Raw genomic sequence first — 60,948 nt, 5'->3', positions numbered from 1 at the left:
CACTGGATGTTTTTAGCTCCCTTGTCGAAGATCAAGTGACCATAGGTGTGTGGGTTCATTTCTGGGTCTTCAATTCTATTCCATTGGTCTATTTGTCTGTCACTATACCAGTACCATGCAGTTTTTATCACAATTGCTCTGTAGTAGAGCTTTAGGTCCGGCATGGTGATTCCACCAGAGGTTCTTTTATCCTTGAGAAGAGTTTTTGCTATCCTAGGTTTTTTGTTATTCCAGATGAATTTGCTGATTGCTCTTTCTAATTCGTTGAAGAATTGATTTGGAATTTTGATGGGGATTGCATTGAATCTGTAGATTGCTTTTGGCAAGATAGCCATTTTTACAATGTTGATCCTGCCAATCCATGAGCATGGGAGATCTTTCCATCTTCTGAGATCTTCTATAATTTCTTTCTTCAGAGACTTGAAGTTTTTATTATACAGATCTTTCACTTCCTTAGTTAGAGTCACGCCAAGATATTTTATATTATTTGTGACTATTGAGAAGGGTGTTGTTTCCCTAATTTCTTTCTCAGCCTGTTTATTCTTTGTGTAGAGAAAGGCCATTGATTTGTTTGAGTTAATTTTATATCCAGCTACTTCACCGAAGCTGTTTATCAGGCTTAGGAGTTCTCTGGTGGAATTTTTAGGGTCACTTATATATACTATCATATCATCTGCAAAAAGTGATATTTTGACTTCCTCTTTTCCAATTTGTATCCCTTTGATCTCCTTTTGTTGTCGAATTGCTCTGGCTAGGACTTCAAGTACAATGTTGAATAGGTATGGAGAAAGTGGACAGCCTTGTCTAGTCCCTGATTTTAGAGGGATTGCTTCAAGCTTCTCACCATTTACTTTGATGTTGGCTACTGGTTTGCTGTAGATTGCTTTTATCATGTTTAGGTATGGGCCTTGAATTCCTGATCTTTCCAAGACTTTTATCATGAATGGGTGTTGGATCTTGTCAAATGCTTTTTCCGCATCTAAGGAGATGACCATGTGGTTTTTATCTTTGAGTTTGTTTATATACTGGATTACGTTGATGGATTTCCGTATATTGAACCATCCCTGCATCCCTGGGATGAAACCTACTTGGTCAGGATGGATGATTGTTTTGATGTGTTCTTGGATTCGGTTAGCAAGAACTTTATTGAGGATTTTTGCATCAATATTCATAAGGGATATTGGTCTGAAGTTTTCTATCTTTGTTGGGTCTTTTTGTGGTTTAGGTATCAGAGTAATTGTGGCTTCATAGAATGAGTTGGGTAGAGTACCTTCTGTTTCTATTTTGTGGAATAGTTTGTGAAGAACTGGGATTAGATCTTCTTTGAAGGTCTGATAGAACTCTGCACTAAACCCATCTGGTCCTGGGCTTTTTTTAGTTGGGAGACTATTAATGACTGCTTCTATTTCTTTGGGGGATATGGGGCTGTTTAGATCATTAACCTGATCTTGATTCAACTTTGGTACCTGATATCTGTCTAGGAACTTGTCCATTTCATCCAGGTTCTCCAGTTTTGTTGAGTATAGCCTTTGGTAGAAGGATCTGATGGTGTTTTGGATGTCTTCAGGATCTGTTGTTATGTCTCCTTTTTCATTTCTGATTTTGTTAATTAGGATGCTTTCCCTGCGCCCTCTAGTGAGTCTGGCTAAGGGTTTATCTATCTTGTTGATTTTCTCAAAGAACCAGCTCCTTGATTGGTTGATTCTTTGAATAGTTTTTCTTGTTTCCACTTGGTTGATTTCACCCCTGAGTTTGATTATTTCCTGCCGTCTACTCCTCTTGGGTGAATTTGCTTCCTTTTGTTCTAGTGCTTTTAGGTGTGTTGTCAAGCTGCTAATGTGTGCTCTCTCTAGTTTCCTTTTGGAGGCACTCAGAGCTATGAGTTTTCCTCTTAAAAATGCTTTCATTGCGTCCCATAAGTTTGGGTATGTTGTGGCTTCATTTTCATTGAACTCTAAAAAGTCCTTAATTTCTTTCTTTATTCCTTCCTTGACCAAGGTATCATTGAGAAGAGTGTTGTTCAGTTTCCACGTGAAGGTTGGCTTTCTATTATTTATTTTGTTATTGAAGATCAGCCTTAGTCCATGGTGATCTGATAGGATGCATGGGACAATTTCAATATTTTTATATCTGTTGAGGCCTGTTTTGTGACCAATTATGTGGTCAATTTTGGAGAAGGTACCATGAGGTGCTGAGAAGAAGGTATATCCTTTTGTTTTAGGATAGAATGTTCTGTAGATATCTGCCAGATCCATTTGATTCATAATTTCTCTTAGTTTCACTGTGTCCCTGTTTAGTTTCTGTTTCCATGATCTGTCCATTGGTGAGAGTGGTGTGTTGAAGTCTCCCACTATTATTGTATGAGGTGCAATGTGTGCTTTGAGATTTACTAAAGTTTCTTTAATGAATGTGGCTGCCTTTGTATTTGGAGCATAGATATTCAGGATTGATAGTTCCTCTTGGAGGATTTTACCTTTGATGAGTATGAAGTGTCCCTCCCTGTCTTTTTTAATGACTTTGGGTTGGAAGTCAATCTTATCAGATATTAGAATGGCTACTCCAGCTTGTTTCTTCATGCCATTTGCTTGGAGAATTGTTTTCCAGCCTTTCATTCTGAGGTAGTGTCTATCCTTTTCTCTGAGATGAGTTTCCTGTAAGCAGCAAAATGTTGGGTCTTGTTTGTGTAGCCAGTTTGTTAGTCTATGTCTTTTTATCGGGGAGTTGAGTCCATTGATATTAAGAGATATTAAGGAAAAGAAATTGGTGTTTCCTGTTATTTTTGATGTTAAAGTTGGCATTTTGTTCTTGTGGCTGTCTTCTTTTAGGTTTGTTGAGGGATTACCTTCTTGTTGATTCTAGGGCGTGGTTCCTGTCCTTGTATTGGTTTTTTTCTGTTATTATCCTTTGAAGGGCTGGATTCGTGGAGAGATAATGTGTGAATTTGGTTTTGTCGTGGAATACTTTGGTTTCTCCATCTATGTTAATTGAGAGTTTGGCTGGGTATAGTAGCCTGGGCTGGAATTTGTGTTCTTTTAGTGTCTGTATAACATCTGTCCAGGATCTTCTGGCTTTCATAGTCTCTGGTGAAAAATCTGGTGTAATTCTGATAGGCTTGCCTTTATATGTTACTTGGCCTTTTTCTCTTACTGCTTTTAGTATTCTATCTTTATTTAGAGCATTTGTTGCTCTGATTATTATGTGTCGGGAGGTATTTCTTTTCTGATCCAGTCTATTTGGAGTTCTGTAGGCTTCTTGTATGTTCATGGGCATCTCTTTCTTTAGATTTGGGAAGTTTTCTTCTATAATTTTGTTGAAGATGTTTGCTGGTCCTTTGAGTTGAAAATCTTCATTCTCATCCACTCCTATTATCCGTAGGTTTGGTCTTCTCATTATGTCCTGTATTTCTTGGATGTTTTGAGTTAGGATCTTTTTGCATTTTCCATTTTCCTTGATTGTTGTGCCGATGTTCTCTATGGAATCTTCTGCACCTGAGATTCTCTCTTCCATCTCTTGTATTCTGTTGCTGATGCTTGCATCTATGGTTCCAGATTTCTTTCCTAGGGTTTCTATCTCCAGTGTTGCCTCATTTTGGGTTTTCTTTATTGTGTCTACTTCCCTTTTTAGGTCTAGTATGGTTTTGTTCATTTCCATCATCTGTTTGGATGTGTTTTCCTGTTTTTCTGTAAGGACTTCTACCTGTTTGATTATGTTATCATGTTTTTCTTTAAGGATTTGTAACTCTTTAGCAGTGTTCTCCTGCAATTCTTTAAGGGATTTTTGTGCTTTCTCTTTATTGTCTTCTTCCTTTTTAGCAGTGTTCTCCTGCATTTCTTTAAGTGTGTTATTAACGTCCTTCTTGAAGTCCTCTATCATCATCAGGAGATATGCTTTTAAATCCGTGTCTAGCTTTTCCGGTGTGTTGGGGTGCCCTGGACTGGGTGAAGTGGGGGTGCTGGGTTCTGATGATGGTGACTGGTCTTGGTTTCTGTTAGTAAGATTATTACGTTTACCTTTCGCCATCTGGTAATCTCTGGGGTTAGTTGTTATCGTTGTCACTATTTAAAGATTGGAGCAGAAGCTGTGTTCCACTCACCAGCAGTCCCAAAATCCTGCGGCGGGGGTCGTGGGTAGCTGGCGGGTGTCAGGCAACCCTGCGCTCCCGCTACCCTGGCGCTGATCCGGCCGGGTGAGGCCTGTGGCCCTACTCAGGCTGGTTTCTGCTTCCCTAACTAATGCAGTCTCAGGTCCCGCGCAATTGGATTGGAGCAGAAGCTGTGCTCCCCTCACCAGAAGTCTTAAGATCCTGTGGCGGGTGTTGTGGGCAGTTGGCGAGTGTCAGCAGACCCTGCGCCCCAGCTGCTCAGGTGCTTTTCTGACCGGAAGAGGCTTGTGGCCCTGTGTGGGCCGGATTTCTCTCTCCCCAACCAGAGCAGTCTCAGGTCCCGCGTGATTGGACTGGAGCAGAAGCTGTGTTCCACTCACCAGCAGTCCCAAAATCCTGCGGCGGGGGTCGTGGGTAGCTGGCGGGTGTCAGGCAACCCTGCGCTCCCGCTACCCTGGCGCTGATCCTGCCGGGTGAGGCCTGTGGCCCTACTCAGGCCGGTTTCTGCTTCCCTAACTAATGCAGTCTCAGGTCCCGCGCAATTGGATTGGAGCAGAAGCTGTGTTCCACTCACCAGCAGTCCCAAAATCCTGCGGCGGGGGTCGTGGGTAGCTGGCGGGTGTCAGGCAACCCTGCGCTCCCGCTACCCCGGCGCTGATCCAGCCGGATGAGGCCTGTGGTCCTACTCAGGCCAGTTTCTGCTTCCCTAACTAATGCAGTCTCAGGTCCCGCGCAATTGGATTGGAGCAGAAGCTGTGCTCCCCTCACCAGAAGTCTTAAGATCCTGTGGCGGGTGTTGTGGGCAGTTGGCGAGTGTCAGCAGACCCTGCGCCCCAGCTGCTCAGGTGCTTTTCTGACCGGAAGAGGCTTGTGGCCCTGTGTGGGCCGGATTTCTCTCTCCCCAACCAGAGCAGTCTCAAGTCCCGCGTGATTGGACTGGAGCAGAAGCTGTGTTCCACTCACCAGCAGTCCCAAAATCCTGCGGCGGGGGTCGTGGGTAGCTGGCGGGTGTCAGGCAACCCTGCGCTCCCGCTACCCTGGCGGTGATCCGGCCGGGTGAGGCCTGTGGCCCTACTCAGGCTGGTTTCTGCTTCCCTAACTAATGCAGTCTCAGGTCCCGCGCAATTGGATTGGAGCAGAAGCTGTGCTCCCCTCACCAGAAGTCTTAAGATCCTGTGGCGGGTGTTGTGGGCAGTTGGCGAGTGTCAGCAGACCCTGCGCCCCAGCTGCTCAGGTGCTTTTCTGACCGGAAGAGGCTTGTAGCATAATGTCTTTGAGATGTGTCTTTTCACTTGTACATTGCTTGCTCCTTCTTACTGCCAGTTTCTATTGTGCTTTATAATGCAACAATGTATCCATTTTCCCACAGATAAACAGTTTTTGAGTACTTTGAATAGAGCAGCTGTGAATATTCGTACACAAGTTACTTTATGAGCATAAAGCTTATTTCTTTCAGATAATGCCTTTAGCCCAAAAGTCCTAGATCTAAGGTAGGTGGTTTTTAAGAAGCAGTCAGGCTTCATTCAAACTGGCTCTGCCACTTCATATTTACAATATCTATGAGTGGAAGTTCCAGTCGTTGTGCATCAAGACATCTCATGATTATTTCTTCCATTGTTTCAATATTTGAATATTTTAAAATTGTTTTTTACTGGTTCTAAGATCAGTAAGATACTCTTTGATCTTCTTAGAGATTTTTGGCTCAACACATTTTCATGACTGCATCACAAAATATTCAAAAACATTTTGCCTCCATTATTTCTGTCACAATTCACTTTATGAGTCATCTCATAATCAATGATGTTGATTGATCAGAATCTTCTGGAATAAAGCCCATTACTTGAATATGACTGGATAAGAATTTATCCTAAGATGTGGCAAGTGAGAAGAACAAATAACAAACACATTAGCTCCTTTCCTGAGGAGAGACTGACTGAGTGGTGTGAATTCAGGCTTCCCTCAAGGTTGTAACAAAGAGGTCACCTTGTGCTGTAGGCATCTGAGGCTTGAGTGGCCTCAGGCTTAAGTGTGTTTCCCAGAATCAGCAGCCATATATTGAACACCATCCCAAATGGTCAGTGGTGTTAAATACTTAGACATTTGCAGGCCCTTATCCTTAATAAAAAACATTTCTATGCAATTTGTCATGGCTTATCTTAAAAGGGATAGTTTGTATCATATAAAGTATTTGATTTCCAGGTTCCCAGTTATTTCCATTTCTGGAAGATTAGATAATTTTGTCTCACTCTTTTGACAGGACCCTATTTTACTTCACCAGCCTGCTCATGTGGTAAACAACATCTATCTATTTTCAAATGTTAGGCCATTTTTATACTTTCAAAGTATGGCATACCTAATTAAATGTTTTTTTTTTTTGTTTTTGTTTTTGTTTTTAGCTTGGAAACTATTTCAACGTATTTTATTCTATTGATATTTTCTTTGTTTAGGAGATATCTCTGCTGTATGACTTCATGTCAACTTAACATAAGCTAGAGTTATCCAAAAGGAGGGAATCTCAGTTGAGAAAATGCATCCATAAGTCTGGTTGTAGGGTATTTTCTTGATTAGTGACTGATTACAGAGGGTCCAATCCGTTTTATTGGTGCCATTACTTTGCTGGTGGTCCTGGGTTATATAAGAAAGTAGACTGAGCAAGCTATGAAAGCCAAACCAGTAAGCAGCACTCCCACATAGCCTCTAAGTCAGCTCCTGCCTTCAGGTTCTCCTGACTTCTTTCATCGATGGAACATGATGTAGACATAGAAGCCAAACAAACCCTTTTCTCTCTAACTTCCTTTTCGTCATAATTTTTCATCACAACAATAGAAACCTTAAAACAATACCTGATCACAGATTTTAGGCAGAACTGTGGAAGCTGCCATATTTGTTTTTCATATATCCTCAGTGTTCCTCATAACGCTGACTCCTTATTGCTTTCTTTTTTTAATTAGGTATTTATTTCATTTACATTTCCAATGCTACCCCAAAAGCCCCCCATACCCTCCCCCCAACTCCCCTCCCCCTCACTCCCACTTCTTGGCCCTGGCGTTCCCCTATACTGAGGCATATAAAGTTTGCACGACCAATGGGCCTCTCTTCCCAGTGATGGCCGACTAGGCCATCTTCTGATTCATATGCAGCTAGAGACACGAGCTCTGGGGGGTACTGGTTAGTTCATATTGTTGTTCTACCTATAGGGTTGCAGATACCCCCAGCTCCTTGGATACTTTCTCTAGCTCCTCCATTGGGAGCCCTGTGATCCAAATAGACTACTGACTTATTTTATAAGTATATTGTATATTGTAGTCTAAAACTTTGTTCAGTATTTTTATGTCACATATTTTTGTCTTTTAAACCAAATATAATTAAAACTTGATACTGGACCCAAAATATAATGCAAAAACTTTGTGTTGTTTTTGGCTTTAGACCCAGAATTATGTTAAGCTTATTTTTCCAAAAGTGTTTTACATATCTTATTTATTTCAGGCGTTACATTTCCATTGGTCACTTAGACTTGATTCTGTTTAAATGATCCAAATGTGTTTTCTAATGCCATGGTGTCTATTTCTGGTTCATGTTTTGTTAGTTAGAGCATACCCTCGAGTCAGCTTTCCAGAATGGATGGTATCTGTTCGGGTAGTATCAATCAGCAGTGTAGAAAGTGGTCTCAGGATCCAAGAGCCTCCTCACAGGACTTTTATAGCTTGGGATCTTACATCTGGAGAGATGGGTCAGAGTTTAAGAGCACTGGCTGCTCTTGCAGTTGACAAGGGTTCAATCCCCAGTACTCACGGAGAGTTCCATAACCACCATTCCATAACCATCTGCCACTGTAGTTCCAGAGACTCTGAAGCCCTGCCCTCCCTAAGCACTAGGCACACACAGGGCTCTCTCTTATCAATGAATAAGGACCAGTAGGTGAGGTTTGGCAAAATATGATTTGGACTAAATTCTAAATGAGTAGAAACTTGCCCAAAGGCAAGTGCTTAAAAAAATAATTGGATATGTGAAAATATGAGTGAACTTTTGTACTAAGGGGACTCAAAACTACAGTGAAGACACAAGCAACCTGGGGCCAAACTACAGAGGGCATTTTGGTCTCATTTATATCACTACTATTTAGTGAATTTCCTGAAACAATGCTGTAAAGCCTATATTTATCATCTATGGCCACTAAAATAAATTGTTAGTGTATAAATTCTTCAGAATTAGGCAGTATGGCAGCCTTTGTATGCATCGGCATGTGTGTGCATGCATTCATGAGTGTATGAGTGTGTGTGTGTGTGTGTGTGTGTGTGTGTGTGTGTGTGTGTGTGTGTGTGTGAAGGAATGCCTTCAGTAATCAATCTCACCATTCTGCCTTAGTCTCCACTACCTGCTCGAGCAGAACTTCACTGCCTGCCAGATATGAGACTTTAAAGCTTTTTCCCCCCAGTCATTGCTGGTTATATGCACAGCCCTGAACATGTGGATACACTTCTAGATTCTAGGGACTATGTTAGAGGTCTTCAAATCCCCCTCCTAGTTTTAGTCAGCTTCATATTTGCTCTATAATTGCCATCCAAGCCACTACAGTGTTGAGCAATGGTCAGTACTTATTTCCAGAAATGCTCCTTGAGGATGACAGCACTCAATGAGATTTGAGTCAACTCAAAGTGTGGATTTTTACGGACTGCCAGTCAGGTCAAGCAAGGGCAGTTCCCTCGTCTCTGAGAAGGAAGCCCTACACCCTGTTCTCTTTCCAGCAGTGGCTTCTGGGCAGCTATCTCCTGATGCTCAATGCTACTATTGAATCAGTGAGGGAACAGGAAGCTCATAGGCTCCGTCATTTTTCTTAAATAGAGACTCCTAAGACAACTGTAAATCTTTTGGTTAATTTCCAGACCTCTGGAAGAGTTGGTTCTTGACAACGTTTGGCCAGTTTTCTAATTGCTCCTGTAAAGGAGGATCAGTCTTCCAAAGTCCTCACCATTTCTGACCCATCCAGTTGGGCTTTTGTGCCCTGTTCCACCAAAACTACAGTTGTCAAGATCGCAGATGCCTTCTGGTGAAAGAGACGTGTCATTTCACATGGTTCCTTCTGCCGACTCTTTATTCTTGTTATGGGGCATCTCGCTCATTGCTATCTGTCCTCTGTTTTCTCTGCTCTCTGCCATCCAGGACCTTACACATGCTAAGCTTGTGCTTTCACACTGGAAGACTGCCCTAGACCCCTTTGTCTCTTTTGGCGATTACTCTCAACATTCAAATATTGTATCTTTCCTCTTTTTCCCCCTTGAGGGCAATATTATTAGTGTTTAAAGGGAAAACTCCCAGGACAGGTGAGCATCAACTTTTGGCAGCTGCACAGAGGAAAATGGAGAAGAAGGAAAGGAAGCCATGCAATTTGAGGCACCAGTGTGCAGCGCCACCACATATCAGCAGGTAGGAGAACAGAGCTTTAGGAAGGAAATGGGAAGCCAAGAGGATTAGAAAAAGCATACTTTGGCTTTGGCCATTATCTAAAGGAAAAAAATCAAAAGAAGGAAGACAGAAAAGTTGCATTTTTGCCATGGAGGTAGCAAGCTTAACATGTTCCTGACATGTTGAAGGGACACTAGTCCACTAGAGCATGTGGCACTGGCAGGCCTTGCCCTTCTCCCAAATTCCCTCTAACTTGCTAAAAATCAATAGATTACAGATTACGTTCCTAAAGCTAGCTGCCAAGGTCTATTCCCATTATCCCTCCCCCCTGCTCCTCTTTCCTCTTCCTTCTCCATCCTCCCTCAGTCCTCTATCTCCTGTCTTTGTCTCTGCCCTCTGTTCCTCTGGGGCTAATAAATCTCTTTTATGCTAAAAACTTGGTCTTAGGGTGTCTTGAGCCGACACTGAGGTTTTCTGCAATGGTGGCTTGTGGGTAGTGAGACGGTGGAGTAGAAATTCTGAGAAGGAAAATAACAGTATCTTATTTAAGGAATAATTATTTCTCTGACTTCTTTGGCATGAGTGTAAGATGAGCCCTCCTTCGAAGGGGTGGTACATCCTTCTTGAGGGGTCACCTCCCCTGACTCGGGGTGATTGACCTGCCCACCAATGTTAGGCCTCCACTCAAGCCAGAGCTCTATTGTTCTGACCAGAAGGAGTTTTCCCTTAATGGCCTTTACTGAAACTCTTAACATTACTCCCCTCAAAGGTAACCCTAAAATCATTTAGGGAACAGATGATCGACCAGAGCCCCCAGATCCTTTGATCATCTCTGGCTTCTGGCAAGGATGAGGCTACCAAGGGATCCAAGGACATTTATGGCATTCAGTAAGCAAAGAAGCTAATTACTTTCCTTTTCTCCTGTTCTCCACCCAAACTGCCTGACCAGTTCCTACCTCCTGCTCTTGTCGTTTCCCCCTGTGAAGAGACCCTCAGAGACATGGAATTAGGGTGATGGCTGATCTGACTTCCTCCAGCCAAATGGGGATGCTCACTGTGGCAGTTGGAACACCTTCCCATGGGCTTACCTAAAAGACCCCATCAGTGATATTTGTTATACATGTATACCTGTCTAATGTGGGTGGAAAGGAAGTCCTTGATCTATGCTGAAAAGACACACAAGGGATCCGTGAAGGGAGAGTTGTTGGCATTACATAGTCCTAAGCAGGGAACCAGGAGAAGCCAAAACAGACAACATTTATTAATTATCAAAGTCAAAGTCCATTAGCATCTACTTTGCCCACCTTTTAAACTAACCATCATTGCTGCCAAGCAATGGTGGCATACTGCTGAGTCTGGCATGGCCTTGGTGGGGATAGAATGACATAATTCCTGCCCCAGGACAGGGCCAATGGATGTGGGCCTCCATGAGTGTTAATGACTGCCATGAACATAAGACTTGCTTGTATAATAATGTACATATGTTCATGTCCTTCTGAGGAACGTCCTCCCGGTTAACAGTAATGACTCCATGAGAATCAGTCAGCATGAGTCCAGGAGGCAAAGGTGTGGCTAATGTCTTAGCAAAATGGTGAACATTGGAACCTTCAGTAAAGCCCTTGAGGCCATGGAGAAGAACTCTAAAAACATGAGTTTGATATATAATTTCTCACCTATGCAAAAATAAGGATGCAATATGAATGATGAATATTCATGAATCTAAAGGAGCAAAGGCAACTGCACTAAGAGCCAGCTTGTCAGAAAGATACAAAGGCAGGCAGATTCCTGAGTTCAAGGTCAACCTGGGACACAGCAAGTTAGGCCCAGGTGTGGTAGAAATGGTAACTTCAGGACAGGGGTCCCATCCAGCTAGTTTACCGTCTGCGCTTAATAGAGGCAGACAGATCCCTGAATTCTTTCGCAACGTTAAAAGAAAATGTGTGCTTGCTATTTCCTAAGAATTAAGGGGCTGCAGTTACCGGATGCTGACTCATAGGATAATCAGGAAACCTGCAGTAAATGACTGAATTGCTATATAAAATAAAAGACTGGCCTTATGATCTGAAGGAGATGAGCTATCCATAAAAAGGCTTTAGAACAGCAAGCAAGAATTGCTTGGAGACCTGTCTCAAGCAGAACACAGAGCTACCTAGAGATCTCCAAAGAAAGCAAAACAGAGAGAAAGCAGGCTGGAAAGCTGTGTCCAGCAGAGCCTAGGACGCCAGCTTGGACCCACAATTTGACTTCAAGTAGTGTGTTTTGGCTCTCACAGACACCCCTTCCTTAGAACCCATTTGAAGCCAAGGCTGGTCTTTGACAGAACACACCTTTAATGTCTTTAATCCCAGCACTAGGGAGGCAGAGGCCCAAAGAGATGTACAAGAAAGGGAAGCCATCTAACCTCCTCTAACTTGTGCTGGCTAGTTAATCAAACAATATAAACGTATCATTGTGTACAGATTAGCTCTTGATTTCAGCTAAGAATGGGTGCTTAGTCTTATATATCAGTATCTGGGATCTATCTATCTATCTATCTATCTATCTATCTATCATCTATCTATCTATCTATCTATCTATCTATCTATCTATCTATCTATCATCTATCTATCATCTATCTATCTATCTATCTATCTATCTATCTATCTATCTATCTATCTATCATCTATCTATCTATCTATCATCTATCTATCTATCTATCTATCTATCTATCTATCTATCTATCTATATGCGCACACACACACATTGTTGATCAGTATCTGGATAAGGATGTGTGTAGACAGCTTTAAGACAGTACTATATAACACAGAGAGTAAAAGAGGCTCTAGAGCCACAGCCTGGGTTGGCTAAACACATTTGGTATAATTCATAAAAATATAAATTCATATAAAAGCAGTGCTGAAATCCTTATGGCTCAGATTATGTTTGTGTGCATTTTAAGTTCATTGGCATTAATTTCCACTGTTCTGAATAATGTGTTAAGTGTGGATTTGTGTGTTTCTATATGTGTTTTAAGTGTTAGGAATTAAGTTTACAGTCTCACACATGCTACACACATGCAAGCCCTAATCTACATCCTTAACAAGATTTTTCTAATAGCAAACACTTAAAAAATGAAGTTTTATTTTTTTAAGAAAATAAAGAAAAACTATTAAAAAAAAGAAAGTGCTGCCATTTTGTAATACTTGATCATCTTTCACCTATCTGTGGCAATAATAAGGCTTGCAGTGGACAAGAAAGGGAACATTTTAATATAATCATAACTGTGCTGATTTCTACACTTTACATTTAAAATATCATAGATGAAAGTTATGCTTTCTCATTACATAGAAGTAGCCACAATGATTCGGTGGGAGAGATTTAAAGACGTTAATACACACTAAGTCAACCATGCTTTCTGTGGAAATCTGAGGTGAGCAAATTGGTTTTTTCCAAATGCTGTCTCTCTAGGTCAGCTGCTTAAGTCAAAGACACTAGTAATTACATCCACACGTGTACTGTGAGTCCTTACAAAGTACTACAGCCACTGAACATTATAATTGCGTAAGTGGCACACAGCCAGGACTTAGAGCCCTAGGGATCTCTTACTTCTCCTCTCTTACTAATACCCACCAAGGTGTGGCTCTGTCCGGATGGGGCCTGCATCTTTGAGGGGTGCTAAGAAGGGACTCCCCTACAAGTGGAATTACTTTCATCACAATGAGCTGGGTGACAGTGTGATTCAGTTGGTGTCATTTTTGCTAAGTTTGTTATCAGCTTGGTTGTTCCTTAGGACACCAAATCTCTTCCTACGTCCTAACTATATTGCTAGTACCTGCACAGATGCAGATAGCCATCGAGAGCTATGGCATTGTGCTTGCTCCACCAACTGGTCAGCTATAATATTTTATTAGAGAAACAGAAAGAAAACAATACCTACCTAGGGGAGAAGTGAACAGCAATTACAAATAAAAATAGAAGTGAGGTTACAAAAAAATAAGTTTCAAGATCTTTTTGAAAGCCCATAATTGTGAAATCAACTATTATTTCTGTGTTTTTTTTTAAAGCATGTTTTCTTTCCAAGTTATTTCTGAAATCTCCTGTACGTATGGAGCTTTATGCTCTTGTTCCTTGTGTGAGCCAATATCTGAGATGGATTTATATGAAGGCCTTTTCTAGAGGTGTGAAATATTAAAAGGGAACTCTTAATTAACCCCAACACATACCAAATAGATTAACTCTATCATAAAACACCCTCAAACTCCATTAATATGTGTACAGTCTCCATATATCTGTATACTGCTCCTGACTGACGTCTTTAGCTGTTTCTTTGAGATTTCTCAAGGTCAGTCCCTTGAAAATACTAGGCAAGTCTTATGCTCCAAGCTGCATTCCCAGATCTCAGGGGACTCCAGGCAGTCACCCGTCTCCATGCTTGTTAGAAAGTGTGGAGGAATCAAGCCATCTCAGAAAGCGTCATGTTATCAAGGAGCAATGTTCATATTTGCTCATTTATGGCATATCCTGAGCACTTACTGAATTCCAGTCTCCAAGCAAGCAAGGAACATTTGCATCCGAGAAAGAAGGAACAATCCAGGAAGAGAAGACTTTAGCACAGGATAGCCAGTCTGGGACAATTTATTTTGGAATGTCATCCACTAAAATGCTGGGTTGTGTGATTGTTTTAAGTACTGACCCTGTAAACAAACCAATTCGAGCCTTTCACAGACTTTAAAATAAGAACGTGGTGGAGAACAAAGCGTGGGGGTGGTTATTTCAGAACACCTAGTCTGCCCTGACCTTTGTCTGGAAAACAGTATAGAGTATGACAATATGTCACTTAAGTGAAAGGCGCCAAATAATCGCTGTGTCTGAAGAGTCACTAAGGCAGGAAGGTAAACCTGAATGAACCTGAAATCAGAATAAATACAAATACCCAAAATCAAAACAATTAGGCTCCAAATCATAATGTTTCATTACAATGGGAGTCTTAGACAGCACAAGAGGATTCCGAAGCTCCGAGTTCCTCCTACTCTTTTGTTACCCCATTTATCACCCAGGGAACGGATTCTGCTCACTCCCACACACTGTCTCACCCTCTTGTATTGGAAGGTGCTGACCGTGACTCAGCCTGCACCTCGTCTTGCTTTCAAGCCTCCCTACACAATGCGCTCTTGCCAGCACTTCAGGATTCAGCTTAGCAGCGTGATTCAGGCTGTTTCCATTTTCCGAATCATCTTTCCCCACCCGAGGACCATCGTCTGCCCTCACTTTGGCGGCAGCTGGATCTGGGTGAGCACGAGGGCCACTGAGTGAATGATTGCTCTCTCTTTCTTGCTCGATTCTGGGGCCTTTCTAGCATTCCCACAGGGCATGGCTCACCTGCCCTCGTTGCTTTTGCACAAGGTCAAATGTGAAATAGCCACATTTCAGGAACTGCTTTTGTAGAAACAGAACATGCTTGGAAACCATAGGAAATGCCTCAGAAGCCCGCACTTTGCAGAAGGTAAAGGGCTAGTATATGTAGATCCTACGGCTCCTCTTGATCCCTTCTCGGTTACTAGGGGCTCTGTCTATTCTCCTAGAGGTGATTGTCACATACACTCCTCTCTCTCTCTCTCTCTCTCTCTCTCTCTCTCTCTCTCTGTATTAAAACAAAAGTGAAATCTCTTTAAAACTTTTTATTAGTATTATTTGTGTCATTGTGTGCACATATAGTATATATGTATATGCACGTTTATGAGCCTGTGTGCACATATGTGAATATGTGTGTATAGGCCTGACCACCGCATCATATGACTTCTTTTTATCACCTTTCATTGTTTTTTTAGAGATAAAGTCTCTCTGAACCTGGTGCTTACCTGTTGGCTAGACTGGCTGGTCGATGCGCCTGAGGGACCTGCCTGTCTCTGACCAAATCCTATGTATCCACACTTGGCTTTTTATGCTGCTGCTGGAGAGCCAAACTCAGGTCCCCATGATTGTGCAGCAGCCATTTCACTGGCCAAGCCAGCTCCCCAGGCCCCGACTTTCAGAATAGAAGGTAGTTTTATTGCATCTGCTTACCATCATCCACATTTTCTCACTTTCTCTGCGCCCCCACATGCCCTCTTCCCACTCCCTCAACATACACTCTACCAAATGATGTTCTTTCCTAAGGTCCCACATATGAAAGAAAACCCACGGAATCTATCTTTATGAATTTGGTTTATTATGCTTAACATGATCATCTCCATTCCATCCATTTTCTTGCATTTTACTTTTTTCATTATTATTATATGAACATAACACCATTGTGTGTATACATACCACAATGTCCTTCATCCATCCACCCACTAGTGGGCGCCAAGGCTAATCCCAGGACTTGGCTATTGTGAGCAGGACAGCAACAAACAAGGGTTCAGGAATGCCTCCCTATCCTTTGGCTCTTATAGTCTTTCCACCTCCTCTTCTGGGATCGTCCATGAACCTTGGTGTGATGTGGGATGGATAGAGCTGTCTCATTTAAGGCCGAGGACTCAATAGACACTTGTTAATACTGTGAGCCTCTCCACAGTCAGAAGAAGCACCTCTAAGGTTGAGAGCAGCACTAATCCAGGAGTGTAAACATAATATTTAAGAGGTGGTTTGGCTGAACTGGAGAGATAGCTCAGAGGTTAAGAGCTCAGAGGTTAAGAGCACTGCTCTTCCAGTGGTCCTGAGTTCAATTCCTAGCAATCACATGGTGACTCATAACCATCTGTAATGGGATCCAAGGACCTCTTTTGGTTTGCAGGCAGAAGTGCAGGCAGAACACTGTATACACAATAAATAAATAAATATTTTTTTTAAAAAGGCATTTAGCAAAACAACAGTGTACACCCCTCTCCTCCCCTTCCCGGGGCCTGCAGCCTTCTCAGCCAAGGGCCTCTGACCAGATTTATGGTACTAAACATTGATTCCCTTTCACACAGTAGGCCTCAGATCCAACCAGAAAGCAGTTCTTTAACCCCACAATAGTCAGACCATACAACACGAGTCGGTACGGTAAGTCTTTCCTGACAGGCTGGCATTGCAGTATTCAGGGCCCACCTCTGGGCGAATCCACTGGTGACCTTTCTTCCCACTGTAAACAAATAATAGAGCCAGCTGGGAGATGCTTTAGCAGGTAGAGGCACTCTGGAGATCAGCTGCACATAGTGGTGTGTATCTAGAATCCCAGGACTCCTTGTGATATTGCAGAAGCTCTCAGGCCCACTAGCCTGAAGTGCGCAGAACAGCAGCAGAGAACAAGAGTGATCCTATTTCAACAAGGGGGAAAGTGAAAACGGGTTGCCAAAGGTCCTCTGATTTCCACATGTAACGTCCTCCTGCTAAATAACTATTTCAAAAGAAATCAAATCGGTCTTCCCCAAAGATAGTAAAAAAAAACGTATGCTTGGAATCTCATTCCATACCTGTACCACACACACACACACACACACACACACACACACACACACACACACACACAAAGAAAAGAAAGGAAGGAATAAAGGAAGAAAGGAAGAAAGACAGAAAGGAAGGAAGGGAGGGAGGAAGGAAGGAAGGAAGGAAGGAAGAAGACAGACAAACAGACAGAAAAAAAGACAGAAAGAAAAACAGACAGAAAGAAAGACAGAAAGAAAGAAAGAAAGAAAGAAAGAAAGAAAGAAAGAAAGAAAGAAAGAAAGAAAGAAAGAAAGAAAGAAGGAAAGAAAAAAAAGAAAGCTTTTTTAAAAAGCAAAAAAGCAAACAGTCCACCTGAGTGTCACTATACCGGCCCTCCCCCTTCTCCAGTGTGACAAATGCGGGTGAACATTCAAGTTTCCTCATTGTCCCCAAATTTCTTACACTGAAATGTTATCACCAAGTAAAATAAGAGTTTACTTCTAATCAAGTCGATACATTTCCACCACATCCTGGAACCTAACCTTTGAGCTGATGCAACTTGATTGAATCTAGGATTCTCTTTGCTAGGTCCATAGCCTTGGAGCTACATAGACAAAACTGTGGGTACTGTTGCCTGTATGCTCTGTGCAGGAGTGAAGATGAGCAAGAGGGAAAGGAAGGGGGAAAGGCTGGCTTCTCAGTACTGAGACCAAAAGGAGCGCACTGCAGTTACACACTTTTGGGATGCAGTCTAAGGATATCCTGGGTTTATCCCGGCCAAGGCCAAGGGGTCTGTGATGTTTCAGCCAGTGTCTCTAACCAGCACTCTCTGAGGGCTGTTCCTCGGTCTAAATCAAAGTCAACTCCTTGACTCTTGTCTTACCATACACATGCACCCAGAACATTGGTCAACAAAGAAAGCTGTCAGCAGAGAGTTCCAGATATTTGCCACCGGAAGTCATCTGCACAGCAAAAATGAGTGCCAAGGGGATGAAGATGGAGTAGTCGCTGTTTCTGCTATTAGCAATGATGATGGCGATGATGATGATGACGATGACAACGACGATGATGGTACAAATAGAACTGCCCTCTAGTCTAAAAAATAGAAGCTAAGTATTATACCAAGTACCTTGCATGGAACATATATCATTTAATTCTTATTTAGAGATCACTCCTTTTGTGTCCAGGCCAAGTTCCCGAATCAGGTCTTTATGAGGTCTGTATATAATTAGGGGAGTGGTTTTATCATGAGCGTTGTCCATTGTAGTACGTGTGTGAAATAGAACATGGCATTTCTTGTGTTTCTTCACTCTGATGTTGAATTGTATGAATTAAATAGCACCCCTGAAAATTAAAACAGCCAAGAGATGCTGTGGATTTGACTTAACGCTTGTATTAATTGGTTCCCCCCAAATTAAACGAGAATCCCCTATGTAAGTATGCCTCCAATTGGTTCTAATTGGTAAATACAATTGCTAGCAGCCAATGACTGGGCAGGTAGACAGAGGCGGGACTTCCTTGGGCAAGGGAACTGAGGAAGCAAAAAGGATTTAGAATCGCCATACCACGAAAGGAGTAAGATCTAGGCTTGAGAGCAGCAGGAAGAGAGACATACCAACAATGTAAGAGTCGGGGAAGAGCAGCCCCAGTGGGCCCCTACTGAGTCTAGGGTAGCAAAGATGGAATATAGATTTTAGTAAGTAATAGCTCAGGAGTGTCGGAGGTGAGGCATTAGCATCGTGGAAGTTTGGGAGTGGCCCAGCCATTGAGCTGATTAAAGCATATTAAATAGAAGGCTTCATGTGTGTGTGTGTCTTTCAAAAATCTAGATCGTTGAGACAGGTTTCGAGGAATTTGCGCAGCTGTCACTGCTGCTGCCGCCGGCAATTAGAGCACATTGACCAACTACAGCTTCAAGTTACAAGAAGAAATTGGAATTCTCTTCCACTTTTATTTTGTGTTTATTTTTTTGGAGACCACAGATTGGCCTCAAAAATCACTATTTTCTTGCCTCAGTTTCCACAAGTGCTGGCATCATGAGATTCAACCACTGCACTTGACTCTTTCCTTCTGACTTGGTGAATTCTTACTCGTCCTTTAACATTCAGTTCAAATTTCACCACAAAAAGTCACAGGACTCACTGAATCATATAAAATTAGGATATGATTAATGTAGCAGCAAAGGCAGACAATCGTGTGCCAGTACTCTGAGGGCATTCACAGCTCTTTCCTTCATCTCAAACCCAGCATCTTCTGTCTGTGGAAGACAGGCACCATTTCCATAAAGAATTGCTTTATACATGGAATATGCAAAGCCAGGTGATGTTTCTTAAACACAATATTAAAAGCTATCATGCGATTTATTAAAGCATCAGTTTTGTTCAGTCACCAGAATAATTAGGATACTCCAAAATCATAGTAATTAGCTGATGAATGATGCTAAATATCTCAACAATGATCTTATTTCATTATGAAAAAGTTCAACTACAAAGCTTAAAGGATTTTACAATGGACATCCATTTACCCACCCACATCTAGGTTTTACTCTCATATAATTGCTATACTTTTTCTTACAATACACAAATTTATTACCTACCTCTCCCCATTTTGTCTTTTGAAGCATTTCAGAGAGTTAACTATAGCTATTAGTAGAATAAGAACATCATTAATTGTAGTTCAAGCTTTAAATGTTCTGTTTTTAAAGTAGCGTTTGCCCACAACAGATGCACAGGCAAGTGCACTGTGCTTGACAAATGTACACACTTGCATGGCTCAAGGACTAGGATACGGAGCATTAGCCAGCAGGATCCAGCATCACTGTCAGTCTGTTCACCTGGACCCATCCCCTACCAATTCCTCTTACTAAGGATGTGTCCAGAGTCTTTTGGTGCATAAATTTGCTCAATTAGATTGTTTTGCTTTACACTTGTCACTGATGTCTTCTAAGGAAGAATATGGCTAGCTGTAGGCTTTATCATTAACAGCATCCTCTCTCTGTTTTTTTGATTGTCTGCTTGTTTGGGTTTTGTTGTTGTTTTGTTTTATGTGTTTTTTTTTTTGTTTTTTTTTTTCTGAGATGGGTGTTTCTCAGTGTAGCCCTGGCTGTCCTGGAACTTGCTCTGTAGACCAGATCAATCTTGAACTCAGAGATCCATCTGCCTCTACCTCTCAAGTGCTGAAATTAAAAGCATACACCACTACGGGGTTTCACATTTTAGCCCCTAAACTGGTCTAGAACTCATCACAATCCTCTTGTCTTAGCCTGAATTCTGGAATTACGTGCTTGGATGTTAATGGCATAATCTTTGCAAATCTGAATATCATTCTTTGCCTATAGATTTGTCTGTAAAACTAAATCACAAGGAGTCTAAAAAAATAAATCTCATTGTCTGTGTCATTTAGCACACATTATTCAAGGTTGCTTAATACATAAAGATAATAAATTGATTGCTATAGTGAAGTGCGCAAACATAGTCATCGCCTTCCAACTTGTATCATGTATGTGTCATGTATGTGCGCACGTGTGTGTGCATGTTTGTGTGTATACCTTAAAAAATCTTTGCTACAATACACTACCATTTGTTACTACTATTGTATATTAGATCTCTAGATGTGTTCATCTATACATCTGCTACTTTGTTTCCTTGGACACACATTTCTCCATTTCTTCTCCTCTCTTTACCTCAAAAAGTTAGTTTTATTCTCTGTCTCTATATATTTACATTTATACAAATAATATAAGTCAAAGTCCATTGGGAAACCTTATTCAGTCTCATTTGCCATAATTTGAGGGCAATGATGAGAAACGGGAGCTGTCCATCCTCCTCACCCAGTTTCTCTCTAGGGCAGTCCTCCCACCTCTTTCACCACTAAGTTTTTTGCCATCTTACTTCAGGGTTGGAAAGGGAGGATAATAACCCAAAGAGCTGCCTTTCAGTTGGGTGGTAGGGTGGGTTCTAGAAAAGGATGTGTTAATGACAAGAAATGTCCTGCAGCTGAAATAGAGTGAGGAAGGAAGAGTGTGTGTCTCCACTTGGGTTTGGACTAGAAAAACACTCATGGAGAGAAAGGAGCAGAAAGACAACAGGGAAGATGGAAAAAAGTATTTCAAGGGATTGTCTTCAGTGCCTTATACACTTATCTTCCAGTAGCTTATTTTCAGTCCCTGTGTGCTGAGAACTGCTTGGACATCCCACAGTGACCTTTCTGGTTATTCTCTGTTGGCAGTACACTCACTAAGACCCAGAAATTTTGACTTTTCCCCACTACCATTGGGGTACGAGAGAGTTGTCTCACGGTTCCAGTCAGAGAGCAGGACAGGTAAACAATGGAGCTGAAACACACAGCACGGTGATTCTGGATGGCATGTATCCCTCTGTGGTTGGTGGAATCGTCGCTTAAGGGTAGAAAACTATACTCTTCCATTGCACATCCATTTTCAGCATCCTAGCTTAACATCCATACCAGTTCTAATTGAGCTGTGAATTGTCTGCCTTTGTAACCACTTTGAATAGACACTATAATATACATTAGGAATGTCTGTATATACAATGATATAATTGTTCAAGGAACTTACTTTCAACATTTGAATTGGTTAACAGGTTAATTAATGTGCAAATTGGGAACAATGGTACCACTCAAAGTCATCAAACGCCCAAGTTGGATAACTTCAGAAAGGTGCTCTCTGTGATCTCAGCCTTTGCCTTTAGAAAGTACAATGGCATTTCTTTTATTTCAGGCAAAACTATTGGAAATGAACTCTTTTCTTTCATTAATATTTTCAAAGAGAAGCTGGGCAGTGAAGGTGCATGCCTTTAATCCCAGCACTCTGAGGCAGAGGCAGGTGGATTTTTGTGAGTTTGAGGCCAATCTGATCCACAGCACAAGTCCCAGGACAGCCAGGGCTACACTCGGAAATTCCATTTCAAAAGAAAAAAAAATTTTCAAAGAGATACAACCACAGAGTCAATTTTACTTCAGTACCCTTAGCTAGCCTCTCTTAACCCCACCAGCCTGCTCCCTCCAACACAGAACACCTCGACTTCTTGCATTTCGAATTTTCCCAACAAGTGAATGAAATTACCCTGTCCCAGGTCAATCTCAGAATTAGTAGGTTCTATGCAATGCAGGGTTGATGAAAGTTACCAGACCCCTTGTTGATGGCAATAGGGTGAGCTCACTGCGTAGCTCATAGGAAACAATTGATGAGCCACAAGTTGATGGGAGAAATGAGGGCCAGTGGGAACTTCACGACAACAATCTCTGTCTCAAAGGACTTCTGGTCTATTTGGATAGTCAGAAAGCACTTACCAACACCAAGAAAACTCTGAGAACAACTTTTCAAGACATGCTGGCCCATTTAGTACCAGCTTAGAGAGGCCAATGAGCAACTCTAGAACTATAGGAAGTCAACTTTTTAAAAATTGCCCAGAGAGGAGGAGTTTTGAACAGAGTTTAACAATAGAAAATGGCGAAAGCTGAACAAAAGGAGAGGTGAAAGAATGGTGGCAAGACAGCTAAGTGGATGAAGCAAAATATCCACTCATGAACAGTGAGAATGGAGGGTGGAGAGGTGTGATAAGGGCTGTGGGGAAATCCTGAACACAGTCCTGGTTATGAAGAATCACGTGAAAACTGTGCTTCTTTTTGATTGGCTTTGGATCAGCCGACTTGGACTTAACCTTGGCTTCTCAATGGCCATGTGACCTTACTTATCCCTAACTCTCACTTCTGCATCTTTGAGATAGGAAGAAGACAAGTGCTAACTTAGCTGTCCCTAGCTCAGTCACACGGCTCCTAGGATCTCTAGCTCCATACCAGACAGACTGAAGCAAACACTCAGAGTGAGGTGGGGACCAATACTCTGATTTAACACTCCTGAGGTGATTCTAATGTCTGCTAAGATTTAAAAACCACTGTTATAGGGCAAGCATTAGGTAATTATAAGTCAAGGCAGTATCATCCATATACCAGTGAAGGCCTAGAACAAATTAAGTGGACAGGAATTTGGTAATAGAGGTGGTAGTGTAGTCACCTTGACTATGCAGATTAGGGATGTCAATTAGGCAATCTGGTATGATATATGCCACTCCACCATCACCAACATTAAGTGAGTTGGCCTGACTGTCCAGGTAGCTGCCTCTTTTCTCCTTAGCACTCATTATGTGCCCTTCCCAGAAATAGTCTCTTGGTGGAAGAGTTTGGCCTTCTCTGTGGAGTAGGAGTGATCTTTGGTCAAGGATGCATGAGTAACTGTGCTCCTCTGCCAGAAACTCCAAAACAAACCCCTCAAAGTGGATGGGGAAGGTTCCATCCCACAGGCTACCCAATGGAACGGCCTATTTTCAAAAACAGTGACAACTCATGGAGTCGCTTCACAAGGAAGAAAAGCAACGCTTCTTTCCTGAAGTTGCTGAAATACAACTTCAGATTGTATATACTCATTATACCAAGTATCTGGCATAGTGATGGGGAAAAACAAAGTCTGCACAGAACTCCCACATGAGATGCAGTCAAATCAATTGACTTCTGTTGGTGACTTAGCAGAGATTTGCAGAATGCAAATAGATATGCAGAAAACAAGCTGAAAAGCAACAAGGTTCTTGACTTTTCACTGGTGGTTCAGGTTACCAGTCTAGCTCTGATATCCCCTAGTGTCTGTGGTCAACTTGGAATGCAATTTTCATTAGGACTTTGGAAATCATGATTTCCCTGTTTCTATGATGGGAGATAAAAGCTTAGGTCCCCTGCCTCACCAGTTCCTTTGGGCAGTATTCCTTCAGTATAAGTGAATAAATAAATACCTTAAAGTGGGATTTTACTCTGATTTGTGGATAAGGGATCAAGACAATAAAATGTAGACCAATACTATATCATTTTATGGTATTTCTATCAGTTTATTTAAAAAAATAGTTTCAAACTACTGCAATATCCCAGACCTAATGCTACAGGCAAAGACCCTTTAAGGTATATTAATAAGATTGTCATATAACTATTTAAAAACATAATAAATGATGGCAAGAAGCATTGTGTGGACCTGTATAATAGAATTAGAACCAATTCTTAAGTTTGGGAAATGCTTCTCTGTGTAAGTAAGCTGGATTTGAGGTCTATGGTAGGATGAATTCTACAATGGACTCCTGAGTTTGACCCTTGGGCTTTGTGCTTGTGCAATCTGTCCCTTGGGTAGAGTAAGGCTCATGACTTGTTTCTCATTAACAGAACATACAATGGTGAGCTGAACTCTTAACTGTAACCAGACTGCATATACTCATTAGACCAAGTCACTGGCAATAGTGATGGAGAAAAACAGATTGGGAGAGATAAAGTAACATTGACACAGCTTTGTGATTGTGTAAAGCTAATGGTGTGTGTGTGTGTGGGGGGATAGTAACTCCTCCATTTCCATCTTTGCTGTTTTTTGGAAAGAGAACACTAAAAGATGGCCAGATATCAGGCAAGAAGCAAAGAGCTCTGTTTATGATTGTTGTCTGAGGTCTCTACAGGATGTCCAAAAGATGCCAAGAACTTCAGTGTAGTCCAGGGTTCAGAGAACTGCTCAGGCAGAGGACAATTATTTGAGGTATTTTGTAAGGGATATAAACTCTCTTTTTCCCCTTAGGGAGAGAAGTAAAGGAAGAGAACAAATACTATCTGAATTTGGGGAATCAGCTACAAAGAGGTGTATCTTGAGTGGCACAGCTCGCTTCATCAGCAACATTATTTGGCCTGCTTGATCGGCTGGAGGCAGCTGGACTCTCTCCTCACACTTTCCTCATGGATCTCAGTGCTCAGAGAGCATAGTAGGCACTGGCCAAACAGCTCCTAGGGAAAAAAATGGAGTGAATAAATGTGGAGACTTATCCTTCAAGCACATAAATAAATAAGCCGAGTGCAGGATACCATCTCTTTAGGTAGAAGGCAAATACACAGCTACGTGACTAAAATAGTTCAAACGCCATTTCAGCAGTTTCTGCTGTAGAAATATGCTTGATCAAATGTTTAATCTCTCAGAGATTTGGAGCACTGATAACAAAGTGAGTCACTGGGGCCCCCCATTACAATCAGAAGTTAATTATTGCTCATACCTTTGGTGTTCCTCGTCGTTTCAGGCCCTTCAAGAAGGTGAACTCCCAGAGAAAAAGGGTCTCGGTGAAGACTGTTGACATCTCCAAAACCTGCATAATGAGCTCAGTGCATTTGTTACTGGACACTGACCCAAACTCATCAGCTGTTAGAGACTCTGGGTCTTTTAGGACTGACTCTTAAAATCCCTTGATGCCTCATTGGGTTTGAGAAGATAATAAATATAACCAAGCTAACTGAACTCAGACCTCATAGAAAACAAGTGTATGAAAACCCACCCAGAACCTGAAAACAAACAAACAAACAAACAAACAAACAAACAAACAAACCACTTTGCCATTATGAATCACAATCCCCAAAGGACATGTTTGTATTGATTTTCTAGATGCTGTGATAAGGCACCACAAACCACACAGGTTAAATCACTAGATGTGTGCTCCCTCAGTTTCGGAGGCTGACAGTCCAACATAAGGTGTGAACAGCACTCTCACTTTAAAGTTAGAGATACCTGTTCTTTGTCTAGATACTAGGAGCTCTAGATAGTCCTCAACTCATGATTTACAGTATTCTCCTATACCCATAGCCTGCCTCTCTCTCTCTCTCTCTCTCTCTCTCTCTCTCTCTCTCTCTCTCTCTCTCTCTCACACACACACACACACACACACACCTATGTCTTCTTGTCTATCTCTCACAAAGGCACCTGTCACCGGGTGCATGTCCTACCTGGGAAATCCAGGTTGAGCTCTTCTGGACATAATTAAATCTACAAAATCTATATTCAAAATTACATGGCATTCTGAGGTTCTAGATGGATATAGCTCCCTGCCAGCATTCAGCCATTCAAATCCTCATACTAGCCCATAAGGCAAGTAAGCCCAAATATATTTATATAAAAGATGGAGGGGGGAGAAGCTTGGACTTTTCAGAATGTACTAAGTAGTTGTCAAAAATAATGAAGACCTTGACTCTAAACTTATGTCTCCAAATAACCTAATCGGCTACTAAATAATAACCCACATGTTTGGAGGGACTCTAGTCCATGTTGTCATTAATGTTTAAAATAAGATAGAAGGTATGGTTGAGACTAACTCAGTTTGTAAATTCACCAGGTTGTAGGACCCAGTCTGCCCAGTGGTCTGGAATGCCATATTGGGAGAATTATGTATGGCCAGAGAAAAGGCTTCTGGTGGCCCAGAGGAGGATACGATTCCTATGATACCAAAGAAACCAAGTGGCAACCTGCCTGCTCTTAACCTGCCTGCTCTTCCACTACCAGGAGGCAATGCTCTTCTTTCTCTGTGAGGCCAAAAGATAATATCATGATGTATCATGCTTTTTCTTATTTTTCAAAATAAGCTGTGGTGTCTCAAAGGGAACTGTTGAGGTTTTGTCTTTTACTGACTATCGTAATGCTAAGTAAGGCCCCCCCAAGACCTGGAGTCTGCACATAGCCCCTGGGATCCTGTTCCTCAGTTAATTCTGATTGGTAAATAAAGATGCCAATAGCTGGGAAGAAGAAAGATAGGTAGGGTTGAGTCTTCACAGGCATGGAAGAGGAGGAAGAGGAGGAGGAGGAGAAGGAAGAGAAGGAAGAGGAGGAGGAAGAGGAGGAGGAGGAGAAGGAAGAGGAGGAGGAAGAGGAGGAGGGGAGGAGAGGAAGAGGAGGAGGAAGGGAGAAGAGGAAGAGGAAGAAGAGGAAGAAGAAGAAGAAGACGAAGAAGAAGAAGAAGAAGACGAAGAAGACGAAGACGAAGAAGAAGAAGAAGAAGAAGAAGAAGAAGAAGAAGAAGAAGAAGAAGAAGAAGAAGAAGAAGAAGAAGAAGAAGAAGAAGAAGAAGAAGAAGAAGAAGAAGAAGAAGAAAGAAGAGAAGCCACTATGGAAGAATGGGCAGGAGGGAGAAGGAGAGCCACCATGGTCTAGGGGCCAAGAGATTGTGGTTCAGACGGCTGCCTGGTTGGAGTTGAGAGTAGCCCAGGTGGAACATAGTAAATAGTGAGTGGTGGCTTGGGGTCATCGATGGGTAGATTCTAGCAGCACGGAGGGTAGGCAGCTGACCAGTTTTTGTACTGCCTATGGCATATTTAGAAATATAAAGGCTGTGTGTCTTTCATCTGGGAAAATGAATGGTCTAAGGTGGGTGGAAACCCTGTGCTGGGACATTCCTACAGAGGTGCTAGCACTCAGATCTTCAGAGTCCCTCCTTTGAATCTCTCTTCTCAGCTCATCCATCTTCTCTGTTCTCTGCCATGGAAGACAAAAGTAAAACCTCCAGCCATGGCTTGAGGAGAGGATGGGAAACATAACTTCATCATATCTGTTTGTTAATTATAGAATTGGGCCTCTTGTATTTACAGTTCTCCTTTCTATCATTGGCTAGTGTGGGAGGCCATGCCTGCACTTCTGAGGTCAACTCCTCACCCTGTTTCTGGAGACATGTTCAACCTTATGTCAGACCAAAGCAAAGCAAAGCAAAGCAAAGCAAAGCAAAGCAAAGCAAAGCAAAGCAAAGCAAAGCAAAGCAAAGCAAAGCAAACCAAACCAAACCAAACCAAACCAAACCAAACCAAACCAACATGAAAACAAAAGCCAAAAAAATCTCTCATAGTCCCAGGAGCCAAACAATTGAAGGAAAGAGGTAAAGCGACACCAATATTGGGTGAAAATGAATAGTTCCTCAGCCCCCTCAGGATGAAAGAAAGCCACACTGAAGACAATAACATTGCATATTTATTGCATATTCTCCGAGCACCCACCATACACCAGGCACTGTGCTAAAGGCTTCTCACATGCAGTCTCGTGCAGGCCTCACAGCTTATGAGGGGCTTGCTATTAGAGCTCTCATTACACAGGTAAAACATTAAGGCTGCAGAGGTTAAATAATATGTCTGATTACCCAGCTAAAATGTGACAAACTAAATCTTATGCCTCTGGATCACAGCGAGTGCACAAATCAGACATGGGTTGTGGTCAGGAGACATAGCAGTGTGACAGAGGTACCCTGAGTTTCAAATGGCTTACCCCTCCCCCAACTTAATTTTTTTAAAAGCCATTTAACACGTTCACCAGTTACTTTCCCATATTCTGTAAGGGAGCTATAGCTTTTCTTTACTAGTCCTTAACATTTTTAGGTGACCGCCAGCCTATAGCACAAGCCCACCTACAATGTGCTGAAGAAATGAAGGAATAATGGTTCTTGCAGGAGTCCAGGCAGGAGGAGAACAGAGGCAGTGACAGGAACCCGAGACACCTGTCACCTAACAGCCTTGCCGTTCTTCATTAATTATCTTCCCACCTCTGAGCTCACCGTGAGTCCCTTCCTTTCAGACATATTCTAGAATGTGTGGGACCACTCCCGGGAAATAGAGGGAGACCTCGAGAGGAACAAACTCAGATTGGGAGCCTCAGACAAACTGTCATCCTGCAGTGAATCTCCCGGAGTATAATGACTCTCGCCTTGATGCGTGTGCACGGAGCCACCGGTTCCCTAAAGCATCTCCAGAGGTCCAGACAATGCCAGGCTCAGTGTTTGCATGCCTGGACTGTTCTCCTGAGGCAGAGCAGAAAGTCCCTTTTGATTCCTGCTTTATCCATAGGGGGGAAAAACATACTAGAAAAGTCCTTAGTGGTGACAGCACTGTCACCGAGCATAATAGAAATATTTAAAAGATAAATTTCTTCCAGTTTCTGTGGCCTTTTATCTGGCAACCCAGAGGAGGGTGTTAAAACTGATAAGTAGATTTTCTTCTCGGCAAAACAGACTATCTGAGGCAGGCATGGAAAGAATGGCCATGCTTATGTTAGCTGAAATAAAGGACTTGGTAAAGTGTAGATCTACTCAAGGTATCACTGTTTATCTTCCCCAAAGCTGATTTACCTGTTTTCTCACCTTTGCACAAAGATCTCATAGAAGAGCTCTTGATTTTCATTTGTATTTTGAATAAATACAAATCCGGGTGCAACTCCCCTGCGTTCTTCAGGGAGGGAGGCACATCGCACCTACGGAGCCTTTTTCTGGAACCTGGTCTGCCAGTTCTCTGCCACGCAAGCAAGCAAGAAGATCTTTAGGATAAACAAATATTTCAGGCAGATTGAAACCCCCTTTTAAATGATCTCCAAAGAAGCCATGGTAGCTCCTTCGGGAACTTAGATCGCCTCTGTGTGGCCTGGAGGACTCGCACCTTGCCTTTCCCTATCTTCAGTCTTCCCCTCATGACTCATAATGGGCCTCATCGGGAAGGCAGGAGGCCAGATGTTCCACAAGGACGGCAGTCCCAACCTTTCGATGCCAGGTTCCTGTGGCTTTGCATTGGCCACCTCCCAGCCATCACTTTGCAGTCCATGACCCCCCTAACCCCACCCCGAAAAGCAAAGGACCAAGAAAAGATAGTTAGCATGCCTCTCTTGAAGTCAAGGAGGGCTGTATAATCCACAGGGCCTCCCTGCCCAGCATTTGGAAGTCAGAGTTAAACATGCTCTTTTTTTAAAAGCTTAAATCTTTTAAAAACTCAATTATATTTACGTACAGTTGCATGAGTGCGTGCGTGGGTGAGTGCGAGCGAGCGTGTGCGCGTGTGCGTGTGTGTGTGTGTGTGTGTGTGTGTGTATGCACACACTGCAGTGTACATGTCGATGGCCAGAAAATGACTAGTTAATAGGCCCTCCTCTGCCCTCTCCTCCATAAGTGGGTCCAAGAATATGACTCAGTTGACTTAGGCAGCAGACACTTTTTTTCCTGCTCTTGCCCACCCGTCATGGCCATTTTATGGCTTTTTGGGGAGATGGGGGTAGTCTTTTAGCTTGTACCGATGAGTTCATTTTATTTGAACATGCGTGACTTTTGGTTATCACCATTTTTACCATGCTGTTTGACATCTAAGAAAAAAAATCAATCCAGGAAAAACAACCTTCCCAATGCTACAGTACCTCATGTTGTGATGACCCCCAACCGTAAAATTATTCCGTCGCTACTTCATAACTGTCATTTTGATCCTGTGATGAATGATAACACAAACATCTGATATGGGACCCCCATAAGGGTCGCAACCCACAGGCTAAGAACCGCTGGCTTAGAGTCATTGTCATATTGAAAGATTTCTAGCCCAAAGCTTTTGGTCTTAGATCAAGATCAAAACAAAGAAAATCTTTCACTCATTTATACAGAAATCTCACCATCAACAAACACTTCCAATGTGGCCTAAATCACCTCATTTTGTTGCCTCTTCTTTCTGACAACTGTCCCCACATTTAAAAAAAAAACATTATTTTTTTATTTTATGTATATGAATACTCTGTAGCTGTCCAAACACACAGCAGAAGAGAGTGTCGATCCCATTACAGATGGCTGTGACCCACCCTGTAATTGCTGGAGACTGAACTCAGGACCTCTGGAAGAACAGTCAGTGCTCTTAACCGCTGAGCCATCTCTCCAGTCCCATCCCATTTTAAAAAATGACAACCCAAAGTATAAAAGCACCTCACTCTATAAACAGAGTTATAGGAAGTAACAACAACTAGAATAAGAAACTAAACTGTGAGAATCAGTAATGAGTACTAACAGCCAGGGTCATGGGTAGGACCTGCAGATTGGAGGTATATGGCTATGGTCCAGACCTTCATACCCTCTTCCTATTTTCTCCAGAGAAGGTTATCAGTTGACGTTCAAAGTTAATAGTGCAATTTTAACTAAATATTTCTGTTGAAGGGACCGAAAAATGGATTTGCCTTTGAAAAGCCTGTGGCTAAAACTAGATGATGTAATTCACTAAAATTAATGAAGCAGAATGTATAAAGAAGTGAGATAAGGGGCTGGTGGGATGGTTCGGTGGGTTAAAGGGCCCGCTGCCCAAGGGCCTGATGAGTGCAATGCTTGGGACCTCATGGCAGAAGGAGAAAGACACGTGCTGTGCCATGTGCACTTCCGCTTCCTCACAGATGCACACGCGTTCTCCTACACTGAATAGAGTAAATTCAAAACAAGTGAGAAGAAGAAAATCAGACATCTTGAGGCAGAAGGCAGCGTGTAGGAAACTTGCTTACGGCTCAATTACTCTCATCTGCAGTCAAGACGGTGCCAACAGAAACACCCCTTAAAAGAAGCAAACGTCCGTTAAGCTAAATCCCTCAAAAATGAGGAAAGACTTCCGAAGGGATACATTGAGGCAGCTGAGGAGGTGGGAGGTGGGAGTAGCGCACTCATGTTATCTCGGCCGGCATCAATCAATCAATCAATCGTGACACCGTCACCCAGACATCAGGGTTACCCTGGGTAAAACGGTAATGCTGGATTTTGTTTACAGAAATCAATAGACCCCAGGAATGGGCTAAGGGATGTGAATCCCATATATTTCTGACATGAAGCTGGATCTTTAAGATCATGTCAGCTACTAACCCACGGCGTCTTCCCTTTTATTTGTGCCTATATATTTGAGAAAGGGGGAGGGGCGAAAAACCCTAGTTTACTTTTTTAAAACTAAATAGCGTTGCCTTGCGGCCCTCACATTGTATCTATTACACATTTCACTTCAAAATCTCATCTCCCCTAAACCCTCTTCAACGCGCCTGAAGTAGCACTGCCAAAGGAAAGGAATTTTCTATTTAACTAGAGCACTGACATTCTGTTACACAATTCGATCTTATCTATTTACCTGCTCTCAAAAACACAAGCCACTAAACACGAAAATGCTGAATGCATGGAGCCCGCGGTGCCATAGGTGTCTGAATGCATCTGCGGCTCCTCTCTCACTCATCAGTGTAATTGTTGCCGTGTTATTCCATTTTTTGATTAGTCTAGTCCCTCAAGCTCAATGCTTTTTTTCTGGCCCAACGTTCTTCTGCTGGTTGTCATGGTGACTGAATTGTTAGAGAGGAGAAAGGCTCTGTTGTCTGTCATTGTTCTGTTGTGGTTTAGGTAACGCAGGAGGCAACACAAGTGAAGTGGATGGACCTTTTTTGCTCTGCATCATTTCATAGTATTGAAAAAAATCTCACATAAAAAAGGAGCAAATAGGCCCAACCAAAGAAATAACCAAGCTTTTTCTAAAGGGAAGTGCACATTATTATAAAGAGGCAAAATGGCACTAATGATGAACTCGGTAATGTATGAAAAATGCTGCAGGGTATTGCATTTGTTACTAGAACAATCGCTGCAACTTAAACATCTCATGCAATACCCACCATTTTGCAATTTAGAGTAAATATAGTTTTTAACTATACAATTGTCACATAGACTCTTGGACTCGGGAGGCTGTACCACCTTAACCTTACGTTCTGTTTAATCTGAAGATGCCCTGTTAGACATCCAGACTGAACCAGAATTAGAATTAGTTGTTGGGCAAATTGTCCTTGGGTGATGACATAGTATTATGGTCAAATTCTACTTTGGGGATGTAGAGATGATTTTCTTTTTAATTTGAGAGCTAACTACGAGGAATTTTTATTCAAGTGACAGAAGTCTTTCTGAAGATAAATAATACAAGTACAATCCTGTCTTTATTTACCAACTTTCCTGATTTTTAGAATTAGGAAATGGAAGTCTGTAATACCCATAGATGATGAGCGCATACCTTAGGATAATTAATTGTGACTCTGGTAAACACTGCACTAGATCACTCCTATCTCAGCTTCATTAGACACACCCTTCCTAATCAGTAATTATCTGCATTAGTCTTAGTATAATTTTTCACCATAAACATTTTTTTCCTAAAATTTAGAACGATATATTTATTTAGCTATTTCATTTAATTAACTAAGTGCTGCAAAGTTTTCAGCAGATAACATGTAGTAAAATTTTTATTTGAAAATAGATAGGATTAAAAAAGGTTTTCTGTGAAAATCTTTCTTTCCTTGTTTAAAACCTGTCCCTCCAGTTTTCTCTTCTCCATGCAGAACAACCTCTTGGGCGTTTTGTTCGTTTGTTTCTGTAGGTTTCCCCAGTTTCCCTGTGTAAGACTTGAAAACACTGACAGACAGACACTTAGTTTACTTTTTTCATGTACTTGACACCATACTATCCACGTGGCTGGGGGCTTTTCTCAATAATATTATATTTAATTGTAATTTTGTAGCAGAGCACACCCATCTTTCTGTTTTCACTTCTTTTTTGTACAACAGCATAGCACTCCATCACATGGGTGCACTGTAGTTTCTTTAATTAATCCCATTGATGGCTATTTGGGCTGCCCTCCATATTTCCCTTTTACAAATAAACTCGTGTGATTTCTGTGTCTTATATATGCAAAATTATGTGAAAGATAAAATCCCAGAACTGAAATTTCTAGGTTAAAGAGTTTATTTGCATTTGTAATTTTGATGAAAATTGTTAAATTCCCTTCTATAGAGGTTTATCCCAATCCACACAGCCCTCAGCTGTAGACAGCTCCTCTTTCCCATCCTTACCCACAACCGGTAAACGAAACTCTTGAAATTTAGCTGATCTGATAGCAAGAAACAGTACTGTGTCATTATTTAAGCTCGCTGTTAGTGATGTCAGATGTCACTTTCTGACCTGTAGAGTCAATTTTTAAAGTGAATCCTTTTTATAGCTATTTTATTCTTATTTCTTGAGGGGTGTTAATTTTTATATTTTGGAAATTGTACATTTTGACTGTGATGTGAGCTGCAAGTCATTTTCCCACTTTGTCAACTGTCTCTTGAATCTCTTGAGTTCCTTCTAGGGCAAAGATCTGATTTTGATAGAAACATATCAGTGTTTTCCTTTATACTCATGGCTTTTGCACCAAAAATATAAAGGATACTCCCATGAATTTTTCTACTGTTTGATGGCATCTTTAAAGTTTTTCTCTTACGTCTTGAGTTTTCACCGAAGAAGAAATGAGATACAGATTCACTATTAGGCTTTTCCAGACATTTAATTATTCATCCCTTAATCTCAACCATGAAATCACTTATTCTTTTCTTCTGCTCTGAGATACGGAAGTTCGCAGCGGTTTCGCTTTCGTCCTAGGAAGAAGATCATAGGCATCCAGAGTCCCAGCACCTTTAAGGCACCGTGTTCAGAGAAGTTCTGAAACTGCACATGTATAAATGTATTTGATCATTTCTGTATCTCACACCACAAGTCGTTTGTCGTGGTTAGACCCTTATATATGGGTCTAAAAATAGTCCCATATAACCCCCCTCTGCAAACACAAGCTCCCTCCCTGGGTCCCTGAGGAGGTGTGTCTATCTATTATGTTAAACTGCACATTGACTGTCACTTAGTTTCTGAGAAAATATGACTGTGAGATCACTAGTTTTTCCATTAAAACTATAGTGCAATAGGTATGGCTGAAAGCATTTCCACTCTCTAAAGATGGGCGCCTTTAAGGGACCAGAGTTGCAAGGCAGTTACAATTCACAGTTGGTACTCCTTCAGCCCCTCGAGGCGGTTTACAGAGAGGAGCATGCTGCTCTTGGATTGTGAGGGTGCTCTACAATGACTTTAAAGTCTGTCCATTAAAGAGCATTTGAAAGGCACTTACTATTTAGTACCCAGTAAACATATATTTTGATTTTCTTTCACACTGTTTAATGGCATAATATTCAGCAAGGATCTGTGGAAAGCAGCTAGCAATCACAACAGACGCTCTTCACAGAGCAGAGCCAGCTCCACCCGGATCATGCTCCCTTCCTCTTCACAGCAGTGGGGCTTCGGCCAATTTCATCATCATACAAAACAGTCACAGGCTTGTTGTCTGTTATTGGCTTAATGTAGTCCCTTCACCCAGATTGGCGTTGATTTGCAGTCACAGCCTATAAATAATGTTCTTTGGCTGTGATCTCAAGGATTCGAGACCATCTTCTTGCCTCCAAGTCCCCTCTTACGCTGTGGGGTGGGGGCCGGTCAAGGGAGATGGATGTTCTGTGACAGGCAATAACTTCTGTAACAGAATTTACCCAGTGATCAGAAGTAGCACGTGGATGAAGGCAGATGGTGACCTCGCGCAGTGACACTGAACAAGAAGCAGCTTGGAGAAGTCTTCCTTTTTGCCTAGAGTGTCCAAACCACTCATTGCAGGAAGTGTTTGGCTACCGATCACTTCTCCAGGGCCCATTACAGGAGGTGAGCAAGCGGAGAGCTCTCCCCTTCCCTCCCAATTAGTTCAGATTGCAGTCGACCTTCGGAGATATCTATGGCACGGGTGTTTTTCTTGTGATGATGCTGTGAAAATAATTTTCTTTTTTGAAGAGCTTTCTCGCTATTCTCTCCCCATGGCAACTTTTGAAAATTTGTTAAAAACGCACACACGCACACAAACCTCTCAGGCTATCTACAAGCTCTCTAGGTGAGTGGGGACAAATGGCAGCCTATCAAAGACGTGTACCCAGGACAATCACACAGTTGTGATCATTTGAGGAGTCTACACACTCTCCTGCAGGCCTCACTGCATTGGCATTTTCTTTTACTATCTCTCTCTCCCTCTCCCTCTCCCTCTCCCTCCCTCTCCCTCTCCCTCTCCCTCTCCCTCTCCCTCTCCCTCTCCCTCTCCCTCTCCCTCTCCCTCTCCCTCTCCCTCTCCCTCTCCCTCTCCCTCTCCCTCTCCCTCTCCCTCTCCCTCTCCCTCTCCCTCTCCCTCTCCCTCTCCCTCTCCCTCTCCCTCTCCCTCTTACTTTTTCCAGTACACAGTGAGACAAGGTAGGTTTAAGCCAAAGGGAGAATGGTTATCTGCTTTTTTAAGGAAACCGTAGTATAAAAAACAGTTTGATCCGCATCTTTTAAAAACTAACGAGGGAGATTTCATGGTGTCCATCTCTGCTCAGGATGGGTAGCAAGTGGGTTCAGGCACTGGTTTCTTCAGGGAACCTTGTCCTATGACCCAAAGACTAGAGACCTAATAGAACAGTGTGCTAACAGAAAGGAAAAGGAATTTGTAGAGCAGGTACATCAATGGTCCAAGGAAACCCTAGGCCATCCTGGGCTGTTGGGATGCTCTAGTATGAGCTACAACACTCCAGTCACAGCAAAGCTCATGATATTATATTAACAGATGCCCATCGAGTTGGTGTGGGAGAAGAAATAACTTGATCCCTCAGATTTTCTTAAGCAAATGGGTTCATTTCAAGCACCCCCGCTTCTTACTTTGCTGGGGGCCCTCATCTAAAAGCACCTTGTATTGAGAAAGCAAGAACCACAGGGCACTGTCATGTAGTGCGTAGCTCTTGGGGAGATACAAAATGACCGTTTCTGTTTTACCTTTTTGGCCTTGAAATGAGACTGTCACACAGAGAAATGCTGGAGCTAGGAGTTAATGGCAATGCCAGGAATTGGAAATAGCACCTGAGGACCAGATTTTAAATCCAATGGATGGTGTCTCTTGATGCTTTTATGTAGCATGAATGAGGAGGTAATTTAAAAATAAGCCCTGCATCCTATTTTAAAAGATTAAGAATGAGCTTGGATGTGTGTAAATGTTTGGACTAAATATGGCCAAGGGCTGCACTGTATTTAAATGGCTTGGCACTCTGCAAATGATGGAATCAGGCTTCATAATGATGCAAGTATCCACCTAATGGAACTAAATTTGCAAGATAGGTGCACAGTGGAAAAGAAGAGCAGACAAGTGGTGCGGAGAATCTAAGTGAAACGGCACCAAAGAATGAGACACATTGAGTTTAATGACTGACCTGGTCGGGAGCCTCACCGCTCTGACAAAGAGGATGTGAATTATCCTATTATTATAAGCAGGTGGATCATCTTATTAACGTACCCCAGCCTTTCACATTTGTAGTTAACTTTAAATTGAATGGAACAATCTCAGAGCACTCTCCCATCCCTTAAAGGAAATAGAAGCTAATGCCCAGACGTTTTTTTCTCTGTAGCTTCATACAATTTTTTCCCCCTTTCAGAGACACACTTTTAGCCCTGCCAAACCATAATGCTTTGGCTTTCATTTGGATATAGCTAAGGTGTCTTGGAAGTTTCCCTGTAAATTCCTTTAAATCCAGAGGAGCTGAAGGAGATTCTAAGAAGCTGTGCCCCTCTTAATGACTCCACATGACAGCATCCTTGGAATTCTGATTTGGAGACTGTCAGCCACTTGATAGACTCTACTATACGGAGTGGCAGATGAGCCACGATCAAATGTTTTCTGAATACATCCCCAGTATAACTCTCCTCTTAGCCCCAAATTAGGCAGTGAAATAATATTGGTTTAGAGACACTTACCAGTCACCTGCTTAATACCATAAATTCCAGCCTGGCAAAGCCTTCACACAAAGGAAACACTGTCCCAGAAGCTTGGTATCTGTGAGCACGGGAAGGAAAGAGCTGTTTCAAACTCCCCGGCATAAGCTTCTGTTCTCCTCCTACTCCACATCTTTCTCCCCCTTTGGGTTTTGTTTCCTTTCAGCATATTTTTGAAACGAATCAGCCATATAAAAGGTACCACTGTTAATCTACTGTTTGTCTTGGTCTTCACTGCAGCTTCTTAGAAGAGAGAGTGCAAACAAAGCAAGAATTAAGGTCATTCCATTTAAATCCCCCAGAGAGGAAGACAAGGGCTAAGTTATTGCTGAGGACTGCAGACAGGAGGGCTGAGAGAAGAAACAGGATTTAAAAAAAAAAGAGAACCCTCATTGTTTATTATTTGCCATCCACAGAGAAGCCCCCATCCCCATATTTGTGAAGGGATTACCTTCATCTTCAGAGATTAGTAGAAAGCCTAGACAATTCCCTGGCCCACAGTCTAACCTGCTTCAGAGAGCTTTTTTATTCCCCCCAGAAGGGGATGCATGCTCAGACCCCAAAGCTGCCAGGGGTATTGAAGAGAACAGAGCTGTAGAACCTGCTGGATAGAGTCAGAATCACACCCTCAGCATCCATCCGGGCTAAAGAAAACAATCTACGAGAAAGCACCGTAGTGGCCATGCTTTAAATACTGGCCCTATCCCTGTATTTAATTGATTTAAGGTCAATTGCCATAGTTGCCTACCAAACATAATTAAAATATATTAGCGTTTGAGGTTTTTTTTTTTAATGTGGCAATCAGCTGGTCTGTCTATCTGAGTGATGCACTGTAAAGTGTTGTCTTTTAAGAATCAATGTCCACGACCCTAGAGGCATTGCAGGTGTGGCTGTTGTGTCACATGTGCATCAGTAGGTGGCCGAGAGGAGAGAGGCTATGTCTACACTCAGGGTTCTGACCTGTGAGCCTCTGATTGATTAGTAGCCTAACACTCCCTGAAAAGAAATGAGCCTGAGACAACCACAAGTCCAACACCAACAGGGAGCGAGCTGGAGACTAGAAGAGTCTCTTCTAGGTAAGGGCCCTGAGTGGGAGTGAGCCCCAGGCAGGCGACTCTCTCGAAGGAGGCCAGTTAAGAGGGCTGGATGAGAAGTGAGCCCAAGATGACCACCAGACCAACATCATAGGGCCTGAATAGGGAGCTAGCCTGAGACAATCACCAGAGAGCACTACTCAGGCCTGGGAAGACAGACCACGCACGAGATGACCCCTGCCTGATGCCATAATGCAGAAGAAGGACATAACACTTCTGAGATGACCCCAGATACTCAGATACTCCAGGTGGCTCTAAGAGGAGTAAGCAAGTAATGGAGAAATGGGAGAGAAAGAGAAACAGGAGGATGTGGGCACAATGAAGAGAGGCAGAATTCAGATTCAGATATAGCGAGGAGCAGCCTGTTGTGAGTAGCCAGTGATGCCAACTGAGACCAAGGTAAGGTCCTGCCCTGTGCTGCCACCAGGGACCACATCTGGGTCTGTGGCCCAGAAAGGGTCTGTTACCACCAAAGGCCAGGCAGACATCCCTGGACCTCGCTGCTGCTGGAGGACATATTGATGTCTGAGGGCTGTGCAGAACTGGCTCCACCCCTCACCTGAGCATCATGGGAGATCTGACCCTGAGGGCACGAGAGTAGGAGAGATGACTCTCCTTCCCCCCCCCGCCCCCCCAGGCATCTGTAGTACTTGGGAGAGCGCTAGCATATTGTGGGAATTGTCAGGGAGCCGGCCCTAAGAATATGAGTGTGTTGTGGGCCCTGAATCTTGCCTGGGCGGCACAGTGAGCTGGCGCCATAGGAATCAGCCTCACCTCTTGTTGGCTATGTGGTGATGAGGACAGGATCCCCTCCCCTTCCCTTTTGCCTTCACCAACAGTGGCAGGTGGGAGAGTTGGATGAGGATAAGGAACAGTCATAAGAGCAGGAGAGCTGGCCCTGCCTCTTGTCTGCTGGGCAGTGGCACAGATGAGGATGAGAGAGAGATAGCTCCTCTCCTCCCTCCTCTCTCACCATCTCTGGCAGGCAGATCTGGACCCAGGGTCATGAGAGTGGAAGAACTGATCATGTCCCTCACCGACTACAATAATTGGGAGAGTGGGCCCTGTACCTTCCCTGGGCAGCAGGGTAGAGCTGGCCCTTGTTGTGGGGGTTTCTGGTGGGCCAGTCCTGATGGCATGCATGTGGGAGAGCCATGGGACTGACTAGCTCAGACACCTCTCAGGCCCAGACCCAGGACTTTTGAGTTAGCCAATCCACAACATCTATCCCATCAAAGAACTGCTGGAGTGTGTGAAGGGTCTGGTTCTACAAACCCAAAACTTCAGGATCTCCATGGCACAGGGCAACAACAGGGTATCTGGGAGGAGTCCCAGTGAGGATCCAGTATTGATAGTGTAGCAGAAGCCAGAGACCTCATACCAGACCAACGAGTCAGTGCAATGAATATTTGCAAGCAAAGAAGTGTGGACAGAAGGGTGTACTGTGAGACACACTGTGACACACTACAGCTTCCATAATGGGATTTTTTTTTTCTCTGTTGCAAGGGAGGTTGCAAGGGTGAAGGGTGAGTATGGGGGGAGGGAAAAATGAGTGGGATTGGGACACATGATGTGAAATTCACAAGAACCGATAATTTTTTTTTTTAAAGAAAGAAGAATTAAAGTTCAATTTGCAGATGATGAACTCAGTCTAGAGAGGTGGAATAACTCATCTAAGGCCATTCGGTCAGCAAGGAGAATCTGAATCCAAAGGATCAGAGTCCAGATCTTCTACCTGAATCTTTGTGTTATGTTTCCTCTTCACCACAATAATATATAACCTGTCTTCCTTACTGCAAGCTTGAAGACAGGCGTGGCTCCCCTTAATTTGCAGTTTCTCTTGTGTGGTACTTTCTGCATCCATGAAATGGGCATAAACCCAACATCCTCATGAATGGTCAGTTACATCACATGAGAAGATGCTTGTGACAGCATTTCATGAAGGCCTCATGTAGGGTGTGGTGTATACTAAGCATACATCCCAGCAGGAAGGTACCCAGAGGGATTCATGCTGAGTGGATCTCAGTGCCACTGCTCCTGACCCTGCACTTCCTGCCAGTACCCAGGTTCTTGGGATAGAATCTAAGGCAGGCAGCTGCAGTGGGGGATGAGGACGCTGGCTACTACCAAGGCACATAGAGGATGTTTTCTACTTTTAAACCTAAGCAACAACAATACACAAAACTGAAAACAAGCCAGGAAACCTGCACCCAACAACAACAACAAAAAATGAAAGCCAGAAAACAGAACCAGACATCATTAGGAAACTGATCCATGAAAGTTCTAATCTCAGTTACTAAATAAGGCTTCTATTATATTTTATTTCTAGAACTAGGACAGTTTGGCATAATTTAGACACATGATGGGCAGTTGTTGCGCAGAGAGAAAATGTTTGCATTTTTATTGCTTTAACAATAGCAGCAGCACTGGGCATTGCAGAACAGAGCTATAAACTGAGCACTCTGAAGGTGGAGGCAGGAGGATCAAGAATTCAGGCCAGCCTTAGTTACATAGCAAGTTCCAGGCTAGCTTGAGCTACATAAAACCCCATCTAAAAATAATATAATAGTATAACATAGAAATAAGTGTCATATAAATATAATGAAATAAGTATGTTCATTTATTTATATTAAATATAATACAAATAAAATAATGGTAACATCAATAACTGCCAATGTTTATTAAGCATCTATACAGTGTACCAGGCAGTATGTTCAACACTCTGCCTGTTACCTCACTTTATTCTAACACCAAAACCATGACGTTTTTATTGTTATAGATAAGGAAAAACCAATGTTCAGTGACTCATCATAGTCAGTAACAATGTTGCCCACAGGGCTACGCTGTCTTATTCCAGACTCTCTGTTCTTACACTAAGCTGCTACTTCAAGGGAGGGCTTCTTCGCTTGAACTGAGAAAGAGGCCGGATTGTTTCAGATCCTGGCCTTTTTAGTAGATAGAGCAGTTATCTTCAGGCAGACCTTTAGCCAAGATATAGGTCCAGAAGAGCTGTCTGTTTCAATTGTTTACTCAAGTCCCAGGGGGGGGGGAAAAGATTATCAACTTGGTAACGCTTTGTGGGAAATCCTATTCACGCATAGACCTCCTGAGGGAGTGGGGCTCCTCCCCCCTTCCCTCGGGTTGAGTTTCCTAGGCAGGGTGAGATCTGTTTGCAGCACCCTTGGCATTTGCTGGGTCTGCCCAGCAGTCTGCAGTGTTTAATTATGGCTTCCCTTGTTAATCGTTTCATTGTGTGTTCACCCTTTCTTGGAAACCGGATAGGATTAAGTTGCATTCTAAAACCTTAACAAATTACTATTGATTTAGATCAAAATAAAGACAGACACTGAGATAGGTTTTCTCTTTAAAAATGAAATTCTAAACAATATTTCTGTCCCAGCAGTCATTTTCGTCTAGAGACTTTTCCATTCTCTCAGAGATTGCAGTGCACAGCTGTAAACATGCTAAGCTCTTGGTAGCAAATATAAGAACCACGGTCAAAGATTGCTATCGCTGCACATGGAATTGCTTCCCTTTAAATAATATCAAAAATGTTTGTTGAGTCCATCTTGTGCTTCTGCAAACTTTATTAACTTACAAACTAAGGCAAGAATGAATTACATTCGACCTGTTTATTTAGTAACATTCTTTCTTCTGAGAAAAATGCTGAGAAACATTGTGGGGACCAAGTGGAAGAAAGGAGATCAGAGCACAAGCATTCAATATTTCTAAATAAGACAGAACTTCCGGGATTTGCTTCCCGTGGGACCATTCCTTTTTGTGACATCTTCATATGATTAGCTCCAGATATTTGAGGCTGAGAAACTCGAGCCAATCCAGGAATGGCGAGTTGATGAAGGCAGGGATCTAGAGTCTGTGTTCCACTGTCCACAGGTGGCAAGCAAGATGAGACTAAGCTTTCAGTAAAATGTGTCAGTCCAGTCATTAGATGAGTTCCGAGGCTTGTCTGCTAGCAGATTGTCTCTCTTTAGAGTGAGCTGGATAGAAAAATGATGCCAATATGACTTCTTTATTTAAAGAGGACTTCTTTATTTTATTATGACTTCTTTAATTAAAAAAATTCCTTCAGCAGACAACAGAAAGAAAAAAAAAACTCCTACTATCTTTCTCTATTCAAAATAAAAGAAAACAAAATCCAGACAATTAAACTTCTCTTATGATTTCTAGGTACTAATGTAATTAAATATCACTCTTAGAAAAATTATTAGGCTGGAGAGATGGCTCAGCGGTTAAGAGCACTGATTGCTCTTCTAGAGGTCCTAAGTTCAATTCCCAGCAACCACATGGTGGCTCACAACCATCTATAATGGAAACTGATTCCCTCTTTGTTGTATCTGAAGAGAGCAATAGTGTACTCATATACATAATATGAATAAATAAATCTTTTAAAAATTATTAGAAATTATCCAATTAAGAAATCCTCTCCAAGTTGAGATAAGAGAACAGCATAGACAGACAAACAATGATTTGATGTATGTAGCAGGGGTAGGGGGACAATAGCAGAAAGATATTAAATTGGTGCTGTGGAATATCAACATTTTTAAAAAAATAAACCCTAATAAAGTAAATAAATAAAAATAAAAATAAATCCTACAAATTACATGAATAAGCAACAAATAGGCAGTATTTTTCTCATTAAAACATTTCAAGAGTACAGACTAACAATCCAACAATGAGTTGCCACCCATCTATATGCCTGGTTTCTGAATACAATTCTCAGTACATATACATTATCTGCAGTCTACCGTATCAGCGTCCCTTTAGGGAACTGTAAACCAAGGCATACCATGTCTTAATTAAAAAGACAGATTATTTTTAAAAAGTAAGTTCTTGGGCTTGTTTAAAACATATATTTCAATCAACAGGCTAGAACCTCGAAAAAAAATATCCTATCAAAGGAGATGGCATTGCTGAAGAGCAAAGCAAAGGGAGAGAACCGCAACTCAAAGCACAAGTGGATGTCAGCGAGGTCCAACCCTGCAGATGGGCTCTGCAGGGGTTTTCCTTTTGGGCAAGGTGGGAGAAGGGGTTCACTGAAGGCCTGACCTAAGAAGAACACAGGCGACCAGGGAACCCACTTTCCTACAGAAGGATTGAAAGCTGCCTTGAAGCACTTAGTAAGCCTGGAGCAACCACGTCAAGAAAAAGAACAAACCCCAGTCCTTTCAAAGAGATGGGGAGTACACAGAATGTGTCAAGCCAGCACCACCCTCCTGGCTCGAGGATGGGGTCACAGTGGCACTCTGATTTAACTATGGAGAGTGATTAGAGTTGCTAAGTCATACATAACCTGTTTAACCACATTAAAAAAAAAACCCCAAGCAATGGCAAATTAAAGAGAGTTTTCCCTCTACTAGATTAACACAAGTTGGAAAGCAGCCCTGGGCTTCCAAAATAGAGATTGTCGAATGCAGTTGTAGGAATAATTGTTCGTAACATTCTGGGGAAAGGCGATCAGATACACAGATACTTCTTGACTTGTGGTGATATACATTTTAATGAGCCCATTTTGAACTGAAAATATTAAACACTGAACATGTATTTAATACGCCTAGCCTTAGCTTGCAGCTCACTACCAGTGGTCGAAGGGCAGAAAGCTGCCCAGTGTAAAGCATCTGCGGGGTTTAAATGGAAATAGCCCCAGAGGTTCGTTTCTTGAATGCTTAGTCACAAGAGAGTGGGAATGTTTGAGGATTTGAAGGAGTAGGAGGTGTGACCTTACTGAAGGAAATGTGTCACTGGGGCTGGGCTTTGAGATTTGATCATGACCGTGCCAGCCTCAGCGTCTCCCTCTCTCCCTGTCTGTGGATCAGGATGTAGATTTCAGCTCCAGCGCCATGTATACTGCTTCCTGTCATGGTGATATTGGACCAACCTGTAACTGTAATCAAGCCCCCAACTAGATTCTTTATTTTATAAGGGTTTTCCTGGTTTCAGTGTCTCTTCCAAGCAATAGAACAGTGACTAAGACAGTAGCCCACCATTTATTCTTGTATCAGGAAAGGTCAAAACTCAAAACTGGAAGGCTCCTAGTGAATTTGCATGGTCCCTCACCACTGTACGGTGGGCAAATTTTAAGTTGAACTATCCCATGTAAGAACCATATGCCTCTATCCATATTGAAAATGTACAATTTGTTTTAATACCCCAACATTATAATTTTTCTTTAAATTCTGTCACTCATAACTACAACCAGTGTCAAAAGGATATCCTATGACTACTTTCTCATCTCCCACTTACTCCTTGACTTCCAGTAGCATTCTTAGTACATATGTCCCACCAAATTTCAACCGAAACTCTCCTGATAGGAAAACTTTAGTAACTGGCTAATCGTTGCTGTTAGTGAGATCTCTTAAGAGCATGTCTCCTTTGTTGCAGACACTGGGGGCCATGCCTTTGTTCTCTCTTCATGTTTCAGGATTCTTTACTTCCCCCCCCCCCCGCCCCACCCCCGACTCTCAGCCTCCTGGGCTTACTCCTCCTCTTGCACATCAAAGCTGATGTTCCCCCATGGTTCTATCTCATTCCATATGATCCCACTGGAGAAACTCAACCAGTGACTCTCTTCGCAGGCTCGGAGTTCTAAGATAAGCATGTTTTCACTATAGATACTATCGAGTTCTAAGATAAGCATGTTTTCACTATAGATACTATGACTAACCAGATCCTTAGATTTCCTTTCTGACATCTCTGCCAAGATACTCTGTACACATCCTAACAATCTCACTCATGTATCATTGCCTCTGCATTCTATATCTTGGCGAAAGCTCCTTGGCTATTTGGTCACCTTGGCTAAAATCCCAGGACTCATCTAGAAGTTGGTTGTGATTTATCTGAAATGTCCCCAACAGGTCCACATGCTAAAGCCTTGGTCGACAGCCTGTGTTACTATTAGAATGTGTTGGAACCGTTGGAAGGTGGAGCCCAGTGGAAACAAGTTAGGTTGATGGAGTGAACCCTTAGAGGAAATTTGGTCTTGGCACTTCTCTCTTATTGGGTCCCAGCAAGGTGAGTTAAGCGGCTTTGCCCTGTTATGTACATCCAGCTATAATGGTCTGTCTTGCTACATGCCTGGCAGTAACAGAGACAATTACTAAGAGCAGAAACTGAGACAAAATATATTAAATTGAGTTTGACAGGTACTAGACATAGCGACAGAAAGTGAATTGACACAGACTTTTTTTTTTTGTCGCATCTCACTTTCCCTATTTAAATCTTCCAAAAACTTGGTTTTTCTTTCTTCTTTATTTTGTGTATGTGAGTGTGTGTGTGTGTGTGTTGCACACATGTGTATATGTGTTCGTGTATATACATTCACGTGGTGTTCAAAAGATAAAATAGGCTGCATCTTTTGGAAATTGTCAATATTTTTGACAAGGGTTTCTTCCTAGCCTGTAATTCATGAAGTCAATTCATATGACTAACCAGAAAGCTCTGCGATTGGCTTGGTCTCTGCATTTCTGGTGCTGAGATTACAGACACCACCACATCTGGCTCCCTGGTGCTGGGATTACAGACACTCCCCACCACATCTGGCCCTTTAAAATGTGGATTCTAGAGGTTCTTAAGCTTGCAAAGTTATTGGCTAGACTGTCTCCACAGCCCCACACTTCTTTTTGAACCCCTCAGACTTCCTCTGCCAGATAAATGTTCTGTCCCCACTGCTAATGCATACTCACATTCTCATTGCCTGTTGAAGGGGCTCTGACATCCATATTCTCATCAAGCCAGAGGTGACCTCGAGAGACCTATGACCGCCCATTGCTTCATACAAAGACTGTATGTGTAGAAGCATTATGATTTTCAAAATGTTAAGAGCAATTAGCTTTACCTAGCTTCTGTTATAGTCTCCCAGTCTAACCTAATTCATCTACCTTGTCCTTCATCCTGTTGTCACAATGCCTTTCCAAATGACAGATCTGCACATAGCCTTCCTATTTTATTCATATAATGCATATCAATTGTACAATTAGTTGTGTTAACTTTAATATTTCTATATACTCACAAAGAAGTCTATTTATCTTTCTATTCAACCTCCATGCTGGCACCCTAATTTCTCAAGAATCCTTCTTTAAATTTGAGGTTAACTTATTTTAAAATGTTCACATAAGAAGGAACATGTAATATTTGCCTTTCTGTACTTGTCTTACTTTGCTCACCACCACTATACCCTTCAGTTCAATCTACTTTCCTGCAAAAGAGACAACTCCCTACTGCTTTGTGACTGAATATTCCAGCGTGTGTGCCTGTGTGCGCACGCATGTGTGTATCCATTCTATCTATGGGTACCATGTTGAGTCCATATCTCTGTTACTCTGAACAGCATCTCAAATGTAAGCATGCAATTATCTCATTCAAGTTATCTCCTGGCTATATACCAAGGAGAGGTTAGCCAGATCATTTTTAGTTTTCCAATGGAACACCATCCTGTCTTCTACAGCAGGTGCACTGATTTGTATTCTCACCAACTGCATGCAAAAGTTCCCTTTTCCCCACATCTTTACCAGCTTTTATTATTCTTCAAGTTTTGATAACAGTCCTTCTAACTGACAAGGCTTCTCAATAAGTGATGATTGGCTTTAAACAAGATCTGGCTTTTCATAAGTACCTACTGTTCTTATACTAAAAGCGTAAGTTGAATCACTGGATAAGGGAAGAACTTCTGTAGCTTTGATTTGAGGTTCTCTGATTTGTTGTCCTGTTTTTATGTGCTGTAGTGTTTATTATTTTAAGGTTAACCTTCAAAGTGTTTGCAAGGTCCCGTATGATGTAGGTTACCAGCCAACTTGTGCAGGTTTTCCTGTCTCAGTTTCCTCCCTAATAAAATGTCAATACTTGAGTTTCTCCTAAAGTCCTAGTTGTCCCCTGTTCGTCACAATATTTTTGTTGCTTGAATGTGTCTAGCAAAGCATGTCCTGTGCCTTTCTCTAAGCCTGTCAGACTCTGGCACAAAGAACCAACCCCCTTTTCCATCTGCCCAGGATGCACATCAGAATGAACATTCTCTCCAGCCTGTTGTTTCTGTGCGCTGCTTAGGTAATGGCATGGCGTTCAAGTCCCAAGGGATATGTTTCCAGAGGTAAGAACTGTGTCTGTGATAGTTACTAGAAGAAACAGAAATAAACAAGACACAGTTCTTACCTCTGGAAACATATCCCTTGGGACTTGAGCGCCATGCCATTACCTAAGCCCAGAAAGCTTCTCCATAGATGTTGATTGACTTTAAATGAGATACCAGGCTGGTGATCTGCCTTGTTTTGTTTTATCACTATCTGCTTCTGCTCATACGATAAAAACTTAAGTTGGATGTTCACAGCAGCCTTATTTATAATAGCCAGAAGCCTGAAAGTGTAGTCTCCCCTCCCCCAGCCCGAAACCTGCTTGCTCAGGGGTGGAGCTTGCCGCTCAATCGTTCTGCCACGCCCACTGCTGGAGCTTGCCACTTTGCTGTTCTGAAGCCATCAAGTGGTCACCCTGCTACTGGACCCCAAGATTATTTGGCGGGAATCGGGCCCCCTTCCCCTGCTTCATAACTGCGTGAGGAATAGTAAAATTGAGCTTTGATCAGAATGACTGTCTTAGCTGCATCATTTTCTCGCCCACCTAGCCCTTCTTCTCTTCCAGGTTTCCAAAATGCCTTTCCAGCCTAGAACCCAAACATGTGGTCGGCTGGCCAGGCACAACAGGAAAGAACCCAGATGTCCCTCAACAGAGGAATGGATACAGAAAATGTGGTACATTTACACAATGGAGTACTACTCAGCTATTAAAAACAGTGAGTTTATGAAATTCCTAGGCAAATGGATGGATCTGGAGGGCATCATCCTGAGTGAGGTAACCCAATCACAAAAGAATACACAAGATATGTACTCACCGATAAGTGGATATTAGCCCGAAAACTTAGAATACCCAAGATACAATTTGCAAAACACATGAAACTCAAGAAGAACGAAGACCAAAGTGTGGACACTTTGCCCCTTCTTAGAATTGGGAACAAAACACCCATGGAAGGAGTTACAGAGACAAAGTTTGGAGCTGAGATGAAAAGATGGACCATCCAGAGACTGCCGCACCTGGGGATCCATTCCATAATCAGCCACCAACGCAGACACTATTGCATACGCCAGCAAGATTTTGCTGAAAGGACCCTGATATAGCTGTCTCTTGTGAGGCTATGCCAGTGCCTAGCAAACAGAAGTGGATGCTCACAGTCAGCTGTTGGATGGAACACAGGGCCCCCAATGGAGGAGCTAGAGAAAGTATCCAAGGAGCTAAAGGGATCTGCAACCCTATAGGTGGAACAACAATATGAATTAACCAGTACCCCCAGAGCTCGTGTCTCTAGTTGCATATGAATCAGAAGATGGCCTAGTCTGCCATCATTGGGAAGAGAGGCCCCTTGGTCTTGCAAACTTTATATGCCCCAGTATAGGGGAACACCAGGGCCAAGAAGTGGGAGTGGGTGGGTAGGGGAACAGCGGAGGGAGGGTATAGGGAACTTTCAGGATAGCATTTGAAATGTAAATGAAGAAAATACCTAATAAAATTTGGAAAAAGAAAAAAAAAGAAAAATGACTCCATAATGAAAGACCATCTCAGATAATAAGATACGATTGGAAATATTTGCCAGATATGAAATTACCCCACAAATATAAAATAATATTGCAAAGACCTAAATTTCTAAAATAATGTAAAATAAGTAAAATAAAAATGAGAGAGAGGAAGAGGGAGAGAGAGACAGATAGAGAGAGAGAGAGAGAGAAGAGAGAGAGAATGTACTAACTTTAAAGGTGTAGCTCTTTGTAAAGATAGGAAAGCAGGAAACAGAAAGATGAAAAGAGCTGGGGGGGGTGGGAGGCACGGGGCGGGCAGAATTCCTAAAAAGACACAGCACACTCTTGAAAAGGAAGCTTCCTATGTGTTTTGGTGAAACCAGAATATAACATAAAGACGGCATTATCATTGCATCATGCAAATATTGACTGTATTAACAGCGTCCTGTTCTCCGGGGTCTGCAGGCCCAGCTTTGAGTACTCCACAGTCTCTTGAGCTGGAGCCAACAACCAATGGAGCATTAGATCAAAGCCTGGATACACACATGCCTGGCAGTTTGCTATTGAACCACTGATAAGAGTACAAAAGAAGCCCCTGGGCACTTTCACCACAATTTGAACAGCAGCTAGTTAATTGGGTTGATAACAGATGTCAACATTTCATATGATGTATGATGTCATGGTTCTAGAAGGTATAACTTCTCTTGGCCTGACTTGGAAAACCGAACATTTTTTAAAGGAGTAAATTTGAATACCATTTCATTATTCCCCCCCCCCCCCGCCCTCATCGGAAGAATTTGGTGAGACATAGTTTTAATGATATCTTTAAGTTTTTTTAATAAAAAAACCCACAGAATTTAATTTTCTGTGCATAATTTACATAAGGTGTCTCAAGGTGCTGATCAGCCAGTACAGGTTTGCACCCAATGCAAATAATCAAGGCCTGAATTCATTAAAGGATTATGCAGATGCTGTTGTTTGGAGGGCTTTGAGGCTTTGAGGACTCTGTGTGTGTGTGTGTGTGTGTGTGTGTGTGTGTGTGTGTGTGTGATGACACAGCTTACCTTATTCATTCCAAAACCATAAACAGTGACATGAAATAGACCACTCTTATCCTCTTGATATTCTAAGAAGATGTTCAACCATCTAGCATTTCAAATAAATCAAATTTTAGAAAAGTTGAGTGTGTTCATTTTTAAATGTAAAGATCATATAAATAAGTGAAAAAATTCAGAATACATTTCTTTGGCTAAGAAACACACAAAGGTTTTAAGAGCGACTCTATGTCCTCTGTGTCTCTAGCATCCCTTGAAAGGTAAAGAAATGCCTTCCTAGGGACCGAAGAAGGAGCAAACCCTAGCCATAATTTGTCTCCTTGAATAGGCTCCCCCTACCCAAAAACAAATCTACACCCAATGCTGTTGAGAGGTTGGAAACAAAGGCTCTTTCTTGTCAGTCGGCCTTCAGCAAGCAAGCATCTGCCTTCACCATGAGCAACCACAAGGTAAATCTCAGGGATCCCACTTCACCTCTTCCTGATTCTAGAACAGAACCAATGTATATTCACAGCGCCACCTACTGCTTAGTGCTAACACCACAGTGCCCAGTGACTCAAAAGGGACTTCTTTTGTTTTTCAACAGGGAGCATCTTCTGTGCTGTTCTGAAGGCACCGGGATGTGTTACACGTGTGGCCATGGATCAACTCCTTCTTCATTTAGAAACTCATGCTTGTTTGCAATGAGCTGTGATAGAGTGGAAGATGGTCTGTGGACGGATGCGGAGGGTTGTGCGCGGGAGCTTGCATTGTTTGACCTTGTTTTTCTGGCTAGGCTGCACCATCCATCCTGCCGGAAGTGATCCTTAGCAAGTCCTTTCGCTTCATCATGCGGGGACCCGAATGAAGACCCACACCTTTCAAAACTGCTGAGATTTCTTCAGTGGACAGCAGGAGTGATTTATTTTTCCATCGCGGATATTATCTCATACAAATAAAAATTTTCTAAGTAGAAACTAAAATATATAAGCTATCTGTTTAATCTATAAAAGGCTAGTTTGTGGGTAATTTGGTATTCCAGCTTGCTTGCAATCTGGTTGGTAAAGCCTGTATCTAATAAGAGTGGAAAAAATTCTACCTATGAATTGATCATATGGTTATTTTTTTAAACATGTGCCCACCCCCACCCCCACCCCCACCCCTGCCCACCCCCCACCTCCGTGTGAAGCACTGAGGAAAACCCGACGTCATCTAGTGCGGTATTTCTATCATGTAATTAGAACCTCAACCCATCAGAGGAAGCCACACTGGATTGCAGCTCTCAAAAATGTCAACACTGTAAGATGAAGGAAGACGGCTAGTTGTATTAGACTCGAGGAGGCTAACACAGAGGGATGGTAAGAAAAGGCGCGGTCAGTTTGGAAGAGGCGAGACGCTCATCTGGGACACATTAGAAGTAGATGATCTTTAATGTAGATGATTATTGTTGACTCTCTTGGGTTTGATACTCTATGTGAGGAGGCATTGCTGTAATCGGTAAATATACTTTGCAGCATACAGCAACAGGGAGACATGCGGACCAGGACTAAAGCTAATCTCAGGTTTTGCAGGGAAAATATGCCTCAGAAAGAGGAAGGTGGTAAGACATTCAGACAAGAGATTAATAACTGGTGAGACCTAGTCAAAGCTAAGCAGGAGTCGCTTGTATTATTCTTGCCACTTGGTTCTAAATTTGAAATTATTTTAAAATTCTAAAAAATGTTAGACACGCTTTCCTCAACATTAAGACATTCTTTTCTTAAGATACTGAAGGACACTACTTGCATGTTTTCCTCTACTGAGAATCTTTCACCTTTAAGGCCCCAGGAGTGCAGCCGGAGGTTGCAGCATCAACAAAAGAGCTTGTCCTGGCGCCATGTGCAGCATCTTTCCCAGCAAGCCACCCAGACTCACACCGAGGGTGCCCGGGCCAGTTCACTAGCTCCGCGGTGGCTGTGACACAGCATCTCCCAAGGCCTTGTGGTCAAGCAATTCATACTCAAACACTGTCAGAAGCTTTCTGTGGTCGAGAGAGAGACGACAATGATAAAACACCCAGTCTCTCCCTCGGGAGCTCAGAGGTGGCCAGGAGGTCATCCTGTGTACACGGCTCCGACTGAGGCCTTTGATCTGATTTTAAGCTTGAAACTACATGTAAAGAGGTCAGCTCTTGGGTTAACAAAACAGTTACAGGTATTTTGTATAGATAGTACATTTTGTTCATTTGTGTCTTTTGTTGTGTGATAAAAGATGGTAGAGTCAAAAGTACAAATGCCGGAGCTCTTAGAATCCAGCACTAATGCCCTCTCCAGACTACAGGTTCCCTTACACTGTACAATCAAAGTCATTAGAAGAGACGATGGATGAGCCTGTTTCCTCCCTTAAAGTGCCAGACGTCACAGAGAAAGAGGAGAGGAGAAAGAAAATAGATAAAGAAATGTCTTTTTGGTGACCCATGTGATTTTATTTTATTTTTATGTCTTTGAACATGCTGATTAAAAGGAAAATCTTAAGTAATAAAATGCTTTTGTTCGTGTCTAAGCTGAGCACTCATTCCTTTCGTTGGTGCCATGATGCATCTGTGCCAGTTACCTACCACAGGTTCCAGGAAAGGGTTCATTCGATATGTGCATATTAATCCACACATATGAAAGTAACAATTAACCATTAAAGGAAAATGATTGTTTTTCCTAATGCTTAGATGTCTTATTAATCACAGGAAAGGTCTGTCAATTATCCTAATGCTTTGATGCCTTATTAATCACATGAAAGGTTTGTCAGTTAACTGGCGCCTCACCTGTAACGGCTTCAGCAGGACTCCGCTCCACATCCCCCCTAGTACCAATCTTGGAATGATAATCTTCCTTCTCCATGTGTCTTTCATGGTTGACAGTTTCATAATCAACACATGGGCTGTCAAAGACGGTAAAAACACTAAAGCAGGTCAGGGTTAGGACTTGGTCCTATGTGCAATGTTGCAGACATGGCGTTTGTGCCCCTGAGGGGGCCTCACAATCCTCAAGACCTTCACCTATGAACCAATAATCCCAGATGTGCCTGAACTAGAGGCAGTTTCAGAAGCATCAAGGTGCAGCTTCAGAGTTCCTACAGGAAGCCTACTAACAATAGAAAGGCAAGATAACTTGGAGTTAAGCAAGATGACCTCATGGTGAGCGAGCCCTCGCTTTACCCTTTCTGTTTTCTCGGTATCTTGGTTTCCTCATCTGGAAAATGGGATAACCGTCTTCATCCGGATCCTAACCCTGGGAAAAGGAGCAGGTGGGTGTCAGCTATTACTGTGAAAAGCACTGACAATTGAATTTCCCTCCCAGATCTCTCACAGGACTCTCATGCACAGGAGCCTGCAAGTCTCCTGTGTTAGCTGCATGGATTTTTATACTGCAAGGCTCCAATCTAGATGGAATTATTAGAATTTTAAGAAGTAAGTCAGTGTTTTACTTATGACTTTGAGACCCAAGACAACTTGTTGTCTCTTATACCTGCTACTTATCTTGCTGTTTATTTGTTTGTTTTTGCTTTAAAAATAAATCCTTTCTTATGGTAAGGATGTTTCACATGAGATTTCCATCCTTAACATATTGTCTGTGTGCAGTAAAGTACTGCTGACCACGCACAGTGTTGTGTAGTGGGCCTATAGAGCTTAGTCATATTGCATAACTGAAAGTTTATGTTTATTGATCAGTGACCCCTCCCTCCCACTCCTGGTTCCTGGCAGCGACCATTTGAACTGTTCCTCGGAGACTGACAATTTTAGATGCTATGCTATAAATGGCTCGTGTTATATTTGTCTTTCTGTGACTGACTTATTTCACTTAGTGTATTGTCCTCCAGATTCATCCATATTACCATAGATTATAAAAATTGCTTTTCTACTTTTAAAGATTAAATCTTTATCAGATTAAAAATACATAAAGATTATTTTTTTTCTATGTATGAGTACACTGTAGCTGTCTTCAAACACACCAGAAGAGGGCATCAGATCCCATTGCTGATAGTTGGGAGCCACCATGTGGGCGCTGGGAATTGAACTCATGACCTCAGGAAGAGCAGCCAATGCTCTTAACCTCTGAGCCATCTCTCCAGCCCAAAAGTACTTTTCTTAAATGGTGAATATCCATTCATCTGCCAATAATGAAATTAGCCTATTTCTATAGCTTCACTATCATGCATCATGCTACAGTGAACATGAGAGTATTGATACTCTGAGAGTATTGATCAGATTTAAATTTTAGGATACATATTTAGAAATGAAGTTGAAAGGCCATATAGTAGTTCTGCTCTCTTAGTTTTTAAAATTAATTTATTTTTTACTCTCCATATTTTATTCCCCTCATCCACCCTCTGACTGCTCCGCATCCCACACCTCCTGCCCACCCCCCTGTCTCCATGTGGATGTCCCCATCCCAAACCCTACTTGACTTCTAAACTCCCTGGGGCCCGCAGTCTCTTCGGGGTTAGGTGCATCATCTCTGAATGAACATAGACCTGGAAGTCCTCTACTGTATGTGTGTTTGGAGCCTCATATCAACTGGTGAATGCTGTCTGGTGGTCCAGTGTTTGGCTCTCTTAGTTTTTTGATGCCCCTCATACTATTCTCCACAGTGGCTACATTTTCATGTTGTATAATAATGCCAGCGTCTATTGGTTCCAATCACTAAGACTTAAGTCTTCTAGGTTTTTGATAGCAGCCATTCTAGTGGGTGGTATTGATATTTGATTTGGGACATGGACCATCTTGTGTCTATCAGTCGTTCATTTGAAAAGAAGCTAATCCAGACAGCCTGAAGGGAAAGCAGAGTATTACTGGGCAGTCATATCTTCCTTATAGAAATGTTTCTTTAAAGTCATAACTCATATATATAAACCAGACTTTGTCGTCGTGTTTCTTCAAAGCCATGGCTTTAAATCAGATTTTGTTGTTGCTGGGTTAAACAGGTTCTACTTGCTATTGATTTATAAGCAGTCTCTTATGCTTTGGCATGTAGCCCCTTATCTGATAGAAAGTTTTGTTAGCCTTGTTTTACCTTTATGAAATTGATTTGGTATTTTGTGTTTTCTTTGGCTTCATGTAAATTTTAAAATCATTTTTTATATTTGAAAAATGTGATTGGAAAATTGACAGAGATTGCTTTCAATCTGTAGATCACTTTAGGAAGCATAGACTTTAAAAACAACAACAACAACATTGTTTTAAATCCACGAACATAAAATAGTTTTCCATCTGTTTACATTTTCTCTCATTGATGGTTTTCCATTTTCTGGGAATAAGTCTTTAACATTAAGTTTATTTCCAATGTCTTATTCCTACTTTCCTTTTCAAATGGTTTGTTGCAAATACTTAGAAACACAACCGATTTTTTTAATTCTGATTTTGAATCCCACTACTTTAAAATTGACCCCATGTGTTAATTCCAGTACATTTTTACTTCTGCCCTAGAAATCTTTGATTTCATTTTCTTGCCTAGTCACTCTGACAAGGACTTTCAGAACCGTGATGGACACCTTCCCTTTCCCCTTATTTTTCAAGAAGGCAGTCCTTTCTGGCCATGATGAATGACGTTCAGTCTGAGATTTTCATATATTCTCTATTATATGGAAGCAATTTTTCCTTTGCTAATTTGTTGCACATTTAAAATATGAGCTTGCATGGAGTTTCACCAAATGACTTGTGTGTCTTTATTTTTGCCCTTCATCATGTTAATGTGGCACACCAAGCTGATGAGGTCACATGACGAAGCATCCCTCATCTCAGGGATGGACTCCTCTTACACAGTTTCTGTGATGGTGAGTTTTGTTTTCTAGTGTTGGCTTGAGAATTTATGAATTTGCATTCACTATTTTTCTCTCATTTATAACCTAAATTTGATGTCTCTCAAACCACAATGCCCAATGATAAGAAAGATAAACATAAATAAATTGCTTTTGCTAAGGAATATGCATACCCAAGCCTAAAATGACATTCTGGCTGTTAAGTATTTAGATAGTAACCCAGTTAAAAGAAAAACAGTTAAAGGTATATCCTAGGTTTATGAAGCTGCATCAACAGTGGATGTCTACTGATAAAAAGATAGCATTTTTTCCTCTAGTAAATTATATGCTGCTTAAAGGGTTAGTTTAAAAATTAAGAGACTTTTAGATCGGCACCAGAGACCAGTTTCACAGTAATAGAAGGAGTGGGAGTCCTGGACTCTCAGGCCTGGCTTCTCCAGAGCACCTTTCACGTACATTACCAAGGCGCTTCATTCCTGTAATAAATATTCAAGTATTTCTGGTGTTCTAGATGGCTGCCCTGTAGCTGGCAGTTAGTCGGAGTCTGTCTATCAAGGCCCGTCTGCAACCACACTTCTGACTCCAACTCTAGTTCTATGAAGAAGTAATTTGCAGAATTGATACAAACAGATGTTAAAACCCATTAATATGATACATGCTCAAGTCTTCTTCCCTAATCATAAAGGAAAGATAACAAAGGCTCAGGCAGTTGTGCCTACAATGCCAGAAACTGTGGCAGGACCCTGCTGACAGGACCCTCCTGTGGGGATGGAAAAGGGAGAACCCTGTAGGACGTGCCATTGTATCTGTCCTTTCCACATGTGACTGTATTCTCCTCCTGGTTTCCAAGAACCCAAGAGATCTTTGAAAAACTATTTATCACAAAAACCCAGTCTAGTCCCAAACTCCGACTCTGATAGCAACAACAAAGCTTGCTGAGTGTGGCATCAGATGTTGACCTCTGAGCTGAGGACTGGACCCTGTGTGATCTCTGTTCTTATTAACTTGTTGTTTCGGCAGGTTTTACTTGTCTGTAGAGAAGAGTTTGTCCAGTCCAAAAGAAATAAAACAATATCAGGCTTTCGGCTGTTTGCTTGTGATTTTCCTTAGATAAACTCATTTGTCTGAGTTTAGAGTGAATTGCGTCTGTTCCCTCAAAAAAACGTGAAATTGTGGTAGTTTCATTGATTCCTCACAAACATTAAGTACTTTTCCTATTTACTTCTTTTTCCATGTGTATTTTTAGCTGTCACTGCAAATCACCACTGTTGCCCCAAAGATTGATGATGCCTTGCAATAAAGAGTGGAGGCCAGAGAAAAGGTAAGCTAGAGTTCCATGTATTTCAGAAAGCACATTGGAGAGGTTTACCTCCCTTTCCCCTCAATTTACAAACGCTTCTGATAAGTTCAGTCAGGAAATAATAATGAAATTCCAGAAGGGCTTGCTGCACTAACTCTTGTTGGAAATAAGAGAAGCCAATCTCAGCAATTTGTCGCCAAATGAATCTGTCAGCTGGTATTTGTAGTCCACACCACCCTTGTGTTCTGCATTAAGCCCACCATTTCTTACCTTCAACACTCCTAGATCAGTCTTCATCGGAAATCAATTTCATGCCTCTCTGTGTAAAATTTGGCAGCCAGAGTTTATCCTCGTGGGTAAACCACATGGTGTGACACAGAATCATCTCTGAACATATGGCAGCTTCAGCTGGGTTTGTTTCCACTCTTTTATTCTGCTCCTCCCAGGGATAGATTTCTCTTCCATAATATCTCTGTTCACTCATTTTATGAATGGTGCTGAGGCATTTAATGGGATTTTCATTTGTATACAGCATCCTCTGATGCTGCGAGAAACACACAGAATTAAAAAAAAGCAAAATGTGATTGTAATTGTGTCTTTGTCTTTATATGAACAAGACAAGAATTCTTAAAAGTTACATTAAAAATATAAAAGAAGTTGATAGCCTAATTAAAGGGAAAGATGATGAAACTTTTGGGGAGGTGCCTACTGCACAAGCACAAAGATCTGCATTCAGAACCTTAGCACCCGCTTGGTGGTCTGCATCTGTAACGTTAGTACTGGGGAGAAGAGTCAAGACAGGAAGATGCCTGGAGCTTACTCATCAACTGGTGAGTTCCAAGCTCCAACTCACTCAGTCAGCTAACTGGTGAGTTCCAAGCTCTATCTTGAAAAACATGAGGTGGAGATCAATAGAGAGACAATGGACATCACCCTCTGGCCATCACAGGCAAGTGCACCATGCATTCGTGCATCCGCATGCACATGAGCACACACACACACATACAAACCACACACACACACAATCTACATACACATAAAACAAATGTTATAAATTTTAAAAATAAAAGAGAGATTTGAGAGCCTTTACCAACTATCCTATGTCTTTTCTTCTGTTCCTCTTTCATTTCTTCTTCTCTCCTCTCCTCCTCTCTCCTTCCTTCCTCTCCCCCTTTTTCTCTGTCCTTCTCTCCTCTCCCATCTCCTTCTCTTCCTCTCTCTTGCACTCCTCATAGCTTCTATATACTCCTCTTCCTTCCTTCTTGGCTAATCTCTCTATCATATGTCAGGATCAGTCAATGGCCACCCATTCCTAAAGAAGGGTTTAGCATTGCTTCTGAGCTAAGAGTTTGGAGGGCAGTTTGAGGGTAAACATCTCAAAAAAACTGGCCTTAGATCAGTAGCAGCACTGGTAACAGCATCTGAGACCCTGCTAAAGGAATGAACTCAGTCCCCCAGAAGAACTGTTGAATCAAAGCTCTGGTTCACAGTGAACACTAAAGTTTGGTGCCAAGGGCCAGACTCAGCTTTGTCAGGGGCCCTGAGTAAGGGGTGTTTGGGAGTGGATAAAAAAAATTGATTCAAAGTCAAATCATGGGCACAAGCTGACAGCCTTGTAGTCTGCTTGAGATGGCTCCCTAGACAGCTCTCTGTTGCTAGCTCTTGGTTCTGTAGTGTGCTCAAGATAGCTTTCTGCTCTAGATAGCTCTCTCTGCTTGAGACAGCTCCCTTTTGCTAGAAAAAACATTCTAAAAGCTCTCTGGATAGCTCATGGGTTTTCTGACCAGAGTCAGAAAAACTCCTATAAGAAAAATCTTGGATGTTCTAGGAAAAATGCTAAAATAGATATGTTCCCTCTCCAGAGATCTCCAGACAGCTTAGCTCTTGCTAGGAAAAAATTCTAAAAAAGAACTGCTATCAATTTCTGCTAGCATATCTCATGCAGACCAAAAGCCAGGTCTTTTATTTACATATCAATTCAGTCATTTACTCCAGGTTCCATCTTAACCATCCCATGAATCAGTATTCTATGACCTCAGCCTCTTGATTCTTAGAGGACAGCAAGTACACTTAACAAAACAAAACAAAACAAAACAAAACAAAACAAAACAAAACAAAACAAAACAAAACAAAACAAAACAACAGCAAATGAAATCAGAGATCTTCCTGGACCTACAAGCACAAGCAACAAACATAGCTGGGTGGGATACCATTCTGAGATTACCATTATGATCATGCCTGGAGCTAAATTAGCTCTGTCCCAGGTTGCCCTTGAACTCAGGACGATGCCTGCATTTGTATCTTTCTGACAAGCTGGCTCATAATGCTGCTGCCGTTGTTCTTTTAGGTCTGTGAAGTTCCTTGTTTAATTAATATTGCATCTTCATATTTTGAGTAGCTGAGAAATTATATATTTTTAAACTCATGATTTCAGAGTTCTTTCCCACAGCCCTAAGGGCTGTCCTGAAGGTCACAGCATTCTATCATTTTACTGAGACATTAGACACACCCTCACCTCCTGGACTCTTGTTGTCTCTGATTATTATGAAGTCATTAATCTTGCCAAAGAGGACATTGCTCTGAAGGAGGAACATAAAGTAAAATATTAAATAAACTTTATACCTAGGAACTGTTAACACTGGTGGTGGCCCACACTCTGCTAGCTCTGTTCCAAGGGCAGGAAACCATGTCATACTATACCTTCCACATGGCTAAACAGGACTCAGAAGTTTGTCAATGGCTGGATTAGAATAGGCCAGGAAGTGCTACTACAAGAGTCACATAGGGTATGGTATTGGGGGTAGGGACTGGTTTAGATCCTACACTCAGAGAAACAACTTTAAGGAAACCATGTTATAAAAAAGAATAGTGGGGCTAGAAAGATGGCTCAGGTGCCTTTCTAAGGATCAGGGTTTGGTTCTCAGAACCCATATTAGACAGCTCATAATCATCTATAATTCCAACTTCACAGAATCCAATACCCTTGGCTTCTGTAGGCACCTGCACTCACATGCACCCAAGCATATGTGTCTGCACAGGTACACACATAAAAAATAAGAAAAATAAAATTTTTGTTTAAAAAAAAAAGAATGGAATGCAGCATTTACATGACTGTGTACTTCTGATCAGCACGTTCTTCCTCTGCCCTCTCCCTTCATCTCTGACATTTAACATTAGTACCCATAGCTACAGAGAGAGAGAGAGAGAGAGAGAGAGAGAGAGAGAGAGAGAGAGAGAGAGAGAACCAAATAAACAAAAAGCAAAACAAACAAAACCAAAAGCAAATGGGAATGGCATTCAGGATAAGTTGCAAGAGTAGGTAGTACTGGGATTTATGGGGAAAGGAAGTAGCTGCCACTGACACTTGAATATCTGACAATTTGGCAGTGGAGGGACCTCAGGCTGAAGTCACAGTGAGTAACTGGTCTTTTTAAGCAAACAGAGGCTTTGGTTTCCTCCCCAAGGTGATTATTAGTGGCAGCTTCTCTGAGGTCATATTCAGCTCTCAAATATTTTAATTATCCCATATGACTCTCAGATCGATCTGAAAGCTAGAATTTGTGATTTTTAAATAGGGCATGCTAATCTCCCCAGGAGGCATCAAGATGTGGCTTGTAACCAATTCCTTTTGTGTGGGTAGGGGAGGTAGCCTAGTATTACAGTGCTTGCTGCAAAGTGTGAAGACCTGACTTTGAATATTTAGCGCATACGTAAAACTTAGGCATGGTGACATATGTCTGTGATCCCAGCACTGGAGGAGCAGAGGCAGATAGCCAGCCAGTAGAGCCAAAACAGCAAGAATCCCTGTCTCACAAAATAAGATGGGAAGTAATAGAGAAAGACACTCAGCATTGACCTTCAGCCTCCAAGCATGTACACAACACACACATACACAGAAAGAGAAGGAGGGGGGTACGTGTGTATGCAGAGTTCCTTTTGTATGAAGCCATACTATTAGAAGGGATTCTAAAAGAAACTAGGGCCATCTGTTATCAGGAAAGACTAGTGGGAATAATCTG

At 42.0% G+C, this 60,948-nt stretch overlaps 1 long non-coding RNA gene and 1 other non-coding gene across 2 annotated transcripts; one reads left to right on the top strand and one right to left on the bottom strand.

The window, feature by feature from the left end:
* Positions 1-24,330: 24,330 nt before the first annotated feature.
* Positions 24,331-31,754, bottom strand: LOC110307460 (uncharacterized). The gene is made up of 3 exons (XR_002379392.2): positions 31,601-31,754; positions 28,843-28,990; positions 24,331-24,694 (listed from the first exon to the last, which is right to left on the bottom strand). It is a non-coding gene; the product is annotated as an uncharacterized LOC110307460 (long non-coding RNA).
* A 6,246-nt stretch (positions 31,755-38,000) lies between these two features.
* Positions 38,001-38,131, top strand: LOC115032851 (small nucleolar RNA SNORA17). The gene has a single exon (XR_003838510.1). It is a non-coding gene; the product is annotated as a small nucleolar RNA SNORA17 (small nucleolar RNA).
* Positions 38,132-60,948: the final 22,817 nt, after the last annotated feature.

Source organism: Mus caroli, unplaced genomic scaffold (genome assembly GCF_978045245.1).
Source record: "Mus caroli unplaced genomic scaffold, Mus_caroli_1 scaffold_14, whole genome shotgun sequence".
NCBI classification, from domain to species: domain Eukaryota; kingdom Metazoa; phylum Chordata; class Mammalia; order Rodentia; family Muridae; genus Mus; species Mus caroli.
The sequence above is the reverse complement of the archived record's forward strand: the minus strand, read 5'-3'. Positions and strand labels throughout refer to the sequence as shown.